Source organism: Aquarana catesbeiana, linkage group LG10 (assembly GCF_042186555.1).
Source record: "Aquarana catesbeiana isolate 2022-GZ linkage group LG10, ASM4218655v1, whole genome shotgun sequence".
NCBI lineage: Eukaryota > Metazoa > Chordata > Amphibia > Anura > Ranidae > Aquarana > Aquarana catesbeiana.
In genome coordinates this window covers 168,689,845-168,761,933 of record NC_133333.1, presented here as the reverse complement: position 1 = coordinate 168,761,933, position 72,089 = coordinate 168,689,845, and the positions used below count along the sequence as shown (strand labels likewise).

The window sequence follows — 72,089 nt, the reverse complement described above, 5'->3', positions numbered from 1 at the left end:
CGAGAATCCAAGTCACTTTTGCAATCTCTGTTATCACTGGATGCAATTTATGTGGTTGTATACATTACTCTGTCCTGTATCACAACTGTATATGTGATTATTATTGTAATATTTAGATATATATATCTTTTTTTAAAAATGGCTTTCTATTAAAAATACAGTTTTTATCCTACTATTTCCCTCCATTCCTTTGTACTAATATCTAACTATCTTTAGTACCGTAATAGTCCCCTTGTGTTCTTTTTTTTCCTGTGTGTGGGGGGTGGGGACAATTGCCGACAGAAGCAGCGAACTGCGGCTCTCCCCACTTCCTGCCTCCTCTTGCTAGTAGATTTTTGGGATGATGGTACTTTATATTCGGTAACCTAACTTTTTGACCATAGGCGCTTTCCCCTACAGGTATTCATTCTCTTGTAGAAGTCTCCAATAAGGGTTGCCAAGTGATTGAGGAGACTAAAAAAAAATTTGCTTCCAATACTTGACAGCAATCTGAGACACACAGGTTAAGTATATGACAATAGCACCAAATATAGACTGCATCTGGAACAACCTTTGCGATCTGTGCACGTAGTCCCACATACTCACTCCTCATATTTGCTGCACCATCAAATGATTCACCAGCAATTTTTTGGAAACCTTAACCAAGTACATCAAAACAGGACATCAGAAGTTCATAAAATTATTTTCCAGTAGCATTTTTAACAGGGAGAATCACCACAAGCCGTTCTTTAATTTCTTCACCTTTTACATATCTCACAACCACTGTTGCTTGATCTACGATTCCAACGTCCTGTGTGGAGTCAGCCTGTATACTGAAATGTTTCTCTCCTATTTCAGACACAAATGAGGTTTTCATCGATCGAACTATTGCTGAAAATATTTTTTTTACTGTCTTACTGGACAAAAATGTTATACGAGATCCACGTCCAGATGTCTGTTTTCCTGATGTTTTTCTGTCTTTCAATCACTGTTTTCTTTTTTCACTGTCCTGAAAGCATTTATCAAGGTGATTTTTTAGAGAAACATCATACTGCAATAGAAATAGGACAATTTCCAGAAAGTTCCCATGGTTTATTTTACTGTTATATAAATTGTACAGTGATTCATTAGTGCCATGGGCACGAAATGGCAAACCCTGTTTTACAAGCAATTTTACTATATCAAATATTTGGTTTAATACCTCAATATTTTGAAGTATCTCCTTCTTTCTTTTGTAGGCATGAGCCTGATTTATTAATGTGTCAATGCTATTCTTTTTCATGGTGAAATAAGCACTAACAGCATCACAATGGCTTTTAGAAGATTCATGCTTATTTGCTGCCAGATAGCAATGTCGAAAATTAGTCCAACCACTAGTGAACGAGGAAGAGGAATCAGAAAAGGCAATGCAAATACTGCAAAAAAAATGCTTCTAACTTTCGATTCTTCATCTTACAACTTAGCCATGATCACTTACTACGTTCCCCATTAGGCTTTTTGCAGTAATAAAAGTCCACTTTTTTCAACAAAATAGATTTTTTCTCCTATAGAACATGCAGGAGGAAGACTAAAAGGTATTTCTGATGCATCACTTATCACAGTTTCTGATATGTCTTCTTCTGGTGTGATACATTCTAATTCAGGAAGGTCTTCAAAAACATCTGGGTCATTCAAGCGGAGCGCCGCCGAAAATTTTTTTTTTAAAAGTCAGCAGCTACAAATACTGCAGCTGCTGACTTTTAAAACATGGACACTTACCTGTCCAGGGCGCCCGCGATGTCGGCACCCGAGGCCGAAGCATCTCTCCGTCCTCGGGTGCTGCCGCCTCCATCTTCGGTAAGGGAATCAGGAAGTGAAGCCGTGCGGCTTCACTTCCCGGTTCCCTACTGCGCATGCGCGAGTCGCGCAGCGCAATACGGATGGTCCCTGCTGCCTCTGGGACCCGTGTGTTTCCCAGCAGGCAGCGGGGAGGGAGCAGGAAGTGGCGTAAATAACCGCAGATTCTGCGGCTATCTATGCCGGAAGTGGGTACAGATACCTGTAATATACAGGTATCTGTACCCCCCTCCCCCCTGAAAGGTGCCAACTGTGTCACCGGAGGGGGGGAGGAATCTGATGAGTGGAAGTTCCGCTTTTGGGTGGAACTCCACTTTCATATGTGCTTGCTCTCTGCACTCTGACACCAGCTCCTCTTCATCCACCTGTATTTCTGCTTGTGCACTCACATCCTCTTCGCCAGATACAACTGGCATGCTTGAAAAACTACTTGGTCCGGCAGAAACCTCATCAGCAGGAGTTCTTTCATGTATACCACCAGTCTAAAATAAAAAAATTTTGGCAACCTACTTTAAACTTCCAAAAAAGTTCTAGATGTAACAAAGAAACTCAATGCATGGTAACACAAAAAAACAAAAACAAAAAAACAAAAAACATGGAAACACAGAACATGGAAATGCAATTATTTTAGTAAACATAAACTGCTAAATACCGTTTCTCATCAGCAGTATATAGCAATCTTGTGACTTCTATCAGTCTCTGGTTAAAGCTTATAGGACAGTGGTTCTCAACTCCAGTCCTCGGGACCCACCAACAGGCCAGATTTTAAGTATTACCTTGGGGAGTTGCAGACTAGAATACTGCAATCACTGAAGCAGCAAGTGATATCACCTGTGATGTATTTCAGCTATCTTGCAAACCTGGCCTGTTGGTGGGTCCTGAGGACTGGAGTTGAGAACCACTGTTATAGGAGGAGTTTTCATTCTCCATTGATCCTCTGTCTGAGCAGTGCTGATTGGCCCGGTGCCAATCACATGCGCCCTCCCAAGGAAAAAAAACTCTCCAGCAATGCACACAAAACTGAACATGTACAGAGTGCCCCCAAGGCTCTGTTCTATCGGGAGAGAGATTGGAGACAGTAAAAGAAGGGGAGGATCAGAAAAGACAGGATCAAACAGCCTTTTTCCAAAATGTGCAGGTTTAACCCCTTAGGTTCACAGTGAGTGTAAGAAGCATGCATTACTGCATATACAGACTGATTTTACTGTTGTGGGTTTAGTAACACTTTAAATGTAAAACTTCATCATGCACATTAGAGTTGCACGATTCTGGCCAGAATCACAATTTTTTTGCTTAAAATAAAGATCACGATTATCGCGGTGTAACATCATCATTCACATTATACAAAAAAATTGGGCTAACTTTACTGTTTAGTTTTTTTTTTAATTCATCAAAGTGTATTTTTTCCGAAAAGATTATGTTTAAAAGACCGCTGCGCAAATTCAGTGTGACATAAAATATTGCAATAGCTACCAATTTATTTTCTAAGGTCTCTGCTAAAAATATATATATATATATATATATATATATATATATATATATATATAATTTTCTAGCAAAATATACTGATTTTAACTTGTAAGTAACAAGTGTCAGAAAAAGGTTTAGTCTTTAAGTGGTTAAACTGACCTCATTTACAGACCAAGGTTTATTCCTTTGATCTATCGAACTACATGTTAAAATGCTTTTTATCTCTGTTATGATCAACTTGGCAGGCGACCTGGATTTTTTTTTGTCAGCTGTCAGAAGTGAGCAGAGAACTCTCTGCACTTGTTACATAGAATTGGGAAATGCAGTTTTAAGATTGTGAGGAGAGTTGAATCGCGATTTTGATTATTTAACGATTAATCATATAGCTCTGTGAAGGGGTAGAATTGCGATCTTGAATCTTTAGTGATTAATCATGCAGCTCTAAACAGACTAGGTATGTTCACTCTTGTTATCAAAGAGTGAATATACATCTCTGTAGCCTAAAACGTAAGAACCAGCCTTAACTTTTGAACTTTTCACATACCACCGAAAAAGAGAGTTTCATTTGTTTAGGATCCCTTCCTGCTAACTCAAGTTCTTTGGACCGTTTTTCTCGTACTTTCTGAGCACCACCCTTCTCTTTAGATTTTGTTGTTTTACTCTCCATATTAATCAATATGAAACTGTAAAATGTATTAAATACCAAAATATGATAATGAGTTACATAAATCCAGCAAACAATACTCGCAAACAAGCACATACATGAAATCCAATACATCACAAGAAAACTAGTCCACAGAAAAAAACAAAGCAAAACACATATCTATAATGTAGGACACGTCTGCTCACTTTAGGAGCAAACGTATGTGCAGAATCTGCCTGAAACACTAGGCCACAAAATAACAGTTACGACCCAAAGCATACATCCAAATTAACAAAGGAAGGGCTTCACCAGAAGATTAAAGTTATGGAATTGCACAGCCAGAGCCCAGACTTGAATACCATTGAAAATCTGTGGGGTGATCTGAAGAGGGCTGTGCACAGGAGATGACCTCACAATCTGACAGATTTGGAGTGTTTTTACAAAGAAGAGTGGCATGTGTCGGCAGATAAGAACCATTCGGCCCATCTAAACTGCCCAATTTCTGCCTCAAAAAAATTGAATACATCCATTAGCCCCTGGCCTCATCATATCTAGAATAGCCTTATGCCTATCCCATGCATGCTTAAACTCCTTCACTGTATTACCCTCTAACACTTCTGCAGGAAGACTATTCCATGCATCCACCATCCTCTCAACAACATAATACTTCATGATATTGAATAAACACAAAAATATCATAATGAAAATATATTGCAAAATAGTATCCAATGTCATGTATTATATTACTGTAACAAGAATATGCAAAGTGCTGCTTAATAGTGACTTTTACATAAAAGGAAAATCCACACAAAGAGCAAAGCGGAAGTATAGAGAATTTGATGTGAATTGTGTAAATATACATATCAAACAAATGATTAAAGGTATACAGTTATTTGGATATCACCAAAACAACTTTGTTGTCAGAGGTTAAAATGTACAAAGCAGCACCTGTCGGTAAAAGCCAAATTACTCATCTTTATATGGACACAAAAATATAATTTTACCTAGGATTTGACTCCTAAAACTCAGGAAGACTTTATCTGCATTAATTCATAAAGTACAAAATAAAGAGGCCTACCTGTGGTACATGTGACAACAATCTCCAGTATTCTTCATATGTCTGGGCTATGGGCTAGAGTGACAAGACGGAAGCCTTTTCTTACCAAGAAAAACATCCAAGCCTGGCAAAATTTTTCAAAAACACATCAGAAGTCTCCCAAAAGCATGTGGGAAAATGTGTTATGATCTGATGAAACCAAGGTGGAACTTTTTGGCCATAATTCCAAAAGATATGTTTGGCACAAAAACAACACTGCACATCACCAAAAGAACACCATACCCACCGTGAAGCATGGTGGTGACAGCATCGTGTTTTGGGGCTGTTTTTCTTCAGCTGGAACAAGGGCTTTAGTCAAAATAGAGGGAAGTATGAACAGTTCCAAATACCAGTCAATATTGGCACAATATTGGCACCTTCAGGCTTCTGCTAGAAAGCTGAACACGATCCAAAGCATGACAACGACCCAAACCATACATCCAAATTATCAAAGGAATGGCTTCACCAGAAGAAGATTAAAGTTTTGGAATAGCCCAGCCAGAGCCCAGACTTGAATCCCATTGAAAATCTGTGGGGTGATCTGAGGAGGGCTGTGCACAGATGACCTCACAATCTGACAGATTTGGAGTGTTTTTTGCAAAGAAGAGTGGGCAAATATTGCCAAGTCAAGATGTGCCATGCTGATAGACTCATACCCAAAAAGACTGAGTGCTGTAATAAAATCAAAAGGTGCTTCAACAAAGTATTGGTTTAAGGGTGTGCACACTTATGCAACCATATTATTTTATTTTTTAGTTTTAGTTCCCACCACCTAAAAGATTATAGTTTGTTGTTCAACTGAGTTGTGCAGTTTATAGGTCACATAAGGCCTCATGCACACTGGACGTTAAAATAACATTCTAAAAAAGCCAGTAGCTTTGCAGTGAGTTTTGCAACGTTTTTTAACATTTTTGCAATAGCGTTTTTAGCGTCTGTTAGCGTTTTACCGCGTTAGCGTTTTTTTTTTAATGGATCAAAAGAGTCAAAATACGCTGGTGAGTCGCGTTTTTGAATGTTTATTGTCGTCTGTCAGCGTTTTTTGACGTTTTACAGCTGAAAAACTCCTCTCAGAACCCACTAGTTTTGGGTTTTTTTAAAAGCCCAAAAACGCGCCCAGCCAAAAACTGCTGATTACAGCCTATGCTGTATATTGTATCAGCATCTAAAGTCCAGGGATCTCCAAACTACGGCTCTCCAGCTGTTGTGGAACTACACGTCCCATGAGGCATTATAAAACTCTGACATTCACAGACTTGACTAGGCATGATGGGAATTGTAGTTCCTAAACAACTGGAGAGCCAAAGTTTGGAGACCCCTGAAACCACAGAATTCCCATTAACACAAACACTGAACAATAATGCTGAACAGTATGGGCTGGTTCACACTGCTGTGCAGATCACATGCGAATTCAACCATACAGACTGTATGTCTGAATTTGCATCGCATTCAGACCAAACACGTGCATAACCTTTTTTGGTCCACACCAGAATCGGATTGCACGGGTGAATTGACAGTTCACACTGCGATATGCAAACTTATCTAGGGGTATCATTAACTTTGTATTGACACTCCCAGCGGTTCGCATAGGGCAGTGTGAATTGCCTGCGAGTCAGGTGCGATGCGGGAAGCCACATCGGATTTGCAGGGTTCCCACATCGCACCCATGTGAACCAAGCCTATAGGTGGAAAATATTCTGCAACAACATGCCTACTTCCCAGATACATCACTGGTATACAAGTCTCGCTTCAAAACATACAAGAGCATGCACAGCTCTCAAAACACACAGATCATTGTGCCCATCAATGCAGCATCATCAGTGTCCATCTGTGCAGCCTGGTCAGTGCCCATCAATGCAGCCTCACGGTCACCAGTGCCCATCAGTGCAGTCTGTTCAGTGCCCATCAGTGCAGACTCACCAGTGCCTAACAGTGCAGCCTGATCAGTGCCCATGATTGCAGCCTCACCAGTGCAGAAAGTGCCCATTAGTGCAGCCTGATCAGTGCCCATAAATTCAGCCTCACCAGTACAGAAAGTGCTCATTAGTGCAGCCTGATCAGTGCCCTTCTATACAGAACTGGGGCTCAAAATCTCTCCAGCCAATTGCAAGAATGTATTCTTGTGGGATAGCGAACTCACAGTTCTATGTAGTACAGCAAATCTCTGGACGCCTGTCCTAGTCCTCAGTGCCCACTGCCCATAGTCTGAATTTCCAAATACATTTCAATGTGTGACTGGGTTACATTCACATAAAGCACCGAGGGCTCCGTTCAAAACAGCAGAACCAAAATGCAGTGGCGGCCACCTGGGTGCCGCTCCCTCTCTCCTCTCCACCCCCTATATGCAGTGGATAGATTCATGCATAGCATGAATCTATCCACGGCCGCCCCCTATTCATGTGTCTGGCCCCTTTCGGGTCACCGGGCACATGAATTACAGCGGTGGGGTTTTTTTCTTGAAGCACCTGATTAGAGCCATAGGCTCTAATAGGCTTCAAAATAGGGTGGGCTCGGGACGCTGAGGAGCCCACCCAGATGTGTTGCGAATGAATATTCGCTGTTGCAACACTGATCCTCCTCTCGGCCAATCGGGTAGCGGGTCTGGTACCAGTCACTGGATTGGCTGACAGTACAGGCGATCCTATTGGATGCCTTGGAAGGAAGAGAGAAGAGACACACGGTGTCGCTATGAGAGGAAACAGAGCAGCTTCCGGGACACATCTTGCTGCCATTCACCCACTGCCTGACCCGCCACAAAGATGGGGTAAGTGCCTGGCATGCAGCAGGCGGGTGTCCTCCTGGATCAGTTCGCTCCGCTGACCGGGTGGGGTGGGGGGTCGGGGTGGCTGTGTGCATCTGTGCTGCTGGCTGTACGGGGGGGATTATTGGATTAGTCCACTGGCGGGTGGGAGGGTGCTAGATGAGTTTGCTGGGGGGGAGGGTGCTAGATGCGGGGGGAGGGTTGTTGGATGAGTCCGCTGACGGGTGGGAGGGTGCTAGATGAGTCAGCTGGGGGGGAAGGTGCTAGATGAGTCCACTGCGGGGGGGGAGGGTGCTAGATGAGTCCATGGGGGGGGAGGGGTGCTATGTTGAGTCTGCTGGAGGTGGGGAAGGTGCTAGATGAGTCAGCTGATGGGGGGGTTGGTTGATTGCCACCCCCCCCAAAAAAAACACAAGCCCCCACTGCCAAAATTTAAAATGGTCATGATGACTATGCTATGCATCATTTCTTAAATTTAAGTCAGTTTGTGAAGGTTATCACAGGGGTCATCATCATCACCAGTCATCACACCTTACTTCAGGCTGGGGAGAGCTGCGTGTTTCAGTGAGGAGTCAGGTCCTTGCCACTCTTCTGGGGGGGTGATGATTCTGAATCAATCAATCAGTCTTCTCTTCTCTGCAGCCACTCCTCAAGTCAGCGCCTGCAAGCTCAGCAAGTCACGTGTGATGTGATGCCGGGTGTCCCCTCCCCTGGCGTGCCACACAACCATGGGAGAACATGCTGAGACCACTGTCATCTTTTATATAAGCGCTTGTTTTTACTGCTAAACGTGAGTGTATTTCCTTTGCTTTTTTATACATTAAACGTGTTCCATACGGAATTACGCTATATGCCTTCTTTCTTCTTTTAACGGTGGGGCTGACTGCCATATCTATTGACCCCACCCACCCACATCCCATAGCCACCTGGCGGTCCATCTGGAGTTCATGCCTGGATTGTGAACCTGATCCCTGATGACTAGAAGACTAGAGCAAATAACCACCATATTCAGCAAGCAGTCTCTTTCTAGACGTATAAATGATGAATGTGTGAATTGTAAGTACAATTGTCAGGAACAGAAACACTGAGGACCCAGCCTTTTTATTATGCATACAAATATATTACTGGCAGTCACCAACATTGGGTGTGGGTGCTGCCCATAGCATTCCTTCACCTAGGCCAGCAGCCTCTAAACTGCAGCCCGAGGGCTGGATGTGGCCCTTTGCTTGCCTTTGTCCTGCCCTTAAGGCACTATTCCTTCTATTGACACCAACGATGAGGCACCATTCCTTTCACTGACACCAACAGTGGGGCATAATTCCTCCCACTGACACCAACGATGGGAAATCATTGCTCCCACTGACACCAATAATGGTGTACTGTTCCTACCACTAATTCCAAGGATGGGGCATTATTCATTCTCCAACTGACCACATTTTTTAAATCCCACTGACCACCAAGCCTGACTCCCATCGATGCTGGGGTACTTTCTACTCTCACTGGCCCCAGCCTGGCCCCCCTAAAGTCTGAAAAGCAAAGCAAGGTAGGTCAATAAAGACATAGATGAATGACTTTGGGGTGGAGGAACTTGACTGGCCTGCACAGAGTCTTGACCTCAACCTGATAGAACACCTTTGGGATGAATTAGAGCGGAGACTGCGAGCCAGGCCTTCAAGTCCACATCAGTGCCTGACCTCACAAATGCGCTTCTGGAAGAATAGTCACACATTCCCATAGAAACACTCCTTCCCAGAAGAGATGAAGCTGTTATAGCTGCAAAGGGTGGGCCAACTCAATATTAAAACCCTACGGACTAAGACTGGGATGCCATTTATGGTCATGTGCGTGTAAAGGGAGGCATCCCAATACTTTTGGTAATATAGTGTGTATAGTGTGTATGTGTATATATATATATATATATATATATATATATATATATATATATATATAGTATCTCATCTCATATTTTTGTAAATACTTTATTATATCTTTTCATGTGACAACACTGAAGAAATTGCACTTTGCTACAATGTAAAGTAGTGAGTGTACAGCTTGTATAACTGGAAATTTGCAGTTCTCTCAAAATAACTCAACACACAGCCATTAATGTCTAAACTGCTGGCAACAAAAGTGAGTGCACCCCTAAGTGAAACTGTCCAAATTGGGCCCAAAGTGTCAATATTTTGTGTGGCCACCAATTTTTTCCAGCACTGCCTTAACCCTCTTGGGCATGGAGTTCACCGGAGCTGCACAGGTTGCCATTGGAGCCCTCTTTCACTCCTCCATGAGGACATCACAGAGCTTCCGTTTGAGGATGCCCCACAGATGCTTAATAGGGTTTAGGTCTGGAGACATGCTTGGCCAGTCCATCACCTTTACCCTCAGCTTCTTTAGCAAGGCAGTGTTTGTCTTGGAGGTGTGTTTGGAGTTGTTATCATGTAGGAATACTGCCCTGTGGCCCAGTCTCCAAAGGGAGGGGATCATGCTCTGCTTCAGTATGTCACAGTACATGTTGGCATTCCTAGTTCCCTCAATGAACTGTAGCTCCCCAGTGCTGGCAGCACTCATGCAGCCCCAGACCATGACACTCCCACCACCATGCTTGACTGTAGGCAACACACACTTGTCTTTGTACTCCTCACCTGGTTGCCACCACACATGCTTGACACCATTTGAACCAAATAAGTTTATCTTGGTCTCATTAGACCACGTGACATGTTCCAGTAATCCATGTCCTTAGTCTGCTTGTCTTCAGCAAACTGTTTTCAGGCTTTCTTGTGCATCATCTTTAGAAGAGGTGTCCTTCTGGGACAACAGCCATGCAGACCAATTTGATTCAGTGTGTGGCATATGGTCTGAGCACTAACAGGCTGACCCCCCACCCCTTTAACCTCTGCAGCAATGCTGGCAGCACTCATACGTCTATTTTCTAAAGACAACCTCTGGATATGACGCTGAGCACGTGCACTCAACTTCTTTGGTCGACCATGGTGAGGCTTGTTCTGAGTGGAACCTGTCCTGTTAAACCACTGTATGGTCTTGGCCACCATGCTGCAGCTCAGTTTCAGGGTCTTGGCAATCTTCTTATAGCCTAGGCCATCTTTATATAGAGCAACAATTCTTTTTTTTTTTTTTTCAGATCCTCAGAGAGTTCTTTGCCATGAGGTGCCATGGTGAACTTCCAGTGACCACTATGTGAGAGTGAAAGCGATAACACCCAATTTAACACACCTGCTCCCCATTCACACCTGAGACCTTGTAACACTAATGAGTCACATGACAAGTGAAAATGGCTAATTGGGCCCAATTTGGACATTTTCTATTGGGGTGTATTCACTTTTGTTGCCAGCGGTTTAGACATTAATGGCTGTGTGTTGAGTTATTTTGAAGAGGCAGCAAATTTACACTGTTATACAAGCTGTACACTCACTACTTTACATTGTAGCAATGTGTCATTTATTCGGTGTTGTTACATGAAAAGATATAATAAAATATTTATAAAAATGTGAGGGGTGTACTCACTTTTGTGAGATACTGTATATACAGTATATATATGTACAGTATATGCCTTTTATTGTGATCCGTAGGGGAGGACAAACATAATAAACAGACTGAAAGTACACAGTAAATCAGGTGTATATTCCAGATAGGTGTTACACCACAATTGCAATGCATAAACTAGAAGTACATATAAATAATATGGTAGAGGGTAGTTATACAGTTAGTTTACAGTAGGACATCAAAAGATCATTGACATGCAGTTTGTCCAGCCTCTCCACAAGGAAGTAGAAAAGGAACCTTGAAACAAACAATGAAATTAACTCACCATCTCAACATATAGGATATACATAGCCCAATAAATAATACCCATAGAGAAACGAAGAGAAGTCATACAGGGGGAGAAAACCTCAATCGCAAGGGCCAGCGATACAAAACTCTACTACTGTATGCTCAACAATGGGTCTTTATATAGGGGGGGTCAACTATCCACACACTCTGGTCATCTGTTCCCTGGGGCATTATAACACATAGTCAAGATGGGTTCAGGTAACAACACAGTGCCCCGAGTTTCCAGCTGATTATCCCAAATCTTGTGGACCTTTTTGGGGCACCATCTATCATCACTAAAATTATTTTAAATGCAAGCAGTATAATTATCTGAATTTGACATGCAGTTGCTGTACAGTGGGAGGGAAAGAAGCAAAACAAAGAGCCAGCCAGTTCATGTGCTGACAAGAAGAATGCTGACAGGAGAGCAGGGAGATTGAAAGAGTGATCCCATCACTGTGCTGCTTCACCTATCACTGTTTATGTAGAGGCTACGGTGGGCGCAGGACAACCTGGGCTCAGAGGAAGTTGGTTAAGTGATGCTGGTGTAGCACCCTGGACCTAAACAGGGCTGCTAATAAATCTAGTTGTGCTAGGTGGTAACTAGCCTGGCTAATTGGTAGGTTGATCCACTGATTCCTGTTCTAAGTCGGAGTTTGGGGTAGTCTCTCTCTTCTGTCAATAGCTGGCACTGTTGCTTTTGACATTGGAATGATGGATTACCATAGATTCAGGTAATGGGTAACTAGGTTGTCTCAGCCAATCAGCAGGGGTTTCTTTAACTGCTGTCTATGTTGGGATAGGCTATTTATTTGGGAGGAGTCAGGTGATCGGGGTTCTTCGCTCCCAAGGATGCGGCCTGGGTGGGTGTGTGTTGAGAAGCTCCTAGTTGCTAGGTCTGAAGCCTATCCAGGAGGCATGCTGGCTGCTAGGTCCACTTAAAGCATTTGTTAACTCAAAAAAAAAAAAAAAAACAGATCCTGTTCCCTCAAAGCATGTTATACAGCACAGAAATGCCACACCTCCGTAGTGGAAACAAGGCTAAGCGACTCAGCTATGCATGTAAGCATTGGAGCTGGGGTGCAGAAAAATGGCAGCAGGTGCTCTGGACTGATGATTTGAAATATTTGCAGGCAACAGCAAAGTATGTTGGTGTTCCTTGCAAGTTTGGGGCTGCATTTCTGCAAGTGGAGTTGAAGATTTGGTTAGGATTAATGGTGTCCTCAATGCTGATGTAACGCACCCCCTCAGTAGCCGCATTTAGAATGGGATCCAATCACCCTGCACAGCCAGACACACCAAATTTTCACAATCACTCAGATAACAGTCCGTTACTTTTTTTTTTGTTTGTTTTATTGAGAGATAAAACTTGGATAGGGAAGTGAAATTATGGGATGCCCACTTTACTTTTAAACAAACTTCAGGGACAGCTCCTCCTATACACAGTCTCTATATACAGCTTCACTTCTTCCTTCAGGACACACTTGCTTGCAGAAGCCAGCTATGTCAACTTAGGTGTGCACAGCCTATTGCATTAGGACAGTGTTTCTCAACCGGGGTAGGGTTCCGCGAGAAGTCCCCAGGGTTTCCACCGCGATTCAACATTGTGATGTATGTATATCCACCCATTGTTGTTTTTAGTGTTCCCAATGCGCACTGACAGTGAGAACAGTCAGCGCGCATTGATACCCGATGCCCTCTCTGTAGTTCCGGCTCAGAGAACTCAGAGGGCGAGTCAGGAGAAAGGCAGAGAGCGGGAGTTCTAAATTCAGCGGGGAGCTGAGACTGGAAAGCCGAGCATGGAGAGTGGGGAACCGAGATCGAAGAGCGGGAAGCTGAGCATGGAGAGTGGGGAACTGAGATCGAAGAGCGGGAAGCCGAGCATGAAGAGCGGGGAGCCGAGATTGAAGAGCGGGAAGCCAAGCATGGAGAGCGGGGAGCCGAGGTTGAAGAGCGGGGAGCCGAGATTGAAGAGCGGGGAGCCGAGCATGGAGAGCGGGGAGCCGAGATTGAAGAGCGGGGAGCCGAGGATGGAGGCAGGGAGCCGAGAATGAAGAGTGGAGGCAGGGAGCACCAGATCAAAACGTGAGATCTGTCTCAATGGTAGCAGTAATGCACACTGTGGAGGGGGGCAGCAGAGAAAAGGAGCACATGGCTAGATTAGAAGCTGAGTTCCTATGTACATCAATGGTGAATGCAGACTGCTGGGGGAGGGAAGAGCAGAGAACAGGAGATGAGATCCTGTGTATAACGGCACTGATTGCAGTCTGCGGGGGGAGGGGAGCAGAGAGTTGAGGCACACAGCTGGATCAGGCTGAATGGAACAGGAGGTGAGATTATAATAGCTTTATGTTATACCATAGTTGTACATAATGCTATTATGATTCAGTCTCATCCAGCCACAGGTCCCTGCAGTCTGCATTCAGTCACTACCATACACAGGATCTCGCCTCCTGCAAGATTCAGCCATGTGCTCCCACTGTGAGCACTCCTCCTGGTACCACCCTCACAGGTTCAGAGGAGCTGGAACTATAGAGGAGGCACCGGGTATCAATGCACATTGACAGTACTCGCTGTCAGTGCACATTGAAATCAACATTGGTATCAAATGATACCAACATTGTGGTGTGAACAGGGCACACAGAAATCAGTTATTTTCTTTATGTCCTAGCAGAGACCTATGTTAGAAAAATGCATGTCTCTGCACATGACGTGGACAAGACCAAAGTATTCTATGCAGGTCAAATCTGCACCATCTTCCATCAATGCATGAATGTTGTGAACAAGTCCCAACTGTTCCCGTAGTCTGCTATCCTATTTATTATTCACAATATTTGGGATTTTTGTTCAAGTTCAGTAAGGCCTCGTTCACAGCATATGTGCAAATAATGGAAAATATGTGCAAATTTGACTTGCTTAAAATATTTTGGGCTTGTTCTAATGTAGGTCTCTGCAGGGACATAAAGAAAACAATTGATTTCTATGTGCCCTGTTCACACTATAATGTTGGTGTCAGGTTCTAATTTTTATTCCATTATTTAAAGCTATTTCTACAATAAGCATGGTTATATCTACAGCTTGCTGATCAGATCTGATGTTCTGAGAGCTGTAGATCTGATTTTTTTTTTTAGGAGTTCCCCGAGATCTCAGACTTTTTGCCAAGGGTTCCTCCACGGTAAAAAGGTTGAGAAACACTGCATTAGGATGTGCACCCCAAAGCTTAAACACATATGCCTATTTCTGCAGACTCAGCTGCACGGGACAGTGAATGAATGGGAACAGTTTACTATGCTTCAGTTATGAATGAACACAGTGGGTGAGTGTTCACTGTGTTAATTTAGAAAAGGAAGGCACCGGTAATTTACATACCGTATTTATCGGCGTATAACACGCACTTTTTTCCCCTTAAAATCAGGGGAAAATCGCGGGTGCGTGTTATACGCCGATGCCCGCCGATCCCCAGCTGACTGTGAGCGATCGCCGCCGACATTCATACATAGCCGAGTGTACTCGGCTAGGTTCGGCTAGCTCCGCTCACAGTCACGCCCAGTCCCGCCGATCCCCAGCTGACTGTGAGCGATCGCCGCCGACATTCATACATAGCCGAGTGTACTCGGCTAGGTTCGGCTAGCTCCGCTCACAGTCACGCCCAGTCCCGCCCTAAGATGGACATAACACAGTCACGCCGATGCCCGCCGATCCCCAGCTGACTGTGAGCGATCGCCGCCGACATTCATACATAGCCGAGTGTACTCGGCTAGGTTCGGCTAGCTCCGCTCACAGTCACGCCCAGTCCCGCCCTAAGATGGACATAACACAGGGACTGGGCGTGACTGTGAGCGGAGCTAGCCGAACCTAGCCGAGTACACTCGGCTATGTATGAATGTCGGCCTCGCTTGGCTCCGCCCACAGGGCTCCAAGAGGAGCCGAAAGCAGCCAAGAGCTGCCGAGAGTCTCGGCGGCGCCATATTTAAAAACGGCAGTGTCACTGGGCAAGGCTGCAGATGACACAAGGCTGCAAATGACACAAGGCTGCAAATGACACAACAAGGCTGCAAATGACACAACAAGGCTGCAAGTGACACAACAAGGCTGCAAATGATACTACAAAGCTGCAGATGGACACTGATAAGGCTGCATTGATGGCAATTTAAATGTAAGTTTTTTTTTTCCTTAAAAAGTTTTTTTCCTTAAAATTCCCTCCTAAACTTGGGGTGCGTGTTATACGCCGGCGCGTATTATAAGCCGATAAATACAGTATTTACTAGCCCCTTACCCTGCTGTCCATCCTGAAACATCCCATACAGCAGTTGGGGGGAGAGGAAGGAAGCCAGCAGCACTGCGGGGTGGGGGGTGGGGGGCAACATGGGAGAAGCCTGGGCAGTAGAGGGAATCGGCACCCTTGCACACGCCTATGTATGTCACCCAGTTGTAGTTTTGTAGTAAGGCCCATTACAGACAGGGACTCGCAGCCCCTATACTTGAAGAGCAAATTGGGTGACACAGCTCAAACTTTCCCAGCACTTCCTCTCTGTGGTCCCTGATCCCAGCACCACCTTTTCAGGCAGGGCCGTCTTAATAGCATCATGGGCCCCTGGGCAATGTAATGCTCTGGGGCCCCTACAATGGAGACAATGCAGGTAAACAGACATCAAGTAGGTAGGAGGCAGACAAGCAGAGCTTCCCCTTTTGGGTGGAGCTCCGCATTAACTACATGAACAATTATTCTGTACAGCAAAGAAACAGTGGTAAAATACTACATACATAAAGTAACAAAACTGTCCTGTGAATATAATATATCTGCTAGATTGATGCCTCCCCAGCACTCTGGCCCCTCTACACCCCAGATATCCCCCCAGCACTCTGACCCCTCTACATCCCAGATATCCCCCCAGCACTCTGACCCCTCTACACCCCAGATATCCCCCCAGCACTCTGACCCCTCTACACCCCAGATATCCCCCCAGCACTCTGACCCCTCTACACCCCAGATATCCCCCCAGAACTCTGACCGCTCTACACCCCAGATAGCCCCCCTCAACACTCTGACCCCTCTACACCCTAGATATCCCCCCAGTACTCTGACCCCTCTACACCCCAGATTTCCCCCCCCAGCACTCTGACCCCCCTACACCCCAGATATCCCCCAGCACTCTGACCCCTCTACACCCTAGATATCCCCCCCAGCACTCTGACCCCTCTACACCCCAGATAGCCCCACCAGCACTCTGACCCCTCTACACCCTAGATATCCCCCCAGTACTGTAACCATATACCATAAGATACCCCTTGTATTCTGACCCCACTACATCCCTGATACCCCCTACACTGTGGCCTCTCTACATCCCTGATACCTCTAGCACTTTAGCCCCCCAAGCTCCCCCAAGCATTGCTACCCCCTATACACCCCAGATCCTCACTCAGCATTGTTTCCACCCATACACCCTTGATATCCCCCAGCATCATTATTCCTTCCATGTAGTATCCCCTTTTACAGTGGAGATACAGTGCATGTAAACTTTTGGCTCTGTGCCCACCTCTAGCACTGCACTCACCTATACCAGGCAGAAGGAGGGGTGGAGTAGGGAGCATCCCTTTGGGCACTGCAAGCCTTTTGGTGCAACCATCCACAATGCTACTTCCGCAGGTGGGATCTCAGCTCCTATCCCGCAGCCTTCCAGTCCTGAGTATTCAAGCTGCATGGGGGCGGGGTCAGAGCATCACTGGCGCTCTGGCCCTGCCCCTCCCTGCTGGCTGTGAAATAATAGGTATCGTTCTGTACAGCACGGCGCAGCGCTGCCAGCCTGCCTCCACTGTGTATCCTTCACTCTCAGTGCCACCATGGGGCCCCCAATTTCGGAGCAGCGTGGCTCAAGGACCAGCTGCTTTGGGGAAAGTGCAGGGGCCTCCCATGGAGCTGGGGCCCCTGGGCAGTGCCCAGGTGTGCCCTCTCATTAAGACAGCCCTGCCCCCAGGCTAACTTCTCCCCACAGTCCTCCAGACTGACACTCACCAGCCCACCCGGCTAACTTCCCTTCTCCCACCCTCCAGCTCTGGAAGTTTCTAAAAACTTCCAGACCAGGTGGAAGTGCCAAAGAGAGCTGCCAGATAAGTCATCCAGCCCCTGAGTCAATAATCCCTGATACAGATTCACAACCCAGGCCTGGCTCTCAGCCAAGCCTACACACTAACTATAGGGTGCTACCCTGAGGAATACAGGAAGATACTTATCCATCATGTCATACCATCAGGGAGGCGTTTGATTGGCCCTAAATTTTTTCTGCAGCAGAACAACAACCCCAAACATACAACCAATGTCATTAAGAACTATCATAAGGGTAAAGAAGAACATGGAGTCCTGGAAGTGGTGGTTTGGCCCCCACAGACCCCCAATCTCAACATTATCAAGTCTGTCTGGGATTTCATGAAGAGACAGAAGGATTTGAGACAGCATACATCCACAGAAGATCTGTGGTTAGTTCTCCAAGATGTTTGGATCAACCTACTTGCCGAGTTCCCTTAAAAGCTGTGTGTAAGTGCACCTAGAAGAATTGATGCTATTTTGAAGGCTAACATAGAAACACAGAAAAGTGACTGCATAAAAAAGACCCAGTAGTCCAACAAATGAGTCAAGTTTTTTTTATTTGGGGGGGGGGGGGGTTACATGTATTGCTTTTTTTCTTTTGGTTAACTTTTTGTCTGACTATAGATCTATGTTTGTCTCAAGCATGTTTGAAGCCATTTACTTTTGACTGTCTCACTACCTCTGATGGTAGTTTTTTCCAAGCATCAACTACCCTTTTAGTAAAATAATACTTTCTAAGATTAGCTTTGAACTTACCCCTAGTTAGTTTGAGGTCATGTCCCCTGTTCTTGATTTTGGTTTCATATTAAAAAAACTGCTTTCCTGAACCCTATTCACCCCTTGTTGTATTTAACGATCATGTCTCCCCTTTCCCTTCTTTCCTTCAGACTGTACATATTAAGTTCCTGAAGTTGCTCTTGATATGTTTTATCCCCCAAACCTTTCATCATTTTTGTTACCTGTCTCCGGACTCTATTTTATCAATATCTTTGTATAAGTGAGGTCTCCAGAACTGGACTCCGTATTCTAAATGAGTTCTCACAAAAGATCTATATAGGTTAATCAGGACCTCCTTGCTCCTACTGGTGATCCCTCTAGTGATGCATCCTAGAATTCCATCTGCTTTTCCCACTGCCTGGCCACAGTTTGCTCCTTTTGCAATCATCTGAAATAAGAACCCCCAAACCTTTTTCTTCTGTAGTATGGGCCAACACCGTACCCCCAATGTTATATTCTCTCAAGGGATTATTTTTCCCTAGGTGCATTATTTTACCTTTAGAAACATTGAACTGCAGTTTCCACTGTTGCCACAGGTGAAAAGGTGGTCACACCAAATATCGATTTGATTTTCAATTTCCCTTATGTTCATTTACTTTCCATTTTGTTAATTGATAAAAATAAACTAGTAACACTTCTATTTTTGAAAGCATTCTTTTAATTTACAGCATTTTTTACACCTGCCTAAAATATGATATATATATTAACACTGAGCAAAATGATAAACGCAACACTTTTGTGTTTACCCTTATTTATCATGAGCTGAACTTAAAAACCTACAAATTTTTCTATGTACACAAAAGACCTATTTCTCTCAAATATTGTTCACAAATCTGTCTAAATCTGTGTTAGTGTGCACTTCTCCTTTGCTAGATAATACATCCACCTCAAAGGTGTGGCATATCCAGATGCTGATTAGACACCATGATTATTGCACAGGTGTGCCTTAGGCTGGTCACTCTAAAATGTGCAGTTTTATCACACAGCACAATGCCACAGATGTCGCAAGTTTTGAGGGAGCGTGCAATTGGCATACTGACTGCAGGAATGTCCACCAGAGCTGCTGCCCTTGAATTAAATGTTAATTTATCTACCATAAGCCGTCTCCAAAGGTGTTTCAGAGAATTTGGCAGTACATCCAACCGGCTTCACAATCGTAGACCACGAGTAACCAAACCAGCCCAGAACCTCCACATCCAGCATCTTCACCTCCAAGATCGTCTGAGACCAGCCACCTGGACAGCTACTGCAACAATCGGTTTGCATAACCAAAGAATTTCTGCACAAACTGTCAGAAACCGTCTCAGGGAAGCTCATCTGCATGCTCGTCGTCCTCATTGGGGTCTAGACCTGACTGCAGTTAGTCGTGGTAATCGACTTGAGTGTGCAAATGCTCAAATGCGTCTGGCACTTTGGAGAGGTGTTCTCTTTTTTTTTTAATTATTTATTTAGTGGTGTGCGACATACAATAATGCGGTAACTTCACAGAATATGCGGTACAAACAGTTTAGGATATATAGAAACAGTAACTAATAGTATGTGTACTAGAAGTAATTACTCCAAAGGTAATTACAATGAAGCAAATCTGTAGATGTGCAGGGTTCCCAGATACCCAGGAAGTAGAAGGCTAGGGCTTCGCGTTGACAAGTAATATAATCCCTTGTAGTTCGATAGGGGTTATCTCTGTCAACCTTGGAGAGTATCAATACGTAGGGGAAGGCCAAGGCTTGTAGCAACAATTTCGGGCAATCCCTAGTGCCGAACTATGAATCACGGAGGTATTTCTCTGAGGAGCGATAGAGGGTCCAGTGAAACCACCTGGTCTTATGTTCCTCAGATTTATCAAAGGTCGTGGCAGTTAGGTCTTCCATCCGTTCAATATCATTAACCCTTGCGAACCATTGGGCCACTGTGGGGGGAGATTGCTGCTTCCATTGGCTCGGTATACATGCTCTAGCAGCGTTAAGGAGGTGTTTAACCACTTGAAAACAGGGCACTTAAACCCCCTTCCTAACCAGACCAATTTTCAGCTTTCAGTGCTCTCACACTTTGAATAACAATTACTCAGTCATGCAACACTGTACCCATATGAAATTTTTGTCCTTTTTTTCAGACAAATAGAGCTTTCTTTTGGTGGTATTTAATCACCGTTGGGTTTTTTATTTTTTGCGCTATAAAAGAAAAAAGACTGAAAATTCGGTAAAAAAATGAAATTTTCTTTGTTTCTGTTATAAAATTTAGCAAATTAGTAATTTTTCTTCAAAAATTTATACTGCTACATATCTTTGGTAAAAATAAGTACAAATTGGTGTATATTATTTGATCTTTGTGAAAGTTATAAAGTCCAAAAGCTATGGTGCCAATATCTGAAAATTGATCACACCTGAAGTACTGATGGCCTATCTATATTCTTGAGACCCTAACATGCCAGAAAAGTACAAATACCCCCCAAATGACCCCTTTTTGGAAAGAAGGCATTCCAAGGTATTTAGAAAGATGCATGGTGATTTTTTTGATGTTGTAATTTTTTCCCACAATTCTTTGCAAAATCAAGATTTTTTTTTTTCACAAAATTGTCATATTAGCAGGTTATTTCTCACACACCGCATATGCATACCACAAATTACACCCCAAAACACATTCTGCTATTACTCCTGAGTATGGCGATACCACATGTGTGAGACTTTTACACAGCGTGGCCACATACAGAGGCTCAACATGCAGGGAGCACCTCCAGGCCAATCTGACATTTCTCTCCTACATGTAAAAATCATCATTTATTTGCTAGAAAATTACATAGAACCCCAAAAACATTATATATGTTTTTTTTAGCAAAGACCCTAGAGAATACAATGGCAGTTGTTGCAACTTTTTATCTCGCACAGTATTTGCGCAGCAATTTTTTGAACGCTTTTTTTTGGGAAAAAAAAGTTTTGTGCTTTAAAAAAAAACAAAAAACAGTAAAGTTGGCCCAATGTTTTTACATAATGTGAAAGAGGAAGTTACGCCGAGTAAATAGATACCTAACATGTCACCCTTCAAAATTGCACACGCTTGTGGAATGGCGCCAAACTTCGCTACTTAAAAATCCCCATAGGCAACACTTTAAAATTTTTTACTGGTTACATGTTTTGAGTTACAGAGGAGGTCTAGGGCCAAAATTATTGCTCTCGCTCTAACGTTCACACCGATACCTCACATGTGTGGTTTGAACACCGTTTTCATATGTGGGTGGGACTTACATGTGCATTCTCTTCTGCATGCGAGCACACAGACAGGGGCGCTTTAAAAAAAATTTTTTTCCTTTTTTTTGTTCATTTTACTTTATTTATTTTAGTTTGACACTTTTTTCCAAAAAAAAAAAAAAAAATTTTGATCACTTTTATTTTTATTACAAGGAATGTAAACATCCATTGTAATAGGAATATGGCATGACAGGTCCTCTTTACAGTGAGATATGGGGTCAATAAGACCCCACATCTCACCTCTAGGCTGGGAAGCCTGAAAAAAAAAAAATCCGATCCTGGCTTCGATCGTAGCGGTGAGTCGGTAGAAGCACCGGAGGGCGGTGGGGGGGGGGACGACACGTCCCCTCTCGCCTCCCGTAAGAACGATCAAGCAGTGGAACAGCTGCTATGATCATTCTTATGGTGTAGGGAATCGCCGGCTGAAAAAGCTGATATCTGAATGATGCCTGTAGCCGCACAAAGTCAAGGACGTCATATGACAGCGGGCGGGAAGTGGTTAAAACACATTTTTTTTAACACAAAGTTGTCCATTTATACAATATTTCTAACACATAGCATGTACATACCAAAAATGACACCCCAAAATAGATTCTCCTACTCCTCCTGAATACAGCGATACCACATGTGTGAGACTTCCACAGCCTGGCCACATACAGAGGCCGAGTACAGCTGAGTATGGCAGAGTATGACAGAGTATAGCCGAGTTTGGCTGAGCGTGGCTGGGTAAAGCCGAGTATGGCTGAGCATGGCTGGGTATGGCCGAGTATGGCCGGGTATGGCTGGGTATGGCTGGGTATGGCTGGGTATTGCAGGGTATCGCCGAGTATGACTAGGTATTGCAGAGTATGGCTGGGTATGACTGGGTATGACTGGGTATGGCTGGGTATTGCGGAGCAGTGCAGAGTATTGCAGGGTAGTGCAGAGTATTGCATTGTATTGCAGAGTATTGCGGGGTATTGCAGGGTAGTGCAGAGTATTGTGGGGTACTGCAGAGTATTGTGGGGTATTGCAGAGTATTGCGCGGTATTGCAGAGTATTGTGGGGTATTGCAGGGTAGTGCAGAGTATTGCAGGGTAGTGCTGGGTATTGCAGAGTATAGTGGGGTATTGCAGGGTAGTGTTGGGTATTGCAGAGTATTGTGGGGTATTGCAGAGTATTGTGGGGTATTGCAGAGTATTGCGGGGTATTGCAGAGTATTGTGGGGTATTGCAGAGTATTGCAGGGTATGGCAGAGTATTGCGGGGTATTGTGGGGTAATTGCAGAGTATTGCAGAGTATTGCAGGGTATTGCAGGGTATTGCAGAGTATTGCAGGGTAGTGCAGGGTAGTGCAGGGTATTGCAGGGTATTGCATAGTATTGCGGGTATTGCAGAATAGTGCAGAGCATTGCAGGGCAGTGCTGGGTATTGCAGGGCATTAGAGTATGGAGGGATGGCTGAGCATGGATGGATGGATGGCTGGATGTAACTGTATTTGTCACAGAGCAGTGCTGTGGGCACTACACATCCAGCCCACAGCGCTGCTGCCATCCGATCCCTCCCCCTCTCCTCCCCCTCTGTACCGATCGGTACACAAAGGGGAGGGAGGAACCGGTGTCATGACATGACGCCGGTTTGTTTACATGTGATCGCTCCGTCATTTGGCCATTTACCGTGACCCGTGATGAGGACCCGGCGGTCATGGATGTTCTCGGGTGCACGCCCCAGGGGGCGCGCAAGAGCAGGATTCTGGGAGGACGTCCATGGATGCCCACCCAGAATAAGCCGACTGCGCTGTAGCCTTCTTTCGGCTATGGCCTGGTCGGCATGTGGTTAAGTAGAGATTTGTGGTAGCCCTTTCTGGACATGGGAGTGAATTTTAAGAGTACCGCAGCAGGGTCGTTGGTTAGAGAAATGTCTGTGAATTTGTGAATGAGTCGGAGGACTGGTTGCGAGAAGGTTTGAAGTTTGGAGCATTCCCAGAAAATGTGAAGAATGGTGCCAGGGTGTTGCTCGCAACGCCAACAGCGGTCCGGTTGATTGGGAAATATTTTGGCCAATATGGACGGAGTTCGGTACCAGCGTATGGTCAGTTTGTAGGGAATGTCCTGGTATTTGCTACATAGTGATGAAGCGCTAAGAAGAGTATACGCTCTTTTTGTGGCGCAGTGGAGAGGTGTTCTCTTCACGGATTAATCCTGTTTTTCACTGTACAGGGCAGATGGCAGACAGAGTGTATGGCGTCGTGTGGGTGAGCGGTTTGCTCATGTCAACGTTGTGGATCGAGTGGCCCATGGTGGCGGTGGGGTTATGGTATGGGCAACGAACACAGGTACATTTTATTGATGTAGAAACACAAGAATCGCACTAAATTAAGAAAACAAACAATAAGTGAATAAGAGTTAGTGAATAAATAAGAAATCATTGCAAAAAAAAGGTAATGAATAAACCTGATTGCGTGTGCAAAACAGATTATATATGATATATAATTAAGTCTCTGTGAATAGTGGCACGCCCCTGGATGACGTAATTCTATTACGAAACGCGTAGGACAGAGCAGGACGATGCGCTGACGTCACCTCCAGTCATGGCATTTCCAGTAGGATGGGTCTGTCCGAGTCTGTACGGCCGACATACCGGACTTAAGGCTTATCTTATGAAGCGTCTCTTGTAAGTGTGTTTTTTTCTATGCGATTTAATAAATTTCAAAGGTTTTACACTATCGGAGTTTCCATATCTTTGTTACATGGTACACATCTCACATGAGTCGGTCTACACCATGCGATGATCCGAGGACCCAGCAGCAGACCAGTATCGATGCCAATCTCAGAGTCACAGCTGTTATACGTTTTATGAACCTCTGTGGTGGGGGATCATGGCTTCTTGGTAAGGAGTAACCCCTTCTATACCGGTGGTGGATCACATCTTTTTTATCACATAGTGGATCAAGATCGTCTTATGTGGACTTTTGTGTTTTGCACGGGTGGATAATATTTGATGCCACTATTCACAGAGACTTCATTATATATCATATATAATCTGTTTTGCACACACAATCAGGTTTATTCATTACCTTTTTTTTGCAATGATTTCTTATTTATTCACTAACTCTTATTCACTTATTGTTTGTTTTCTTAATTTAGCGCGATTCTTGTGTTTCTATATTTGAGTAATATATGGGTGTCATGTAATTAGAGTTGCTGCTTTTTACATTTACATCATATTTGTTTGGGTTTATTTTTTATTTTTCACATTTGAGTGATTTATTCATATATTGTAGCGCAGTTTTTTTCTTTTGTTTTTGCATTTTATTGATGGCATTTTGAATGCACAGAGATACCGTGACGAGATCCTAAGGCCTATTGTTGTGCCATTCATTCACGGCTATCACCTCATTTTGCAGCATGATAATGCATGGCCCCATGTTACAGGGATCTGTACACAATTCCTGAAAGCTGAAAACATCCCAGTTCTTGCATGGCCAGCATACTCACTGGACATGTCACCCATTGAGCATGTTTGGGATACTCTGGATCGGCGTATACGACAGCCTGTTCCAGTTCCTGTCAATATCCAGCAACTTCGCACAGCCATTGAAGAGGAATGGACCAACATTCCACAGGCCACAATCAACAACCTGATCAACTCTATGCGAAGGAGATGTGCTGCACTGCGTGAGGCAAATCGGCATCATGATATGCAACACCTGTGAGGTGGATGGATTATATCGGCAAAGGAAAGGTGCTCACTAACACAGATTTGTGAACAATATTTGAGAGAAATAGACCTTTTGTGTACATAGAAAAAGTCATAGATCTTTAAGTTCAGATCATGATAAAATAAATAGGGGCAAACATATATATATATATATATATATATATATATATATATATATATATATATATATTATACACATGTAGCGCCCTCTTGTGTACATAGTTGTGTAGTATAGATAGAGGCTTGTTAGAAGCCTGAGTGTGAGTCAGGGGGTTTACTTTAGGCTACTAGCACACTGATCTTCCCAATGATTAGCTATGCAGGGGGGTGTCGTAGCATACGTTTAACCATTAGATTACAGACAGGCTGTGCTCCCATATAGCATGCGAAGAAGAAAACTGACCATGCTGGGATGGATGTGCTTCCATGCTCTGGCATGGTCATTTTGAAATAGGAAAGCAGGGGGACTGGCAAGATCACCAAGTATTTCACACAAAGGAAGCAATACAAAGAGAACAGGATACTTTTTCATACAAGTACATGATAATACAGACACATTTTAGGAATAAAAAATATTGGGGTAACATACACTTTAATGTAGAATATGTGAATATTCTATTCTATTTTGGGGTTTAGTGAGTGCAGATGACACACGGAAAGGAGTTCCAGGGAGAGGGCTAACATGTGAAAAAATCATGACACTGAGAACAGTGTGAAGTTATTTTTATATTGCTATTTTTTTTAAAACAACAGTAACAAAAGAGGTAAGATTTCAAACCACGTATTAATATAACCCATAGTGACATAATCTACCAAAGTTTCTGTAAATATTGCAATTGTTTACATGGTATATACAAAGAAAAATATTACACTAACAATCAATGTGATTATATTCTAAATACAGCCAGAGAATGCCTAGTTTTGTGCAATTCTGTCATTTTATTTTCATGCACTGATGAACATCTGTTACATGTCATAAAAAGCATAAGTGAATATGTTTCTCTTAGCAACCAATCAGATTCCAGGTGTAATTTGTCCGGGATCTAAGTTAGATAATGACTTTGAACTACATTAGGTTCAGGTCTAGTTTGGAAAATGACTGAACACCAAATTGGCTGCTATGAGCAACACAGACACATGCCCTTCCTCCATTTTTGGGGCCAGTCCACCCACATCTGATATTTCTGCTAGCAAAAGTGGGCTTCAATGGCAGCGATTCTGTGAGGGAATACTGTCACTTCAAGATATAAAAGGAAGCTGGTAGATGATTCAAACCATCGCTGTCCTTCCATATTCAAAATATCTGTTTTATATGGACTGACCCTTTAAATGAATTTCATTATGTTCACATTACTGTGTGGAATAGGCCAATTATATGATTTCTGATACAAAAACTTTATGAAAAGTAGTAGCTTCAAATATTAGAAGCAAATAGTACACATACAACTGTAAAAGTACGTTCTTGATGCAAGTACTAAATGAATACATACATACATACATACATACATACATACATACATACATACAAACATACAAGGATAGTATAATGTCTGCTTTTTCTATGTGAAAATCTAGGACAATTAGCCTGAGAAAGCCTATATAGAAAAAACCTGGGTCAGGTTTGTATCTACAATGTTGATGTTAATGTCTTCTAATGGAAGTACAATAAATGTATTTTGGTTACCCAGTCCTACGTTATTGGGTTCTATCCTCCGTTTTTAATGTTCCTGGATCTTTAGTCATGCATCTTTCTCAGTGAACAGGGGGAAGTCTAATGGTATGAAGAGTTGGTACAAACATTTTTGTCTTTTTTTTTAAACTACTAATGGAAATAAAGAGAGAAAGATGTTTTTGAAGTCAAGCCTGGGTGACAACCATACAGACATACAAACAACAAAAGAGAGCGTGTATCATCCTAGGACAGGAAGCGTGTTATTCAGAGGAAGAGCAGGTGCTAATACAAGAATAAAAGCATGAAAAGAGAAAACGAATGCAACCACCATGTCGAATATCTGGTACATTGCAATATATGAAATTTTTGTTTTTGTTTGTATTTGAATGGAAGTAAAAGCTTTCTGTGCTTGCTAGTCTGACAAAGACAATGGAACTTTGCCCTGAATGTATTTGTCTTGGGGCCACTTTACAGTTGTCGATGATGCAGTGTTATATATTGTAACTGTATGCTACTTTGTATTTTTAAAAAGGTCTTAATTAAAGTAATACCAAAGGCATTGTGTTTTTATTTTTTTAGCATGGTGCCTTATATATGCAATGTAGTTGGACAATGAAGGAGAAGAAACAAACCAATGAGACCATTACTGTACTCCTCTATTTTGTATTCATATTACAAGGTTAAACTGATGGCAATGTGCGAAGAATTAGAGCCCTTATTAGCTCACAGGGTTTACCAGTGGGGGGCGGTCCATAAGAGGCACAGGGGCACCACCCCCTCAAAGTTCATAGAATGACTTATTTGGGAATAAATGATACTATGACTAACATTTTTTATCATCTTAAAGTGTTTGTTACAAAAAAAAAAAAAAGATCATGTTCCCTTAAAGCATGTTATACAGCACACTGCTTGTGCTGTGTAATTTGGCCCATTCTATTACCTAAAAAACCTGGCTGATCCTGCCTGGCTATGCCCTCCCACCTGTAAACTGACCACAATTTATCGTGGCTGCTGAGCCCCTTACACCGTGGTCAGGTTATGTGCCTCTGTCATCCGCAATCCTTCTCTGTCCTACTCTGTCCCCCCCCCCACATGCCCGTTTGCTTGTGTCAGTTCCCGCCCGCCTCCCCTCCTGCTGCTATTATAACTACCATAAAATCCTCCCATCCCCTCTGTAACATAACAATAAGTGTCCCTGTGCCTGTGTTATATAAAAAATATGCCAATCTGTACCTATATCAGAGCGTCTCCCAGCGCTCACGTGACTGCTCGGCTCTCTCTCCTCTCTCCTCCCCTCCTCCCTGGCTGACATCAGCAGCAGTGTTCAGCCCCACCCGCTGGAGCTGTCAGCCTGCAGAGGAGAGAGCCAAGGAGTGACGTGAGTGCCGGGAGACGCTCTGATATAAGTACAGATCGGCATATTTTTGTTATATAACACAGGCCCAGGGACACATATCGTTATGTTAATGAGGGGATGGGAGGTTTTTATTATATTGGCTAAACAACCACTTTAACGTTAAAAAATGTTAGTCATATTATCATTTATTTAAAAATAAACAGTTCTATGTGTGTGCAGTGCACTGTGTGGGGCACCTGACTAATAGGTGTCTATTAGGTCCGTCAATCTTTAACAAGCATGTGATTAGAGTGCAGAGCACTGCACCTGAACCGTCCCACTTTGTAGAAAATAAAAATTCCCCATTGCGTCAATTCCGGTTTCTCGTCCTGGCCAATTGGGAAGCCGAAGATTTGGAACACAGAAGCCGCCAGGTATCAGGGAGGCTCTGTTTACAGATAAGGACCTGGAGGGGTTTGTTTGCGCCCCCCCAAAAAAAATTTCATCACCAGCCGCCACTGGGGTTTACCCTCCCTCTCCTAGTGTGAGTACCGCTGTACAAAAGGTAAAAATTTAATTGAATTACTTTTTGCATATATAACTGGATTACACTTTTATTTATATCTCACTGGAGCTTAGGTTTAAAATTATCTTGTGTCAAAGCTAAGTAACACCAAAAAGCACACGATTGACTTTGCAATTTACGAAACTAAATATACTGTATAAGTATAAATATCGAACAGTAAAAATAGTAAATATTTTAATCATTTTCCCTCCCATAGTCATAATGCCCGTTATATCTTTACAGATAACATACATGGTCCTCTATATGGGTCAGTCCCGTATTTACATAAACTGAATTTTTCAGTGTACTTATCAGATACAATTACATTTCTGAAGCCAATAAAATCAATGTCCACATGGTTGATGGGTTTCTTAAAAGCATGTGTTCATTATTATCCTGGAAAACATTCTAGAACAAAGAGCCAGTTAACATTTAACTCAGTAAAAATACACCCAAATATGTGGCTGAGCTTGTGCAGATATATCTAGTAACTAGCTAGTTCTGGTTTCTGGTGGGAAAGGGATTGCTAAAGGAGTGGTGATGGTTATGATTATTTTATAGTATTGAAACAATGCCAAGGACATAATAAGACAAAGAGTACCTTCCGATAAAAGATATTGTGATAGCCCTATGTATGTAGAAGGTTGACTGTACCAAGGAAACACATTGTTGGCCTTTGTACACACTGACAGCACAAAATGATTTGCTTATGCCACAGTGATTAAACCTCAGTTCAGAAACCAGTGGTGACCTAAAAATAATAGATATTACAATGACCCACCTCTGTCACCTAAAAATCTAAATGGTTGTGGAGGGCGACAGCCTTTTAATATTATTATCTTCTTACAAGGCCTTAAGGCTGGTACACACAGCACGAATATCAGTGTGTACAGTAGCCTGTCTGGCTTCTGTCAAATGGGCATGCTGGAAAGTCAGCAGCCGATCAGCATCGAATTAGCACATGCAGCCAATGGCTGCAAGTTCTAACCAGTTTGATCTGGTGGGGAGTGGCAGCCCCCCTGTCAGAACACTATAGATCAGTGGGGAGATCGCTGTACTTACATCGCATAGTTAGTACAGCAAGCTCCTCAGTTTTTTTTCTTTCCACCCACTGGGTAGAACAAAAAAAAAAAACTCACTATGTGTACCAGGCTTTAGTGCATTTAATTTTCTAAAACCAAGGAGTAAGGAGATCTGAGGGTGCCTTTAAAATTAAGAAGTAAGGGGCTCAGGGAGTCCCTCAAAATCAAGAAGGGAGGGGTTCAGAGGATCCCCCCTAAAATGAAGGAAGGAGGGACTCAGATGTTCCTCCTACAATTAAGCAGTTTGGAGGTCAGTTGATCCTCCTTAAAGCTAAGGAGGGAGAAACTCATAGGGTTCCCCTAAAACTAAGAACGGTGAGGCTCAAAGGGTCCCCCTAAAATGATCCAAAAATATCCCCAGGAGAGAAGATTGATTAGCACCTTAAATTAAACCTGTGGTGAGAAAATTAGAAGGTAGTAGCATACCCATGACAGTTGGAACCTCGTACAAAAGTCTGTCCAACCCCAAAGCTGTTCCAGTTTTAAGTCACAGTGTAAGTACCTTGCCTAGGTAACATCAGATTCTCATGAGGCATATAATGCTCAGTGCCCAGTTAAACTGAAGATAGGCTCATCTTAAGCTCTAACAAGCAGGGCCCTCTGATTCCTCCTGCATTGAAATGTATTGTAACTGTACTCTCTGCCATAATAGCGCTACACAAACTGTTGTCGCTATATAAATCCTGTAAAATAATAATAAGCTGAGGAACAACAGCATTCATCACAAAGCCATTTTGTAGGCTACAGTAAGAAACCTATGACCTGCAAAGAGATCACACTATCAGACAAATGTGAATGATTGCGCATTGTGTGATGCAATTAATTATGTTTCCTGAAATGTAAAAAGGCTTCTGACTCCATCTCAACATTCCCTGCACTCCTTTTTTCTACAGTTCTCTTGATATATTTATGATGATAAACATAAATGTGAGGTCGGATAGTGGCATAAAACCTGCAGGAGTGTGCATTTTGATAAGTCTTTGATAAGTCTTGTTACCCTCCTATAGTTGAATAGAACAGCAGAGGTGAGTGGATTGCAAGTCTGTGTGCATTATTTTGCACATCTTCTGTCCAGTAAAATATTTTTCATACATGTTCATTGAACTTTTTACTATCCTAATCTGCTTTTTTTGTCATGCTTTTGTTCACATATTATCACTGCCATTTTGAGGACTAGTATTTTTACTATATCTTGAAATGCGTATCATCATTAAAAACATATTATCACTGTTATTATTATGACTATTATTTTTACTGTGTCTTGAAATGCATATCACCATCCTTTATAACTCTTCTGGTTTGGTGCCACTGTCGCCGATCACTAGATAGCTAGGCAGTTCTTGGTTCTCTTGTGGTGAGTTGGGTAAAGTTCTCTCATTAAAATCTGTCAATCCCTCCATCCTGATGACATACGGACTCTCATTATTGTTGGATACCTGATTCTTTTTATATTTGGCATATTTCATGATGATCACCATAGCTACAACGTCGAAAACCAGCTCGACTATCTCTGCCACCGAAAGCACCGATGAGCCAAAATAAAAACTCCATTGGTTTCCCATGGTAGACAGCAAATCATGGCTCTGTAAAGGGATAAGAGTGTGTAGGGTTTATCAACCTGCTCAGATGAAATAAAAAAAACAAGAACATGGGCATCGTTTATGTATATCTCTCCAAGGCTGGCCACAAATGTGCATATCTCTCAATGAGACATTTATTTTATAGCCGATTTGGCTCATATAGAAAGCCTCTGAAAGATCTAACACATTCCAGAGAGTTTGCTGCTTTGTGGGAAACCTGTATATGACCCAATTGTCTGCTATGCTTGGTAACATTGCACTGCCTGCAAATAATAGCCCACTTATGGCAGTTCTAAGCTATTGATCTCATTTGATAACCATATTGGCAAAAGTGCCTGTACAGAGTGCACTTCATATTTGGATTGATGCCTCATACTGCATTTGGAAACTGTTATTTCTGTCTGTTTTTGCATATGTAAGTTCCACAACTGTCTTATTCTTCCTCCACTAACTGATGAAATACAACAAATATGTGTATATTAGGTGTCCTGATGCTTTGAGGTATGGGTGGGGGTGGAGGATCTGGATTTGCACAGACAGTAATTAGACGATCATAAAAGAGGGCTATGACCTGCAAGAATGGTTGGGCTGTGCTAAGCAACTGACTCTTCCTGAAGAAGTCGAATTTGCTAGCAAGTTCAAAGTAGGATTGCACAGGAATAAAGAAAATACATTTATAGAAAGGAAAAACCCTGCAGGCAAGCATTTAAAATACTTGAAATGTCTGAGATTTTACCTGCAATTCGGTAAGTTGTAACAAGATATCTTTAAGTACTCAAGCTCAATTAGCTGGTGATATTTAATCCTATTTTGAATATTACAAGGATTCCATCCATTTGTATTAAGCAGGGTAATAAGTTTCAAATAGTTGGAGCTTCCAGAATGAAGACTCTGGTTCCAATAGATTTAGGGTGGATACACTGGACAGACATTATCCTCTTCCCTGCTGATTGTAGGAATCTGTAGCAATCACAAATGCCCTAGGCCATGATGGGTTGAAAGACCTCCCAGAGAATGGTGGATTGGGAAATATCTGGCCATCCTTGCCTCCTCTCCTCTCCACAGAAATTTGAATGATCGCAAAGGAGATAATCCAAAAGGTTGCAGGATTTCCCTGTAGGGTAAATAGCATCTCTAATTGTCTACAGCAGCCTTTTTCAACCAGGCTGCCCAGGCACCCTGGGGTGCCTTGAGGTTTCTTCAGGGGTGCTTTTGCAAAATGCCTTAAAATTTCCCCAAAATTGTATACAAGCCGGTGGGTGAATAAAACCTACCTTTTAGTTACACAAAGCCACAGGTTTTTATTGTACACTATTACAACCTTCTAGCTGTCAATGACCAATGACCTAATCAGTTGATAAGGAAGATGTCAATTGCCTGCATATCATCCTTGTTTGACCCTCCCTTGCCCCTCTCCATCAGCTTTGGGGTCTCATTAACTAAGTGATGGAGAAAAACCTGGGGAGAAGAGAAACAATAGAATACTAGTCAGTATCAGTTTGCAAAAGTTTGCTTTGGAAGAATACATCACCTCTAAGGTTGGGTCTCCTACGTGTATTGATGTTGCTGCATTATGTAAAACTACTAGAATAATTTTACATTTTAGAATGGGACGCCTCAAGACTGTCTACAATTTTGGAGGGTGCCTCGAGAGTTTCCATAATTTTAAAGGGTGCCTTGAATGAAAAAAGGTTGAGAAACACTGGTCTACAGCACATACTATCACCCTACAGTACATTAGAAACTGCCCATGAATCTCTAACTAACTAACTAATGGTCGAAATCTGCTTGTTCATTTTTAACCATTAATGTCAGGCTAACTAATACAATAGCTTGTAAACAAATATTTTGTCCACTTACACTGAGTGCTGGCGTTTCATCAAAAGATCTGAGATTCAGCTCTTGGAAGTACACATTAATCTTTGATATTTCACTCCTAGAGTGGGACAAAATCAGGTTAATTAACCATAATACTACAGTAAGAATTAAATGGATAAGAAAATTATCCAACTATTGTTGACAGTATTCTCACTGCAATAAATGATCAGCCTTGCGTTATGAACCCTCAATATTCTAAATAGTAATGTTCTCCAGTCTTCCTGGTATCCAGAGAACATGACATATCCTTACTAGTAATATTTTCTAGTTTCCCAGGTAAGGTTTTCTAGTCTTCCTGGTATCTGGAAAACATGAGTCAATAATGATCATGGCATATATCCCCACTAGTAATGTTTTCTAGTCCTCCAGGTATCTAGAAAACATGACATATATCCTTACTAGTAACATTTTCCAGTTTCCCAGGTGAGGATTTCTAGTCTTCCTGGTATCTGGAAAACATGAGTCAAAAATAATCATGACATCATGACAAGTATATCCCCACTAGTAAAGTCTTCCTGGTATCTGGAAAACATTACCCGTATCACACTAGTAATATTTTCCAGTCTTTCAGGTATCTGGAAAAAATGACATGTATCACACTAGAAATCACCAAAACTCAACTGCCGTTTACTCTAATAGACATCCCTCCCTTGCAGGCCAAAAGTATACAGACTCTCCATCTCTAGGGAGGGAGCAAAAATGAAGCGAAATAGATTTTGGAGGCGAGGTTGCAATACCATGTGAGAAGCCAAGTTTAAACTTGGCAGTTTTGTCGCCAGCAACAGAATCGTTAGTGTTACGTGACCCTTAGTGGTACCAGACTACTGGTTTGAGTTACTCTGTTTTATTTCATGATGGAAAGGGAACGATCCTTAATAACATATGTGTATAACAAACAGCAGCTAGTGTACCAGTATTTTCTTTATTGCAAAATACCGTATATAAAAAATATTTATTCAAAAATACCATGTGTTTTATCAAACAACTTAAAAATTGCCTATAAGTCAGGTTTTAAATCCTTACACAACAAGCTCAAGTGCAATGTATTGTCGGCATTGCAAACCTTTGGGCATCCATGACAGTCCCAAAGGAGATCAGGGTTAGGCTATGATACATTTTGTCCCACCAACTTAGTAATATGATATATTTCCTACCTGTTACTAGTGCGGTTGTATCCATATTCAGAGAATAATTCTTGTAGGATCCAAGCCTGTAACAGTGAGCAGGGTAAAAGCATTAGGGATATGAGGACCGTAATAAACGGGATGTAATCTTGTTTTTGGTTCCTTTAAGTTTGGATATCTATCTGGCATGCAACATTTAGTCATCTCAATTTTTATATATACACAGATAAAATAGATCAGCTGGTAAAAAATAATCTTATAAATACATGATATGTTTATAAAAGATTTCTTGTATAGTTTCTAATTCTATTTGTATGTGAGGGCAACCATGCACATAATCTGCTTCTGTATTAGCAGGGCAGCACAATGGTTTTGCCTTAAAGCTCATTATCATAATGTAAATCTATAATTCAGCTGAACCCTTAAAAACAATGCCCTTCCTGTGTGGCTATTATCTAAAGCCGTGTACACACGATCGGAACTTCTGACAGGAAATGTTCGATGTGAGCTTGTTGTCGGAAAGTCCGACCGTGTGTATGCTCCATCGAACATTTGCTGTCGAAATTTCCGCACACAAATGTTTGAGAGCAGGTTCTCAAAACTTGTTGTCGGGAAGTCCGATTGTGTGTACACAAGTCCGTCGCACAAAAGTTCACGCATGTTCTGAATCAAGCAGAAGGAGCGGCACTGGTTATTGAACTTCCTTTTTCTCGGCTCAGCGTACGTGTTGTACGTCACCGCGTTCTTGACGTTCGGAATTTCCGACAACATTTGTGTGACCGTGTGTATGCAAGACAAATTTGAGCCAGCATCATTCGGAAAAAAATCCACGGTTTTGTTGTTGAAAATCCAATCCTGTGTACAGGGCATACCAGTTGTTGGGAAAACTGGCTGTAATATGATGCATAGGAGTTGATTTACTAAAACTGAAGAGTGCAAAATCTGGGGCAGCTGTGCATGGTAGCCAATCAGCTTCTAACTTCAGCTTGTTCATTTAACCTCTGGCAAAAAAGAACTGGAAGCTGATTGGTTTCTATGCAGAGCTTCACCAGATTTTGCAATTTCCAGTTTTAGTAAATCAATCCAACAGCATATATTATGCAAGCTTGTGATACAGCTATTATTCTCTAAGGGCTTGATATGAACATGCATGAGGACTTCAAAAAAGTAAATATGGCCATGGGTATTAGGAAGTGTCTCCATCTGAAAGTCTGTATTGTTATTTCAAATGTTGATAAGGGGGCTTGGGTGACAGGGTGTGTTTGAAATATACTTTAAGGCTGGGTTCACACTCTTGCGAATTGGATGTGGTTTCCCTGCATCCAATTCGCATGTCAGGAGATTGTGACTTGCTCTCTATGGAGCCAGTTCACACATCTCTGGAGCAGCTCTGGTGCGAATTGCACAAGAGTCCTGTGCATCTTCTGGTCCGTTTCAGGGCCAAATTCAGCCAAAAATTCGGACTGGAATTGAACCTGAAACAGTGAACAGGGATGCACCGCACCCCTGCTGTGAGCCGCTCCGTGCTGCAATCTGAACCCAGCCTAAAGGTACAATCAAAATGAAAATGTTACATTTAATCCCACTGAAGAACATTACAAATCCTACCTGCTAGATAGCTTTAATTTCATCCAAACATTTATGTGTTGTGCCCCCCTAGCTAAAGCCCAGTAATTGCCTATATGCTTATTTTTCAAATAGCCCTGAATCTAGGCCAATAAAACTTAGGCCTGTATGTTCACTGGTTCCAGCAGTGGGGTAACCTGGATTAACCTGCAGAGTTCAGCATTGCTGCAGAGTTTGCTCAAGAGCATAAGCAGTTGACTGGCTGATTTCTGGCGCTGATAGAAGTTAAGCTGGCTGTACGCTCATCAAAATGTGGCTGGTTTAGTAGAATTTCAGTCTGTGTCCATCTCCACTCAACAGAAATAGATTGCTTGTTGAAGGATCATGTTGGAAAGTTTTTATTGAAAAATGTGTGTTTGGCCAGCTTTTCTCTTTTAGGTTATCAGTGGTTGTTTGAATGAGGCCCAAAACTGAACAAAGAAGATTACAACAGTGCAGCCAACCTATCAACTATCTACAATAGAAGATTATGTAATGCTGTCTGTAAAAGTCTAACACCATGGAAAAGACAGCAAAACAGAAAGTGATATTTCCAGTATGATCAATAATTTGCCGAATTGTCCTAGCATATCAGAGTTGCAGAGCTACAGAGCACATGTGATGCTTGACAGTTATTTAGATCAACACCATTTACCTTAGACACAGGTGATGGCCATCTAGCAAACCCTGCTGACAGGTCATACATCGTCTCACTGTTAAAATTTGAGAATACAAGTCATTATTGGGAATATTGCTTTATGTTTTTAGAAAATTATAAGACTGTACATAATATATAAATGGTTAAATACATTCTCACCCATTGTGCTCTGGCAGGTAGTATTTATGTAGTGTAATTATCGGGTTTGATCTGTATAACCGCACCTGACCTGTACCGTCAACCCATGATCTCTAACCCTAACTGCTACATTCTTTTATTATAGGTCACAAAGTTTGTATCCACCTTTGTGTCCGAAAACCCCTGAAGAGGGGTCATACTACTAAATGACATTGGCCATTGACATACTTGCTTCTGGCCTTACAAACATAGAAAGATAGAGAGGGCAGGTTACTTACGTGCACTGTTTAGGGCACTTCTGGAAACACGTATGTTGGTGAGCGATCAGTTTTTCATAGAGGCGAAAAAAGCAATGTCCTGCAACACAATATACGTTCAGTGAGAAGTCTTCCTGTGACCTGGATCTTTTTATAGCAAAAGTGTGTATTCTATAGGTCAAACCCTCTGGAGCATCTATTGAACTATTTTTTTTTTTGTTCTGTACAGTTATAAAACACCCTAAGGAAATCAACTATCATCTTATCAGATGCATTCAAATATAGTACATCGCTGCCCATACACAGCTCCTACTGAATTGTCTGAAATTTGAGCTGTGGGTGGTCCTTTTGGTACCAACTGGCTCAAGAAAAGTTAATTTTTCAATCAACTTTTGTCAAAGGAGCCGGGTAGAAAATTGTTTGCCAAACAATGGTTATATCCAATCAGGTGCAGACACCTTACAGCTATCCAGCAGCTGCAGGTCCCGCTGGCTGCTGAATACAAAATCCAGCAGGAAAGATTCCTTAATCCAAGCTTTTTAGCATGGATGGAGGAATCTGTTAGGTTTCTCCAGCAAGTATCTTTTTTAGTGGTATTTGCTCCCACTTCCTTAATCTCCTAACTGGCTGGAGCCTCCTGGGATCACATCCCTCCTCCAGGAGGCTGCAGGATCAGCTGTGTCTCACATATGCGCAACAGGGAGCCAACTGTGAGACGTCAGGAAGTGAAAGCTCCTAAAACTAAGATGACGGTGCTGAAGATCAGAAGAAAAGCAAAGAATCGGCTGCAAGGAGGACTCTTTGGGTTGGTAAGTATCTTAAATTTGTCAGAAGAAACTTTTAAAGACTAGTTCATTCATTTTTTTTACCCCAAGAGATCAATAGATGGGTTTCACCAGCTCTTTTCCTATGTGCTTTACAAACCAAGCTCATAGGGACTCATTGTCTGTAAATATGGATTTGTGCTTATGCCTTTACAAAGAGCCTACCCCATCCTGGATACTTGTTGTAGTTGCAATATTCACTTCCAGGAGCCAAAGGGTAAAAATAGTAGCTGCATCCACACTGTTCTATCATTCTGTACTGAAAGCAAGATTGAAGACAAGCCTAAAAGCACACAAAGAAAACCATAAATGTAGTTATTTATTTTATTTATATTTTACTTATCATAAGGAAGTGATACAAATATTTTTTCGTTTTAGAAAGGTTTCTACTGTATTCCTTACTTTCGGCCTTCCCTTTTGGCCTATGACCTTTGACCCCCCCCCCTTATGCCCTTGAACCTCCCTACTATCCCCTTTCCTTTCTCCATCCTTCCTTTACGTATCCAGAACAGATTATTCTCCAAATTTTTCTTTTACTGTAACAGCATTAAATAGAACTCTCCCTCCTTTTGCCCCTCCCTTCTTTTTTCCCTTTGTTCACCCCTCCAGCTTTCCTCTTTTTGTCCCTTCCTTCTTTTTTCATTTGTTTCCTCTTGGATTTTTCTTTCTCATTTCTCTTTCTCCCCTTCCCTTACTCTTCCTCATCATTCCCTTTGCCCTTCCCTTCCTTCCTTCTTCCCTTTGTACCTCCTTTATTTTTTCTTCTTCCCTCTGTACCTCCCTTATTTTTTACTCCTTCCTTTTGTTCCAGCCTTCCCTTTTCCCTTTGCCCTTTCCTCTGTCTATACCCTTTTCCATGCCTTGTTCTTTAGCCTTTCCCCTTGTCTCTCCCCCCTTTTCCCTTATTTTCCTCTTGGCTCATTCTTTCCCTGTTCTCTTTCTGCTCCCACCCCTTTGGTTAATGGCCTGACCTCGCTCATTTTTATTCCCTATGTCCTTCCATTCTTTCCTTTTTTCTTCTTGACCATGAACCTACTAGCTTCCTTTTCTTTCTCCTCTTCCTTTTCCCTTTTTTCCTTCCCTCCTCCTTCAATTTGATCCTCCCTCCTTACACTTTCCATTTTTCCTCCCTCTTTCCCTTTGCCTGCTTTTTTCCTTTTGTCCATCCCGCCCATCTTCCTTTCTACTTTCTCTCTTTCCTTCCAGCTGAAAATCCCTTACACTATGACATCATTTCACCAGTAGGGTTGAATAGTTATGTAAATGTGCAGAATGATTGCACTGAAGAGCAGAGCTTACCTGTAATGTATACGATGAATTGTACAGAATTCTGAACTCTAAGTCGCTCCCATCAAATGTACAGTCACCGTATGGCTTCCCCAGGCGATTCACTTGATCCTAGTATAAAGAAGAAAGCTCTTTTAAAGTTTTTTTTTTTTAATTTCCCCTCCCTTACTAGTTCAGTAAGTAGTAGTCCAGTTTCCATATGGAAATAAAAGTCAAGAACAAGAACTGCTGAGGAAAACTACAGAGGAATCACAAGACTCTCTGCAGCCCTGTTAATGCGCATTATTTCATTCATGCCTGTTTTCTGGGCTGAGAGCTATTCGTTGTGAATCACGTAATCAAGGTGTATGCTGACTCCAATCACAGTGGCTACAAATGACTAAGGTAATAATAATGGAAGTGGATGAGCACACAAACACAGGTGAGTATAAAGACAGAGGAACTTGCACACAAGTTGTGAAAAGGTAAGCTACATCAATGTGCATGCTACTGATTTTAGGGCTATTTTTAAATAAATGTTGGGAAGTAGGAGTAAAATAAAGACTCAAAAGAATGCTTGTGGTGATGTCTAAAAATGGCCATGCATGTTACAGATTGATAATAATCTCTATAACATCTCATTTAGATTACCAGCTCACTATGTCATGTAAGTGTACATCATGCTTTTCATGGTTAGTAATCACTTACCTGTCTAACGCTTATTGAAGTCTCAGTCCCTGGCCATATGTCAAATCCCTGATGCTCCACTAGTGGGGACTGGGTAGGATTGTGAATCATCACAGTGGTTCCAGCTGACGTTGATAAAAGTGGCATATTATCATGCTGATCGACTTTAACTATCAAACTAATCCCTGGAAGGCAAAACAAAAGAAAATAAAAAGTATTAAGAAATAATGTTTTACTTCAAATAGTTTATCTAACTCCAGGGAACATTTATTTTTTTGTTGGGAACAGAGAATTGAAGGATACGAATTTTATGTGTGCACCCTAAAGCTCAAACACGTGTGTCTGTGTGTGTGTATATATATATATATATATATATATATATATATATATATATATATATCTATATCTCGGACACATTGATCTCCCTGCAGACACAGTGAAAGAAAAGTGCATAAACACTTCTTTTATGGCAGAGCCGGTAAGAGGGAGATCTTTCCCATCTTCCTGCCATCACACAGAGCGATAATGCTAATGTGCATAGGGTGATTAGAGTGTGCCCAAGCACATCCAGCACACCCTGTGCGCACACCTATGCATGTAGCATACAGAACAGACTCAGGTTAGGGCAAACTGCCAGCATACAGACTGCATGGATGCCAACTGTCCCTGATTTCCCAGAACAGTCCCACATCTTGGACTTCAGTTCTGATGATGCTTAGTCCCGGGCTATGTCCAGGATCACAATGTCACCTTTATTTGAATTAGTGTACATGCACAGTAAATCAATAAAGCATCCAATGTGGTGACCGGGGGCCACAAATTGGCATTGTTCACATAATTAGAAGCTGGGTCTGGCTGGCACCATCCAGTAACTGGGAGGGCCTGAGGACAACTGTGGGTGGGGTTACCTGTGATGCGCAGATGGGACTGAAATATTTTTAAAGTCGTTGTAAAATCATTTATTCCAATTCCTGGCAGCCCCTCTGTAATAACAAGATGTACTACATTGTGTGTGTGTTTTATTTTTAATTCTGCAGCTAAATATACTTTTTCAAATCGCAGATGTGTGGTTACGTGACCACCCGCCACTCTCCTTCCCCGATCTAAGGACCACAGAGGGAGGGGCTGAGTTTCCCATCCGGGAGTTCACGTGACTGCACATCGGTGTTGTGAAAAAAGGTATTTAGAGCTGCAGAATTTAAAAAAAAAACACACACTGTGTAGTACATCTTGTTATTACAGAGGGGAAGGAGGGGAAGGAACTAGAATCACTAACTTTACAGCCAGGAGAAATAGTGGCGGGAGGGTGGAAGGGGGCGGAGCAGACGGCTTACACACAGACTCCTGAGAGGACAGGCAGGGAGGGAGGGAGTTGGAGAGCAGGATGACGGAGGCACGTAAACTGATCAGCAGCCATGATTACCATGGTCAGCACACTAAGGGGGATACAGGAACAGACAGGATCAACCAGGCATATTATGACAAATGACACTGCATAAGCATTATGAAGGTTTGACATGCTTTAAAGGAACAGGATTTTTTTTTAAGGGTTACAGGGTTATGAGACTGTCCTTGAGACTGCTCATAACAACTTCTGCTGAACTTTCTTTTCCTGAAACCCACAGCCCTGATGAAGGGGTGAGCTATTCCCCCCAAACACGCTGGCTTTTGTTTTACCTCCAGAGCCCAGAATGCTGCCATATAGGGCATTGCAAGACACTGATACCAAGTCAAATTTAAAGAGGTTGTTCAGTGCTTTTAAAAAAAAATTAAAAGTCTGCAGCTATAAATACTGTACAAATACTGTAGCTGGTGACGTTTAATAAAAGAACACCTGTGCAGGGATCCAGAGCTGTCCTCACCCAGGCCAGTTCTCTGCCGGTCTCCAGGTCCCCGGCGCCCTCATGTTGAGTGCGGGAAGCCGGCTATGACTCATTGCGACTTCACAGCTGGCTCCCCACTGAGTATGCAGGGATTGTCCCGCAACCTTCTGGAACCTGGCACATATCCCAAGTGGTTGCGGGCAGGGAAGGAGGGGGCAAATTTCTGCTGGCATTAACTGGATGATTCCAGTGGAAGTGGGGAGAGGGTACCTGTCAAAACTAGGTCTGCCCCCCCCCCCCCCCCCCCGAGGTACCCGCATCCCCCTAAAAAAAATGTTTTCATTACTTGCAGAAGGAGGAAGAAAAGCATAACTTACGTTTTTCAGTAAAATTCCACTTTATGTACATACACTAATTGCAAAAAATTGATGAAATGATTTATGAATAAATACAGAGCTGCATTAATCAGTTTTTAATCTGATGTCTTTCATATGTACCTACATCTAAAAAACGGTAACAAGACTAGAGCTGCCATTTAACCCACCCTGATAAACTGGTTACATTAACCTGACCACAGTAACATCTAATATTTACCATATTTTTTATCAGGTATCACTGTAGCCTCAGGCGTATGACTATTTTCATTTGCATTAATAGTATAACAGGTGCCGTATGTTGGATGATGGAATTGTGTGTAATTTCTGTTGGGAAGATATGTAAATGTAAGAAACAGATATCATATACAGCTTCATATACAAATTTCACTGCAAGAACCTGTACTGAGTCCATAAATATAAAAAATATATATATATATATATATATATATATATATATATATATATATATATATATGTACTGTATATATGTATACAGTGTATATCTATTGTATATATAAACACACACAGTATATACACTATATTACTAAAAGTATTGGGACGCCTGTCTTTACATGCACATGAAATATAATGGCATCCCAGTTTTAGTCCGTATGGTTCAATATTGGGTTGGCCCACCCTTTGCAGCTATAACAGCTTCAATTCTTCTAGGAATGCTGTCCGCAAGGTTTAGGAGTGTGTCTATGGGAATGTTTGACCATTCTTCCAGAAGCACATTTGTGAGGTCAGACACTGATGTGGATGAGAAGGCCTGGCTCGCAGTCTACGCTTTAAGTCATCCCAAAGGTGTTCTATCAGACTGAGGTTAGGACTCTGTGTAGGCCAATCAATTTCCACCACCCCAAACTCACTCATCCATGTCTTTATGGACCTTGTTTGTACACTGGTGCGCAGTCATGTTGGAACAGGACGGGGCCATCCCCAAAACTGTTCCTACAAAGTTGGGAGCATGAAATTGTCCAAAATGTCTTGCTAGGCTGAAGCCTTAAGGAGTTCCCTTAACTGGAACTAAGGGGCCAATCCTAACCCCTGAAAAACAACCCTACACCTTAATCCCCCTCCACCAAATGATTTGGACCAGCGTACAAAAGCAAAGTCCATAAAGACATGGATGAGCGAGTTTGCTGTGGAGGAACTTAACTGGCCTACATAAAGTCCTGACCTCAACCCAATAGAACACCTTTGGGATGAATTAGAGTGGAGACTGCGAGCCAGGCCTCCTCGTCCAACATCAGTGTCTGACCTCACAAATGCACTTCTGAAAGAATGGTCAAACATTCCCATAGACACACTCCTAAACCTTGTATACAGCCTTCCTAGAAGAGTTGAAGCTGTTATAGCTGCAAAGGGTGGGCCAACTCAATATTAAACCCTACAGACTAAGACTGGGATGCCATTATATTTCATGTGCATGTAGAGGCAGGCATCCCAATACTTTTGGTAATATAGTGTATATATCATAGGTGTGCGAAGCCTATTGCATTAGGGTGTGCACCTCAAAGCCACTGTGAATGGTAGGTGTATGGAGGGACATGACTGAATTAAAAAAAAAAAGCATGGTCCCACCCAATCCAAAGGCAGTTGGGAGGTAAGCGCATGGGGTGATTAGGGTTTGCACGGCTATGATTATATATATATATATATATATATATATATATATATATATATATATAGTTATTTTTAAGATGTTCAAGTAATTATCCATTACCAGATTTTCATTATATTAAATTATATGATTCCCAGTTTACCCTGAAGACCTGCTATAATTTCGAATCTCTGGTCTCGTTCACACTAGAAGTGTCAAACCTGGGTTTATATGCATTCTAATGATCTTTTTAAACAAATACAAATGCATGAAATGATTTTTCAATGACAGTATTCAGATTTAGTATTTACCTGCATCAGGTGCTTTCAGTTTAGCTACATTTCAAGAAAACTGAAAACATTCTGTGCATCCACAGGTGAGCTACTAACCTCCTGAGTTCTCTGCCTTTGGTACACTCTTAATTACATTGTTTCCAGCAAACTTTATGAATTAGAGAACATATCCTCCCTATGTTGTGGACAAGATGAGAGAGGGAGGTGTTCTGTAGTCTTTTCCTAGGGTGACAATGCTTCTTTGTAACAGATAAGCATTGTCACCCTAAAACAGAAAGTGTGTTACTGGCAGGATCAGCAGGTATAAATAAATGGAAGAAAATGAATGCAGTCATCACATATAGAGACTGGTAAGCTGTAATATATTACATTTTTGTTATTGGGTTTAGATTTGCTTTAATAAGAAGATTAGAAACTAACCTGTCACAAATATGTCCGTTGAATTCACATGTCAAAATAAACTTATCCATGTATTCTTGATCGGAAATTGGCAACACTGATGGGATTTTGGACATAATATTAATAAAATGGAACTTGTACCACTCACGCAATGCATCCACTCCGGACCAGAAGTATCGGTAGTAGCAATCGCCACCAGAGGAATTGCACTTTTATAGAAAAAAATGAAATAAATAATTTGCTTAATATTATGAATAAACTGTATAAAGACTCTAATAGGGGTATATTCATAGAGCAGTGAATGTGACGTTCACCAATATTCACTGCAGGTGAATCTTCCTGGTGCATGTGTTTTAAAGCCCAACTCTGGGAGACTTTAAAATTGTCTCTTGCAGTGAGGGCTGCACCCATACTGCAAGGGTTACCTGCTCATTTTGTCTAGAGAAGAGGAGAAATGCTTTTCATTACCTAATCCTCCACTCCCTAGGCATGCGGTGCTCCCCAGCTCTCTGGTGGTGGACTGCCCCTCTGTGTCATCATTTATGACCAATGCTATGGACCTTACATCAGTCTTGATGACGTCAGAACCTTAGACCGCTGAACCATGGTGGGGAGACGCTGCAAGGACTGGTCTAGTAGTGTGGAGATCAGAGGAGGGGGTAAGTCTATATCCCCTAGACTTAAATAACCAATTAACCCTTGCAGTGTAGACGCAGTCTTACTGCAAGGGATATTTTTTAAGTTTTCCAGAGTTGGGCTTTAAAGTGGGGCGCCACCCAAAAAGGGGAAGCTCCGCTTGTCTGCCTCCTCCCCCCCTCCGCTGCCACATTTGGCACCTTTGGGGGGGGCAGATACCTGGTTTTGACAGATAACCGCTCCCACTTCCGGCTGAGTTTGCCATGGTGAACTCAGCTGAAAATGAGAGCAGGTACCTGTCAGTTCGCCCCCCCCTTCTCCTTCCCCTGCAGCTGGCCCATTCACAGAGCGCAGCGTACTGCGCGCATGCACAGTAGGGAGCCGGCTGTGAAGCCTCAAGGCTTCGCTGCCGTTTTCCCTTAGTGGCTTGGTGGCGGTGGCAGCATCCGAAAGGCTTGATTGTAAAAACTGGCTTGGGTGAAGACACCGCTGGACAGGTTAGTCAAAGTCAGCAACTACAGTATTTGAAGCAGCCTTGAGCTCCTCTTTAAATTGCAGTGATTGATTCACCAGCAATGTTTGGAAAATGTCACATACATTGCTTTATAAATCTACCCTAAAAATATAAAGCTGATTCTTACAAGCTTAAAACCCAATTTGTTCCTCTTCCCGTTGGCCATTTGATTCTGATCCGCTTCCACTTTTACTAGTTTTATTGAACGGTCTAATTGAAAACTTTCATTTACTTGGCTTGTTACATTGTTCATGATATCTTTCAGATGCACAACATCCTCATCCTGGTTTACTGCTAGGGACGCATTATATCCATAAAGAGTAAGCAACGTTTCCTGGGCCAACTGATCCAACTGGTTGAGATATTCATTAACCTGGTCAAACCTAAAGGAAGACAGATATCACAAGTTCAACAATATTCACCATTCCAATGTGAAAGAGGCAGGCAGCTGCAGACACATAGATATTGTTTATATGTTTTTACATACATACTGCACATTTATACATGAATGCACATACCCATATTGAATAAAACATAACGTTTATATAATATGTTAAAGCTGAACTCATCAGATCAAATTTTTTTCCCATGCAGTGGGGCTGTGCTCGCACTCAGGAGTTAACTGCTTGTTTATGTCTAGGGGTTCGGAAAGCAGTCCAGCTGCCCCCCTGTGGTCCAGCGGTCTTATGCAGTGGACAGTTCTGGACGTCATCATGCCCATAGAACAGCTCTGGGTATGAAGATTTCAGGAACAGTCCACCGCTGAACGTGGGAGAGCACAGTTTTCTGGAGGATTGAAGAGTTGGGCAAGTATAGGCTCTGTGTTCACCCCTAGACAAAACGAGCCGTTAACCCATGTACACTCCCACTGCATGGGAATAAAATGTTTTGCCCACAGTTGGGCTTTAAAAGGCCAATCCTCTTAAAAATAATGTTTCACTTAAAAATAGAGTATGGTACAAAAGATACCTGATGTGGCTGCAGTAGAGACCTGGGATCTGAAGAACAAATTCTGGTGTAAGGTAGAACAGAATTAAAGCAAAACTCCAGCCAAAAATAACAAGATAAAAAAAATAGCCCATCATAAAATAAAATAACAAATCCAGATTTTGCTGCAATACTCACCGTCAATCCAGAGAGTTTCCACACAGTACTTTTCTTTAGCTGTTAGATGTCCTCAGTATGATAGCCAGCATTATTCAACCTACTTCTGCTGAGCCCAGGCCATCCTGGCCCCCTCTCAGCCTGTGACTGGACAGTGAAAGAAGAAGTAGCACACAGAGGAACTTAATCCTCTGCTTTCTCCTTCTATCAGTAAGTTTCTTGTCAGCATGTGAACTAATTGGCTCGCAAAAGGCTGGCACCACGTCAGATTCAGGTAATTACAAGGCTTTCATTAAAAAAAAAAAATAATGATGTATTAATTTAAAAAATAAATAAAAAGGAAGCCGTCCTACTGTACTACTTAGTGAATTTAATAAATACTGTGATCCCTCTGTTAATAAATCATCATGTATATGTGTGAATTACCACCTATGTGCTACATGCTCAATAACTAATGTGACCATGCACAAAGCAATAAACTTAGTGCTCAGTAACAAATGTGTCCCTGCACAAACTCATGTGACTGTACAGTATTATTTGTTCATATCATAAAATAAAATGTAAGTGTAAATCAATCCAAAATTATTCAAGTGTAAAACAGTCCAAAATGTTAAAAATAAAATTTAAATATTAATCAATCCAAAATGAAATATTACTGTCCACACAAACTTCATATTATTTTCCCATGGTGCTCTTCATGCCATGCAACCACAAATTCAGTGCATTTTTCCCTCCACCACATGAAAAACACACTCATCAGACACCGGAATATAAAGATATTATGGCTTTTGTATCACTTTATATCTCCTCCGCTAATTCCACACCCTCCACAGAGATACTCCACCACTCTCAATATGTTGTAAAATCAGCAAAAGGATCCATCATCGCTCTAAATGCCAACTCACATTTAAAAGTTCCATTAGACCAGCACTTAGTACATCCAGCAATTTTTGTCAACACTTTCCCTACCGCTCCGTGTGTTCGAGCCGGCATGCGCAATTGGAAAGCACTTTGGCTTGAATAAGATTGCCCAGGAGTATGCATCACTAAACCGCAGCTGGGAGGATATAAACAGGAGAGTCTATATTTTTTTTAACAGTTGGTGGGGGGGTCTGTAATGGATATTGCGCTGGGCACATATTATTTTGGTACTGATGTATTCATTTCAGTTTCATTGAATTGTTCATCTCTAAATTATTATGTTTCAATGTTTTTTTTTTTAAATTGCAGAAACATTATATATGGTATAGAAAAAAAAAAGAGACCCTAAGGTCAACGATGCGCTAAATAATTAGCAAATAAATATTATAAGTGTAAAGCAGCCAGCACCCAAAGTTCAATACCAAAAAACTTTCAAATAGAATAAACAACACTGTAAGTGCAGCGCTAAAAAATTTGAAATATGATATCAATTAAGATAAATAAAATTATGAAATACTCAAACAATGGTGTATACAATAATAAGTGAAATTAAAAAAATGCATAAATTTAAACCACATAAAAAAGAAAAGATTACCAAGAAAAAGAAAAAAAGAAAAGAAAACTAAAGCAATGTCCCATAATGATCACTGAGAAAATCCATAAATGAGTATGCCTCCACAGGGGAAGAAGTGAATTGCAGGAAACAAAAGTTGTGACACCAATCTTCCAAATGCAAAACCAGCGTGTATTCAGGTCAACACCCAAAAGTGAGGTAACTTGCTTACCAAAAAACCATGACTGCTGCTAGCAGTCTCTCCCAGCACAGGGAATTTGGAAGTCTTCCCAGAACTTATAATCCTCCAGATCAGCCGTTCTTTCTATTATTGCTCAGAAATAGAAAATAGAGACTTCCATAGTGCAGTATATCAATTCAGTCTTGTTTATTAAAAATAGGATTTTTAAAACCGCTTACCTGTAAAATCCTTTTCTTGGAGTACATCATAGGACACAGAGCCTCAAGTAATTACTTGGTGGGTTATGGGCCTACCTTCAGGTGTTGACACTGGTATAACCAATACAGGAAGTTGACTCCCCTATATAACCCCTCCTCCTTCCAGGAGTCCTCAGTTTTTGTAGCCAAGCAATATAAGCAATATACTCTCACCCCATAAAACAGAGGGGCGGGAGCTCTGTGTCCTATGATGTACTCCAAGAAAAGGATTTTACAGGTAAGCTGTTTTAAAAATCCTATTTTCTTTATCGTACATCATAGGACACAGAGTCTCAAGTAATTACTTGGTGGAATGTCCCATAGCAATGCTACTTGAGGGGAGAGAGACACAACCCGTAGGGCACCCCCAGACCTTGAGGAATTATACTGCTGCTTGCAGCACACTGCGCCCGAAGGCGATATCCTCATTCCATTTTAAATCTACTTGATAAAAGTTTGTAAATGTATGCACTGAAGACCAAGTCGCGGCCTTGCAGATCTGAGACATGGAGGCCTGGTGACGCACTGCCCAAGAAGCACCAACCGCTCTGGTAGAGTGTGCCTTAACTTGAAAAGGGGGAATCTTTCCCTTTAAATCAGAAGTTTGAATTATAACTTGCCGAATCCACTTAGCCACAGTGGATTTTGACGCTGCCTGTCCTTTTTTAGGGCCCTCTGGCAGAATAAATAAGACATCAGTCTTACGGATCTGAGCAGTTTTCTTTAAATAGATCTTCACTGCTCTCACCACATCAAGACAATGTAGTGACATTTCTCTCTTTGGAACATGGTTTTGGAAAAAACAATGGCAGGACAATATCTTAATTCAGATGAAAGCCTGAAACCACTTTTGGCAAAAAGCCTGGACGAGGACGTAACACCACTCTGTCCTCGTGAATAACCAAATATGGCTCTTTACAAGAAAGAGCAGTCAATTCTGAAACCCTCCTTGCTGAGGATATAGCAACCAAAAATATCAGCTTCCTAGTCAGAAGGACTAAGGGAACATGCTGAAATGGTTGAATGGCGGTTTTTGTAACACTGACAAAACTAAATTCAAGTCCCAAGGGCTTAAGGGTGATTTAACTGGCGGATTAATCCGCATCACTCCTCGCATGAAACCCCAGACTAAAGAATGCGTAGCAAGTGGTCTTTGAAATAAAATTGATAAGGCTGAGACTTGGCCCTTAATAGTACTCAGAGCCAACTTCATCTCTACGCCTACTTGTAGAAAGGCAAGAATTCTGCCTCTAATATATCTCCGAGGGTGCCAACCCTTGGATTCACACCAGGAAACATAAGCTTTCCAGACTCTATAATATATAGCTTTAGAACCTGGCTTCCTAGCATTAATTAAAGTAGAAATAACTGCCCTGGAAAACACCACGTTTTTTCAGAATGTGGGTCTCAATAGCCAGGCCGTTAAATTTAGTATTCGTAAAGTAGGATGGAATATCAGCCCCTATGAGAGGGGGTCTGGCCTTAGTGGAAGGGACCACAGATCCTCCACTGCCATCTTTACGATCTCTGCATACCATGACCTTCTGCTGCCAGAATTACCGGTTTTCTTTCCAGCTTGATCCTGCAAAGTCAAGGCAGCAACTGAATAGGGGGAAATGCATAGATCAGTAAAAGCTGATCCCACGGTATCACCAACGCATCTGTTCTGCATGCGAATGGATCCTTTGTTGTGGACACAAAGTTGACTAACTTTATGTTGCACTGGATGCTAGAAGATCTACATCCGGAGTCCCCCATCCTTGATAAACAGCCTGAAACATGTCGGGGTGAATAGACCATTCCCCTGGGAATAATTTGCTGGCGGCACATGTAGTAGTGTGCCAATTCTCTATTCCCAGGAACGAAGACTGCCGATGGGCATGGAATGTTTCTTTCTGCTCAAGTTAGAATATAGTTCACTTCTCTCTGCACTGAGAGATTCTTTTTGGTGATTGATATAGGCCACAGCCGTGGCATTGACGAATTGGATCCTGTCGGGACTATCCCTTAACCTGGAAGTCCAGGCTTTTAGAGCCAGACGCACTGCTCGAATCTCTAGGATGTTTATGGGCAAGGCTCTTTCGGTTCTTGAACAGTGTCCTTGGACACTTGTCTTCTCTGTCATTACCACTTTCCAGAAAAGTGGTTTGAAGTATTTACCTTTTAGGACATTCTTTAGTAACCATCAATTGAGGCTTTGGGACACCCTTGGGGACAGCCGCATTGGCAATCCAAAGCTTGGATCGTTTTGTTCCAAGAAAATAGAATACTGTTTTGCAACAGTGTCGAATGGAACTGGGCAAAGGGAACTGCTTTGAATGAAGCCACTATCCTTTCTAACAACCTCATGCAAAGGTGAATGGAGGGACGTCCTTTTGACCTGACCATCCGCACCAACTCTTTTATAGAGTGGTGTTTTTTTTTTCTTCTGGCAAGAAGACTTTTTCTGGGCTGTATCTATGATCAGACCCAAATACTGCAGCCCTTTTTTAGCGATTTTAATGGAGACTTTACTAGGTTGAGAATGCAACCCAGACCTTTCCAGATAACTAGTTGCAATGCGTACACCTTACTCCGAACAGCGATTGGTCTATTAGCAGTAGATCGTCTAGGTATGCCAAGACTGTTTAAGCCCTGTGCCCTTGACCTGGCTACAGGTGGGGCTAGCACCTTTGTGAACACTCGAGGTGCTGTAGCTAGCCCGAAGAGCAAGGCTATAAACTGAAATGCTGCTGTTCTACTTTGAACCGCAGAAACCTTTGGTGAGCGGGAAATATATGGACATGCAGATATGCATCCCTGATGCCGATAGGCGCCAGAAGTTTTCCTCCTTGCAGGATAGAAACTACTGACTTGATCGACTCCATAGAAAGGAGCGGATCTTCAGGAACTGATTTAGATTCTTTTGGATCTAGAATGGATCTGTTGAATTTCTGCGTGGCTCTGTACATGTACAGGAAACGCATGAAAAAGGCAGTGAAGGTTCCAAGGAACCTAAGAAAAAACAGAACTATCAGCTGACTCTACTAGAGGTAGCTTGAAAGAGGCACAAATCATCTCTGTGAGAGGTTTGTACCAGCAATTTCTCAGATTGCGAGGCTGGAAAAAAAGTTCAACTCTAGTTGTCTCCTCTGCAGAGGAGTACTCGGTTTGCCTTTCTTCCCGATTACCTGAGGGTAATCCTTCATCCTCTACCCACTGTTCCCTTGATAAGGGATCTCAGGTGGGGGAGGGGGGGTCTAACACGTTTCTCATCCTTGGATAGCGGATGCGATTAAAGTCACTAAATTTCCTTCTAGGCCCTGCAGGGCGGAGGAAAAACGCATCTTCAATCATGTATACAGGGGCTGAATATTTTCTCCTCTTAGGCTCAGTTTCCACTATTGCAACCCTAAAGTTGCGTGATTTTACTGTGATCCTTTGCCGCCGAGAATACGTCGGGGCGTGATTTTGATGCGACAGGAAACAATGCCTGTGTATTCTAGAGGTTTATGGACCTCAAGTCGCATCAAAGTGGTACCAAAGTAGTGCAGGGACTACCTTGAAGTCGCACAGATCTGAACAGTATTTCTTGGAAATCATGCCCTAGAGTCTGACGGTGAAGGCCATCACCGCTGCCTAGAGGCAGCTGCCCCTGCGCAGGGGAAGGAATCCGTTTAAGTGACTTGTCCAAGGTCACAAGGAGCCAACGTGAGGATGAGGTCCCACGTCTTTCAGGAAGCCTCCCATGGCTACGCTGGCCGTCAGAGTAGTTAAAGCGGAAGTAAACCCATCCATAAAACTGTTCCATTTCCGGCACGTGACGGAAATGTAACACTCCCATTGGTTGTGCTCTCAACCAAACTGTCAAGCCATCCAATGGCTGGTGTCATAACTGATCACATGTGAAGCATCATGGCAGTTGTAGATTAAACAAAGGCAAAGATGGCAGCTTCCTTGGCTGAAAATGATAGGAGGGTTTACTTACACTTTAACCTGTGAGGAGTGGCTCCTTCACTAGTGAACGCCGACATGTGGATCTGAACCCATGTCTGTCAGGAAGTCTCCCATGGCTGCACTGGCCGTCAGAGTACTTAACCTGTGAGCTGTTGTGGCTTCACTTTAAATAAAAGGACATTTATACCTTCTACTGGACAAAAGAGCTTTACTGCTAGAAATCATTTGGATGTATTTCACCAAACCTTCCCCAATGAAAAGGGAAACTAGTCAGACACCCCTTTTTTGCAAGATGCTTCGGCTGACCAACCCTTTTAACCACAGGGTCCTAAGCATGTGTTTTAGCACAAGCACAAGGCGAGACGCCTGGTGGATAGGGTCTTTTATGGCATCTATGGCGAAACATAGCGCCATTAGTAGGAGGATTTTAACAAAAAAATTCCAACTCCTTATCTGTTGGATGCTTAAGCAATTATGCAACTTTATTGATGCTGGAAATCGCAGTGTCTACTGCTGGTATTTCCAACCCTTGTGAATTTTTCCTCCATGATAGAGAACTGAGAAGCTCTTTGGAGGGAAAAAAATGCTTATCCAGATGATCCTATTCAGCATAAATAAGTGCTGTAAAAGGTTTGTTTTTTTTTTTTTTTTCAAAAAAAAAAGCAAAGAAGGGACCTAGACTTTCAGCTTACTCTGTTAGGAGTAGTATAAAAAGTGGAATGAACCACATCTCTGTAAGGGTTTGTACCATCAATCTGTTAGATTGTGAGGTTGCATAAGGTTCATCAACTGTTGTTTCCTCCACAGAGGAAAATTTGGCTTGTTTTTCCCCGTGATCACCTGAGGATAACACCTCATCCTGAGCCCACTGTTCCCTTGGAAAAAGGGGTTTGAGGTGGGGGAGGGGGATCTAGCATGCTTCCTATCCTCTTGGATGGAGAATGCGATTAAAGCCGCGAATCTTCCTTCTAAGCCCAACAGGGCAGAGGAGAATGCATCTTCAGTCACATACACAGGGGCTGAAGTGTGAGAAGCAGTTGCACCACCAATTGCTTCCAATGACTCACCCTGGCTTGCCATGTCAGGTATCTCCGGAGAGGATGACAGTGTGGAGGCATGACTGGAGTTCCCAGCGCCTGAGGTGGAATCCTTGGTACCTTTGTGGTAGACTGGAAATCAAAATGTGCTAAGCACAACAGCAGAGGCACTTTAACAAATTATGGTATTTGCTGAACAATAGTTTTAAAAAAAGAAAACAATGTCACCATAAGGATCAGCCTTTGATGCTGAGTACCATAATATTTCCTGTGCTGGAAAAGCCTTTTTACACACCTTTACATGCCCAGCGCTCCTGTGTCTTAGTGTGACAGACCTCTGTCTTCAGCATATGAGCTGAGAGCGTCTGTGTTAAGCCTCAGGTGAGAACCTGATTACACATAAGTGTCAGCTGTTATCGCACCTCTCCAGGAGGAGAGGAGAGGGGAGGGCGAGGGGAATTTTTATCAGCAGTGTTTGTTAAGCTCCTAGTTTTAAAGGAAGACTTCACTTTATACAAAAAAAATGGCTTGTTTTGTATGTTCATAAACTACTGCTGTAACCCCTTTAGATCCCTCAGAAGAGGAACACCATCTGTTCAATTAAGAACTCCCCTCTGGCTGCAGGGACCACACCCGCTGCTATAGCCAGACACAGAGCTGCTGAAAAAGCATTGTACTAGGTAAGTGTAATATACTCCCTCTAGAGGAGACATTTTAAGGCATACAGTTATACATTATATATATGTATTTTTTGGAGAAAAAGGCATAGGTGGACTTTTTACAGTTCCTAGGCTTCTCCCCTTACCTTATCCTCACTGCAGGATACTGCTGATTTAACAGACAGATTCAACTTTCACCCATCATGGCGGGCAGCGTAGTTAAACCTTCAAAGACTGGGGCCCTTTTTAATAGGGGTTCCGCTCCTTTGGACCTGTATAGCACCCCTCAGGAACAACTTTAGGTAATATGAAAAACCAAAAAGAGTCCTGGTTCCTAGGGTCCAGCTCTCAAAGAGAAGCTTACAGGCAAAACCTTGTTCTTCAATGTGAGGCCCAGGTACCATCCTATGGCCTCAGTGGCAAGGATGGATCCGGTTGTGGAGGTTTTTTAAATCCAGCATGGATCCCTCCCTGGACCTCCTCAGAGCACATCTTCATTCGTGACCAACACCTTAGACACTGGCAAAAAAACTGAGGACTCCTGGAAGGAGGAGGGGTTATATAGGGGAGTCAACTTCCTGTATTGGTTATACCAGTGTCAACACCTGAAGGTAGGCCCATAACCCACCAAGTAATTACTTGAGGCTCTGTGTCCTATGATGTACGATAAAGAAACAGAGGTTTGCATTTACAAAAACACGCAACACAGCCAATGCTGGAACAGAAGCTAATTTAGCCACAGATTAAATCTGAACTATATACAGAACAGATAACCCCCTAAATTTACATGCAAGCGCCTCATCAACAGGAGCAGGGCGCTACATGTGTTTATTAGGTTATAGATTCTAATCCAGAGACGTGCAGTCAGGGGAGGCAGATGAGGCAGAGCCATGAACATAAAAAGAAAAAACGATCGAGCATCGCAGGTTGTAGCTTGGCCACCTGGGGTCACAGAGACCCCAAATTTGGGGGGGGGGGGTAGGTAGCTGAAGTCCTACCCCACCACTGGGCAAAATTGGGGTTTCTGCTACCTATAGTCCCGGAGATACAGGGCTTCCTGTGCAGCCTGTCAGAAGCTACATACAGAGCGGCCAGTTTAAATACAAGCTGGCACACTCTATTTGCAGCAGACTGAGAGGATCCAGGGGGGGCAACAAGGCAATTGCCCCCTCCGAGAAATTAGTGCAATGAACAGGCCAGTCAGGGCCCAGGGACAAGTGTGCAGGCGGGCCAGTCAGCGGGAGTAGGCAGGTGAGTGAGCTCCTAGCGTGGGGGGTGTCGTGGCCCCGGGAGTGAGGGGGGGCGCCAGTATGTGTCATTGGCTGCCTCCTCCTAATTTTATCTTCCTGTGTCCCCGGGCTCTGGCCGCCATGTTTAGTGTCCGGCGCCCTGTAATTGGGCATATGGGGGGTCACGTGAGGCTAGAGCTGGCCTCTTCGTGATTGCTCCTGAAGTCCCGCCTCCGCACATGACCCCCATACACCCAATCACAGAGCGCTGCGCCGGACACTGAACATGGCAGCTACAGCGCGGGGGAGAGAAGCATTGTGAGCCGCCGCTGTCTTCTCCTCCTTCGGACTGTCAGGCCAGGCAGACACAAAGGTGAGTGAGACTCCCTCGTGACAGTCCTGTTACTGGCCCGGGGGGGAGAGAGAGAAAGTCAGTTAGTGTAGTATGGGGGTCAGTTAGTGTAGTATAGTGGTCAGTTAGTGTAGTATGGGGTCAGTTAGTGTAGTATAGTGGTCAGTTAGTGTAGTATGGGGGTCAGTTAGTGTAGTATGGGGGTCAGTTAGTGTAGTATAGTGGTCAGTTAGTGTAGTATAGTGGTCAGTTAGTGTAGTATGGGGGTGAGTTAGTGTAGTATAGTGGTCAGTTAGTGTAGTATGGGGGTGAGTTAGTGTAGTATGGGGGTGAGTTAGTGTAGTATAGTGGTCAGTTAGTGTAGTATGGGGGTCAGTTAGTGTAGTATGGGGGTGAGTTAGTGTAGTATAGTGGTCAGTTAGTGTAGTATGGGGGTCAGTTAGTGTAGTATGGGGGTCAGTTAGTGTAGTATAGTGGTCAGTTAGTGTAGTATAGTGGTCAGTTAGTGTAGTATAATGGTCAGTTAGTGTAGCATGGAGGTCAGTTAGTGTATTTTCTGCCAGTGCCCCTCCTGAGACTAGGCTCTGGATCCGCCCCTGGCTCACAATGCCTCTGACTTCTTGTCAGAAGCACTGAGTTTAATGGACAGCTTGGAGCCTTGGACCTATGGTAAAGCACCATTGGTCCAAGCTGTCTGATAAAAATGCTGCAGTGTCACTAGAGGAAGCTATGTCATTGATCAGATGCTTTGGTAGGTTCTCGGGGCTTGTGATCAACTGGTCCAAGTCCTCTCTTATGCTGCTGGACGCAAGTCCGGATAGTGGGACGCAAACAGTCCGGGGGGGTGCCAGTTACACCCAGCTTTAAATATCTGGGGGTGCAGGTTACTCCTGAGCCCAGGGATTTTGTTGCATTGAACCTGTCTCCTCTTGTCAATAGGAATCGAGATAGAGCCAAAATCTGGTCCCGATTAAAAATGTTCCTGGTAGGGCGGGTAAATCTTATTAAGATGGTGTTTATCACACAGCTATTATATATGCTCCACAATACCCCTATGGTGGTCCCCCTTAAAGTGTTCCGTATAATCAACTCTGTCTTCAGGGCCTTCATCTGGCTTAATAAACCACCGCAAATTAAACTTGAGCAACTACAGAAATCCAAGGAGAGGGAAGGCCTTGCGCTCCCCAACCCTTGAGTTTATTACTTAGCAGCGCAGTCACAGCACATAGCCCGCGCTATGGTGAGTGGACGGGAGACAGAGGGAGAGTGCATAGACTTTGACCCCATTAGAGCCCTTACGTGTCATGCTACCGGAACCGTGGATGTTGCGGTGGGGTTGGAGGCCCTGGCATATGCTAAAGCTAACAAGAGATTTCCAACATACGTGCTCATACAAAAAGTATGGAATAAACTCAGACAACTACAGGATGTAGAGGGATTTACTAGCTATAGTCCGATATGGGCCAATGGGCACTACGAGGAATTGCAAAAATTGGAGTGTGGGGGTTTGGTGGGGGAGACACGGGGTCACGCTCCTGAAGCATGTTTTTTGCGGATGGGAAGCTGCAGCCTTTTTCTGCGTTAAGGGAGCAGTTTGGCCTCCCCAACACAATGCTTTTTTCCTACATGCAGTTGCAACACGCAGTGCGGGCGCAGACCGATGGGGCCCTGTGGATTCTCTTGCCGACTCCTGTATTTCATTACATGGCGGAGGTGTCTCTGTTCAGGGGTTTCATATCTAGATGCTACGCCATGATCCTCCACACCCATCTGGAAGGCTTCCCTCAGCGGGTGGCGGGCAGGTGGGAAGAGGATGTGGGCACCTTTGAGGAAGACCAGTGGGAGGAGGCACTACAGGCGGTTCAGCTGTGCTCCCTTAATGTGGCCCAAAGACTATCCCAGCTGTATATTGTCCTTAGAGTTCACTATACACAGGCCAGATTGTTTAAAATGGGGATGAGGACGAACCCACAGTGTCCCAGATGTGTGAGGGGCCACGGAGACCTCATACATCTGCTATGGCGCTGTCCAAAGCTACATCGGTTCTGGACAGGAGTGATGTCCACAATTAATACTGCCTTTCAGGTCACAGTACCATTGGATCCAAAGCCTTGTCTGCTGGGGATAGTGGATGACATCCCCACTGGAGACAATCAGAAGCAGGCCATTGCCAGAGCACTGTTTCAGGCCTGCAAATTAATCCTTAGGCACTGGAAGGCGGCTAACCCTCCTGCGCTGAGGGAATGGTTGGCGCAGATGGGGGACATACTCCGGCTTGAGAAATACATATACCAGCACAGGGGACGCCAAAATAAATTTGACAAACTATGGTCGCCCTGGTTAGATATCCCTGGCATTTCGCCTATCGATCTGGTGTTGGGCAGACTTTTTACATAATTTGATTAATGTAACTAGGAGATGGAGGTGTGAATTGGGAGGACTGCTAAGCTACTCCGTATATGGGAGGCAGACCTCATTGGTGGTGATAAAGGCAAAGAGGCACTTGGGGCTAATGGCAACTTCTATCCATTCCCAATAAATATTGAGTGGGTATGTTCAGATTGTACTGTTATATCATACATGCTGGAACTCCATGTGGTTTGGTGAGATATATCTGTATTGAATGTAAGGATTGCTGCTGAATTCTATCTATGTAAACTGTACGGTTCTCTTTTTTCTTTTCTGTTTGTTTTGTCACAATAAAAACTTTATTTGAGAAAAAAAATGCTGCAGTGGGGCATGTGTCTAAAAGGGGGCATGTGTCTAAAAGACACATGCTCCCTTGCAGCCCAGCCCTCTTAACTAGAAGGAAAAAGCATGGGTTTATGCGTCTAAGATTTACCCATAATCCCATGTTTTTCTCACACAGTTAAGAGGGAGAATGAGAATTTGCTGCCTGCTGAAATGGTAGTTTTAATCAAGCTAAATCATATATTATTATGCTATATGTTATAACAGAATAATTTATTATTTATCTATTTACGGGGAAATTACTGGTTTGAAGTTATAACTTCAGTAATTTGTCTGTTAAAGTGGTTGTTAAGCCACTGTAATATAATCTTCTTATTCCCTCTGTATCATAAGAACATGTGTCCCTGTGCTTGTGCAATATAAAAAAATTGCCGATCTATAATGATATAAGCTCCACATGCACAGCTGATTCCTCTCCTTTCTTCTGTCTTGACTCACAGCTGCAGTGGGCGGGGCCGAGTCATCCCGCTGACGTCAGCTGGGGAGACAGGGGAGAGAGGAGAGAGGAGAGAGAGAGAGCTGACAATCAGCTGGGTGCCGGGAGCCATTTATACAGGTACAGATCGGCTGAGTTTTTACATTACACAGGGACAGATGTTCTAATGATACAGAGGGGATAAGAAGATTTATGATAGATAAGAGAGGAGCAGGAGTGTGGGGGGGGGGGGAGCGTCCGCAGGTACGAGCAGGGAGGGGAGGGGGAGGAGGACAGAGGACAAAGACACAGGGAAAGCTGCAGACAGGAGAGCTGCGGCTGACAGAATCATGCAAACATACCACAATGTCAGGGCTTAGCGACCATGATTATCGTGGTCTGTTTGCCGGGGGGAGGGTATAGCCAGGCAGGATCAGCCAGGTTTTTAGGGTATACAGGTGGCCAAATGACACAGCACAAGCACTGTGCTGTATAACAAAGTACAGTTTTTGAAAATATAGTGAATTACCTTAAAAACAATACATAATAATTATTTGTATATTACTATATATATATATATATATATATATATATATATATATATATTATATTACTTCTGACACTTCTCTCCTACATGTAAAAATCATAACTTTTTTTGCTAGAAAATTACTCAGAACCCCCAAACATTTTATATATATATATATATATATATATATATATATATATATATATATATATATATATACATACATACATACATACATACATATATATATTTTTTAGCAAACACCCTAGGGCAGTGATGGCGAACCTTGGCACCCCAGATGTTTTGGAACTACATTTCCCATGATGCTCAAGCACTCTGCAGTGTAGTTGAGCATCATGGGAAATGTAGTTCCAAAACATCTGGGGTGCCAAGGTTCGCCATCACTGCCCTAGGGAATAAAATAGTTCATGAATATAAAAAAAAAAAAAAAAACACTAAAGTTAGCCTGATTTTTTTGTATAATGTGAAACATAATATTACGCCGAGTAAATAGATACCTAACATGTCACGATTTAAAATTGCGCTCACTCGTGGAATGGCGCCAAACTTTGGTACTTAAAAATCTCCATAGGCAACGCTTTTACATTTTTTACAGGTTACATGTTTAGAGTTACAGAGGAGGTCTAGTGCTAGAATTATTGCTCTCGCTCTAACATTTGCGGCGTATGTAACCTGTGTGTATCTGGCTCTGATACTAGCCAGTGCCTCACCAGCCACTGACCTCACCGCACGCCCCTGTTCTAATCCAGAGGTGTTGTGCTCAAAGGCATGTCTACCATATATAGAGCATAGTTCCCTCGTGTTGGCAGACACAAAACCATAAAGGAGAGTAATTAGGTCATCTCTAAACTGGTAAATATTCACACAGGAGTACAGCATACACATTTAATGAGCTAATATGCAAATCACGTTCTCCCATTTCATGCTTTCCAGCTATGAAAGCAGATTTTACTATGCATAATTCATTCTGTTTGTAATAATTAAAATAAAATACCTGTAGGGGTTCAGATTGCAAATGGTCACGGCAGGAAAATTGCTTTTCTTGGTCTGTAAATTTATGGCCAGTTTGGTGGGATAGGACCAATACTGGGTAAAAGTGTCCCCAAACTGAAAATACATTGTTGCGAAAGCACTAATGTAAAGAAGAACCCAAAAGCCAGTTTTCATTTTATTCCTCCTAGAGCAGTTCAGCCTGATGGTGCCATGAATGGTTGTGTTGTCACAGAAGAATTCAAACAGCTCTGTGAAGGATTCATAAAAATCAAACCATCCTTCTTCAGTCTTCTCTGTTTCCTCCATATTCAGGAATAGGTTCTGTTTATTAAAGGAAACATGTTAAAATCCACTGCATGGTTTATATAACTGTATTCATTATTTTACTAAAATCTTTATTTTGCATATATATACACATTTAAGATAAGTTTTCTCCATGATAGTCTGTCTGCTGAGCATGGTGGGCTTTCTAACAAGATAGCCCATCACTAGTTTTGCCTTGTTTAACAGCTTCTGCAGCTTGAAATCTCAGAGGAGTACTATATTTGAAAGAAGAAGAGCAAGCTTGTGTGTCTGAATCTTTCAGTTGTGAATGTGATTAGATATCCTACTACTGAGATGAACTCACATATTTGTGCCTTTGGAGTAATGCCTGGTACACACGATCACATTATAGGACAAATCTTCATCAGTTTTTTGTTGCTTACTAGTCTCATATCGAAAGTGAAGAGGTTACTCACCATTGGAAGTTGAAAATTCTCGCACAACAGACTTCAACTTCAGAAGTGATGTAATGTGTTAAATTGTTTTGTATGTGTTCTTTCGTTTCTGAGCATGCGTAGTCTTGCTCTTTTTTTCGGCCGAAAACTGTACGCACCTTTATCCTCATTCCAATACCTAGCCGTAACCCTCAAAAGTTCAGCCACAATCCAGAAGTGCTACTATCAAACTAATAAGTTGACTAATAAGTAGGCTATCATGTCATATCAACACCTTTTATACTATCTCTGTGAAAATCCAATGCACCAAATTTGTGCCATAATATATCAAAGATGAAAGTTGGGTCACCAATGTACAGTGTGTGTAAGATTATTGCCCCAAAACAACACAATACAGTTTAAGGCAAAATTGTAGTAGACTTTATTTATAATCCATCAAGACATAAAAAAATCCATCATGTAAAAGGATTGACGCATTTCAGCCCCAAACTCTGTGCCTTAGTCATATGACTAAGGTCCAGAGTGTTTGAGTTTGAAACACAACAATATTTTTACATGATGGATTCTTTTAGGTCTTGATGTACTATAAATAAAGTCTACTACAATTTTATCTTATATTGTGTCAGTGCTGGACTGAAGACTCCTACTTTCTTCATGGCAATCTACGGTATGTATAGCATATGTCCTGGCATAGACCATTCAGCATTATCCCACAGACATTAAATAATAATAATTTAGGAAAAAAACTTATTATAGGTGTACATTCTCCTATAGTCTTTTCTTGCTTTATGTCACTGTTTTATTCTATTTGTTTGTTCTTTCCTATCTCTCTGATACATCTGATATATTCCATACAATATTTTTTCATATCAGTTTCACACCTTATAATTACATCTACAAAACAATCCTTATTCAATGAATAACCTTAATTTTATTATGAGATGCTCCTGGGGCATAATTGTTTGTATATTTAATTACTGAGTAGAACATTTCAGAGTGCAATTATAGGGCCAGAGTACAATTATTGCACCTTTATCCTCAACCTAACTCCAAGCCCTATCCCTTAAACTCAGCCATAATTGGCAGGGCTCATATGTACATCCATATGGTACAGAAATGAAATTAATACCTTGAAGCAAAATTCCTTTTTTTATTTTAATCGGTGTTACATTTTTATATAGTATTTTCAATCCTTACATCGCTGTTTACTTTAAAATGTATTGCTTTCTATCTATCTGATCCATCTGATATAATTATTTAAATATTTTCTAATATAATTTGCACACCATATAATTCCATGTACAGAATAATCCAGAATAATGTAACAAATAACCTACATTTTATTTTGCGAGGCTCCTGTTGGAATCATTGGGATATTTAATTACCGAGCAGCATATTTCAGGACCAGTAACAGCAATACACATATAAGCTTATTCAATGTATGTAAAGCATACATCAAACCAGTCTCTGTGACTTTCTATATGACATAATATTGAGCAATGTATTTGTCTTTAAAAAGGAATACTAATACTATGACTTAATACCATCTTATCTTTATAAACTAATTATTACATATAATTAATGTATAATTTAGGTAACAGTATCATCTTACCTGCAGCTGTACTTCCTTTAGGTGCTGGCTCTATGAAGCTCAGGGAGATTGTCAAGCACTACCAGTCTGATCTGCTTTATAAAGGCTGGAGGAAGAATGCTTCATAGAGGAAGTTGGAAAGACTTCCTTACACTGGACTGATGCACCCTTTCTAACTGATTACCATATTAATAAACATACATGACAATAAAAATTAAAGCCATACATAAGGAATATATAAAAGGCACAAATGAATGCAGCTCTGCAATCATTAAAGTGACAATAAATTACTGTATATGCCTATTCTCCAAAAACAATCCATACACACAAACCTGGCCTCGTGATCTATTTCTCATGAAATTGTTTCTTCCTGTGTTTTTCTTCCTCCTTGCAATGTCCTTTGTGAGCTCCCAAACCTCTCCTTTTCTTTTTCACTTCCATTTGCTTGGAAAAAGCAGTGCATGTTAGTTGCGGTTATATCCACTGCTCAAAGCACATTACAAATCCTATAATCCAGGGGTCTCCAGTCTTCCAGTTTACTGTGCTTCAGACTTTAGGGGGCCTGGACTGTGCCCAACTGCAGTAAACAATGCCCGATCTTTGATTTTTAGGGGGAGAAATAGTTGGTGTCAGTGGAAGGAATAGTGCCCCATTTTTGTTGTTATTGGAAGGAATAGTGCCCCACTCTTGGTGTCAGTGGCAGGAATTATGCACCATTGTTGGTGTCAGTGGCAGGAATAATGTCTCAAGGCCCAGATAAAGGCAAGCAAAGGGCCGCAATCTGGAGACCACTGCTATAGTCCCTAGTTACTAGTACATCTTGGAAATTAGCAAGAGAGTATGGCTACGTTCCTACATACAGTGGGACCATGGAAAACAAATACAGTCACCCTCTAACCGAAAGTTGGATCATATCAGTAAGAAAAAAAATGAATTTGGAGATTTGGAGGAGGTTGAGAGCAATAGAAGATACTTTTTTCAGTTAAGAATTTGAGTTAGGAATACATACTTAGATTAATTTTATGCCTGAGCTTAGTGTCAGTTTAAAAAGTCTTTGAACCTTTTTCTTAAAGGAGAAGTACAGCCTGAGATTTTTAGGCTGGGCTTCTCCTCTGGGTCACAGGAGTGCAATTCGTTTTCCGCTCTCCACTGACGTCACTGCTATCAGCTGAGGCAGCGTGTCATCCCGACTTCCCAAGTCTGGATCCGCCAGCTGCCTTGACTGATGGCGGTCTCAGTAACTCATCGCTGAGAGGCTGAGACGGACGCTCCCCGCCTCTCCACAGCTCAGCGCTCCAATGAGCATGGAGGATCAGAGCAGGAGAGATGCTGACTGACAGGCAGCAGCTCTCCACTCGGGGAGGTGTGAGAACTGAGCCATTGACAATGTTCGGTGACTCGGTTCTCAGTGCAGAGGCAGCTGGGGATAGCTGCAGAATCGGTCTGATGCTGCATCCACCTAGGTGAGTTGAATATAAAAAAAAACAAAAAAAACCCATAATTCTCTTTTAAAAACAAGTAGTGTAATACCTGAATTTTATCTGGTGTCAGCATTCCTTGTACAGCAGAGGTTGAGTGTCAGTCTATGTACACATCTATGCGGCTGCACTTGATGCATTTTGCAGTGCGTTTTGCATTTTTAACCCCTCATTTTTTATGCGTTTTGCATGCAGTTTTCATGCATTTTGCAGTTTACATTTTTGTTTTCTCTTTAAACACACTGTAAACACACTGTACATTACTGGTGGCTAAGGAGGGGGCTGGGAAGCCGTTCGCTGCATCCTTAACAATCAATGAGTCAAAAATTACCGACAAAAAAAAACAGTGGGGGGTCCCCCCCAGGTCCATACCAGGCCCTTCAGGTCTAGTATGGATTTGGAGGGGACCCCCCATGCCAAAATTTAACAACCCCTATCCATTCACCCCAAAAAGCAGTGAAATGTTAAAAAAAAAACAAGAGCCGGTTTTTGACAAGTCCTTTATTAAAGAAAGAAAAATATCCCTCGTCGTAGATCCAACATGTCGTCTTTCTCCGGTACTGATGTCTTCTTCATCTTCCGGTGCAGTCTTCTCCCCGAGCTGTCTTCTCCTTGTGCTGTCTTCTTCCTCACTGCCGGTTACCCGCTAAAAACAAAAAAAGGTAGATCTTCTTCTAAGGCTTCCTACGTTGTGTTGTTGCCCACTGTCTGGCATTTCTTATATAGCCACGTGATGTGGCCATTCAGTGACGTCACGTGTCACAAGGGGCGGGTTCTCCGGGTGACATCACCGAATGGCCACACCCCATGGCTATATAAGACATGCCAGACAACAGACAACACAACGGAGGAAGACAGCCTTAGAAGAAGGCCTTTTTTTGTTTTTAGTGGGTAACCAGCGGCGAGGAAGAAGACAGCTCGGGGAGAAGACAGCTCGGTGAGAAGGCTGCACCAGAGGGAGAAGAAACTACCGGAGGAAGAAGACATCGGTACAGGAGAAAGAAGATACGTTGGAGCTATGATGGGGGGACATTTTTCATTTTTTAATAAAGGACTTGTCAAAAACCGGCTCTTGTTTTTTTAACATTTCACTACTTTTTGGGGTGAATGGGTATGGTTAAAATGTACCCCATACTCATTCACATGGGGGGGGGCAGGATCCGGGGGCCCCCTTTCTTAAAGGGGGCTTCCAGATTCCCATAAGCTCCCTGCCCCCAGAACCCCACAACCACCGGCCAGGGTTGTGAGGAATAGGCCCTTGTTCCCATCAACATGGTGATCGGTGTCAGCAATTTAGGCAGTACAGCAACCCTTCTGCTCGGTGCCCCCCTTTTGAACCGATGGGGCCTGGACCCAGTACAGAAGAGACAGTTGCACTGCCTTATCAGTGGCCCTGGCTGCAAGGCAGAAGTGCTAACCACTTAGCCTCTGTGAGCCCCAGCTTTAACCCTCTCTACCTTGCATAGCATTTCTCCTCCCCTCCGGGAGAAGTGATTTAGCTGCACACTTACTCAAGGAAATATGGGTAGAGATAGTGTTTGAATATAGCTAACTGAGTCTTATAGTTCTTCCAAAGTAGGATATCTGATAAAAGCTCTCCCTTGCTCCTAAATACTATTTTGGTGGGGGAAGGGCATAGACCAGTGATTTCCAAACTGTGGCCATTTGCTTGCCTCTACCCAGGTCAATTCCTCCAACTGACACCAATGATGAGGCACCATTCCTCCCACTGACACCATTAATGGGGTCTTGTATGACTTGCTCCTAAGCTCCCCAAGTATATTATATGGCCATCCTAAAGTAAGTAATTTGAGAGTGAGAAATCCACCACAATTGTTCCCTGCATATGACTGGAGTGCATGCACTGTTCTTTTAATCTTTCTCCAAAATAGAATGAAGGATTGGCCATAGTTGAGAGAGGTGCTTATTATTGTGCTAAAAAGTTCCAAAACAAATAAATTAAAGTATATTATATTGTGTATATAAAAAAATTGTGTATCTCTTCAATATCCTATAAACAGTGGCTCATCATATAAATTGACCCTCACGACCAGAAAGGGTCAAAATGTGCTTGTGGGTGAAGATCCTACTGATTTCTTAAGTCTTGTAGGTCCTAATTTTATAATCCTAATTCAAGGTGTTTGCATGCATATTATGCTTTTAAAGGATATAATGCAATTTCACACTCTGTTCATGAGTGGTTTTATGTTATTTTAAGATAGCTATGTAAGGGGGACTGAGATTGGCATTGGCGCCGAAATGTGCAAGCCCCCACCCTGCTTCTTCTTGGATAGGACAGTGACTCGCTGCACTTTACTGATGTTCTTCAAAGATGGCAGTGACACTTAACATCACATTGCTATATTAAAAGAACTCTTTGACACGCATTGCCATACAGAAAAGCAACCCTTCTGTAGCATTCACTAAGGCACAGATAGGGCAGCATATGAATATTAAACCATCTTTCTGTTACTCTCCTCCTCTTTCACCCCCTTGGAAAGACTACTGTGTTGGAACTCACCTCCCTGTATACTAGTTTCCACAACATTTTGCCTCTGTCAAACCGAGATTAACAAGGTGCTTTACTGTAATACACCAGTCTCTCCCCTTCAGCCCCATACTATAACTCTGCACTCTAAAAGGGGACCTAACACCCACTTACATGATTCCCTGTTACCACACTATTTTGGGACAGGGCCACCTAGTAGCAGACTAGCTAACTGCACCTGCTTACAGGTATACCTGTGGATGCTTTTATGCCTTATATTTTGTACAATAAATGGTCTTCTTAAGGGAACATGGCTCTTAAGGGTACATGGCTTTAATATTTGCAGCTAAACAATGTGGTGGTATTTCAGGTCAGTTACCATATGATGGAGTGTAGTCAGTACATGGTCAGGGAAGAAAAGCCAGGGCTTTTTTTTCAGCGGGATAGTGGGGGAACACAGTCCTGGCACTTCCAGCACTGAATGCAGATTATGCCAAGGGGTGTTGGAGGGTCTATTAATGGTGGTTGCTGATGACTATTGTCGCTGGGAAGAACTTTGTTGCTGGGGGGGGGGGGGATATTGCTGCTGGTCGGGGAGATCTATTGTTTCTGGGGGGTCAATTGTTGATGGGAGAGATCTACTGTTGAGCGGGGGAGAGGGGTGTCTATTGTTGCTGGCTGCTGGAGAGTCTATTCATGCTGGATACTGGGAGATCTATTGTTGCTGGGGGTATTTTGTTGTGGGGGATCTATTGTTTCTGGGGAATCTATTTTTGCTGCAGAGATCTGTTGTTGCTGGTGGGGGGGGGGTCTATAGTTGCAGGGAGGGATTTGTTGCTTGGGGGATCTATTGCTGGCTGCAGGGGGCCTATTTTACTGTCTATCACTAGCAAAATCAATACAAGCTACTTAGCGCCAAAAAATGATACTTGGTTCTGTATTCTCTAGGTAGGGGGTGGAACCAAGGGACGGTGGGTAGGGGTGACTGAGAAAGAGGGAGTACATGAACCTATTCTCTGAGAAAAAAAAAAAAACCTGAGAAAAACCTAAAAACCCTCCTTCACAGAAGCCCTTTAGAGCCCAACTCTAGCCAAAACATTTTGTTCATTTTGGATAGTAATCTATTGATATTTGCATTTTAGACCACAATGTTATCATTTAGCACTTACATGGAAATCTGTATTATACACTGTACCCGTTCTTTGGTATAATTAATGTGGCATAATTGTTGATTTATTGACACTAACTCAACCAGTTTATTGGTCTGATTTGCATGGCATAATTGTTAATATTCTTAAGCTGACACATTGGCAGAGTCTCAGTCTTGCCAGGAGGAAGCAACAGCTTCCTCAGAAAATGCTAAACGCTTGACTACAGCTGGGATACAATAAGTCAGACCTGCTTAATGTGCAAAAGCAGACTGGAGTAATGGAACATGTTTTAATTGCACAAGCTAAAGAAGAATTTCTGTTTCACAAATGCGTAAATCTGTGGAATACTGTTATTATACCAGTCACCAATGAAAAATGTTCATAGGCAGTTTAAAGGGTCAGCATCACAAATAAGGGTCTTCGTACTACCCGGAATTGTAGGGACCCCTTCCTGACCCATTAAATTAGTAAAGTCTGTTTAGTTTCCCAGCAGATCTCAATGTGCCCAGTCTGCATTCTCTAGTTTCAGTGTCATTATTGTGTCAATCACCAATGCAACATGTGCACTGACAGTTAAAGGGTCACCATCACAAATTAGGTTCATGGTAGAACCTGAATCTATGGGTTCCTTTCCTGTTCCATTAAACAAATCAGATAGTTTGTTCCTAGGTCAACAGGCTCTAGCACTATGCAGATCAGTATGAACAGACCTTCCTGTTAGCAAGGTCAGTGTGGAACAAACCACCCAGCCCTAATTAAATTGAGTACAAGGCTCCAGCTGTGGCAAGCCCCCAAGGCCATATATACCCATAACCTCCACTATCAAAGTGGACTTTTTCATGTCATTCTGCAGAGCCTTTGTAATCTTTGGTTTACATAGCATGAAAACCTTATCCAAGCCATTGAGCACAAATACCCCCTGTCACTAGTTATAAAACTCAATGGGGTTGATTTACTAAAAGCCAATAGACTGTGCACTTTGTAAGGTGCAATTGCACCCTGCAGGCGCAGTTGCTCCGGAGCTTAGTAAATGAGGTAAAGCTTCACATTGCACAGAATACCCAATCACATACAAGGAAATTTAAAAAATAACAGCATTTTTGCTTGCACATGATTGGATGATGGAAGTCAGCAGAGCTTCTGTTCATTTACTAAGCGCTGAAGCAACTTCTCTTGCAGACTGAAACTTTGCAAAGTGCACAGTCATTTTGCCTTTAGTAAATCAACCCCAATGCCTCAGCTCACAAAAGTTCAAGCCCAACTAATACAAACATCCAAAAAGTCTGCAGAGTCAAATTGCAAAACTAACTCCAATTGATTAGAGTTAAGCTGGCCATAGATAGTTTGAATCTTGGCCAGTAAGGCTCTGTTTCCACTACTGCGAGTTGTTGTGCGACTTGACACATGTGAAGTCACATGACAAGTCAAAATTCATGTATTTCAATTGTCCCCGTTCTAATTGGTGCGACTCCAAAAAAAGTTTTTTTTACTACTTTGTTCAGACTTCAGTGCGGCTTGTTCTCCCATGGTCCTCACCAGTCGCATCAAAAATCGCATTGCAAAGTCGCACTGTAAATCGCGCAACTTTGGGGTCGCAATAGTGGAAACCTAGCCTAAAGCAGGAACTAGCTTAGATTCAAACCATCTATGGGCAGGCTCACTGTACCAGCCAGCCTATATTAGAGGCAGTGTGGTAACCATTAAAATGATTCTGCTTAACAGCTGTTGAGATAGACCTGCTTCTGTGTCACCTGGACTTCTTAACAAGTTCACAAAAAGAATTGGCTTAGATGGTAGAGCCAATCATTGATGCTCAACAAACATTTGATCACGTAGGTCAACTCAATTTAGTGCGAACATGGGTTTTGCCCAAATAATGCATAAATAACTGCTTATTCAGCAAACATGGGGAGCTTCAACCAGCTAAACCAGGGGTCTCTAAACATTTCAGTACGATTGCCAAATCATATGGTAGAAATATTCGTGGGCCGAAAAGAAATCAGTTTTGTAAATGAATTATTAATATGTAAATAAATGAATAATATATACTCAGTTCAGCTGAAATCGCACGATTTCAAACCGGCATTTTAGTCCAACTTCAGGGGCGATTTGACAGACATCTGTGCGGGTTCATGCACAGATGTCTATTCAAATCGCCCCCAAAGTCGCCAAAAGTAGTATAAGAACCACTTTTGGGAATCAGTGCATCGCCGCAAAGACGACAATAGGATCCGATTTGGCATGCGATTTGACATGTTAAATCGCATGCCAAATCGGCCCAATGTGAACATAGGCTAAAACAAAGCAAAGGAATTTCAAATAAACCGAACCATAAAGGTCAAAGAAAAATAAATTCAGTCTGGATGTTTCTCATCAAAGTCCCACTCAAAGTCCTTTCTTACATGTATTTCAGGTACTTATATAGCAGAGTCAATTTACACAGTTCTTTACATATATTTATAAAGTATAATACATTTACATCAGTCCCTGCCTCAAGGAGCTTACAAAATAGGGTCCCTAATTAACACTCATACATTTAAACTCGGTTCACACCAGAGGCGGCACGACTTGCAGGTCGCCTCACCGAGGCGACCTGCACACGACTGCCGGGGCAACTTGCAAAACGACTTCTGTATAGAAGTCTATGCAAGTCGCCCCAAGTCGCCCCCAAAGTCGTACAGGAACCTTTTTCTAAGTCGGAGAGATTCCTCTCTATGTAATGTATTTACATTAGGGTCCTCCTTCCCCACATGAGGGTCCCCATCAGAGTCCTCTCTATATCAGGGTCCTCTATATATCTGGGTCCCCATCACAATGGAGACTGTGCACATCAACTGCAAGCCAGAAAAAATCTTGTAATGAGTCTCATGTGGCCCATGGGCCATTGTTTGGAGACCATGAGCCAATCAAATAGAATAACAATATAAAATTTACAGCCATATCCCAACGTTGCGTCTTCTGAGTCAGTTTAATGCAGATTTTTCCTTGCTTAACAAGGTTGTGCCTACAAATACTTCAATAGGCAATTACAATGACTACCCTATTTTTGGCAAGCCATTGTGAATATTTTCTATGCAAGTTTTTTGCATCATGGAATGACTAAGAAAGCTGCAGACTGAAAACAATTGGCAAGAGGAACAGATTGTAAAAGGATCTGGAAATATAGATTGGGTGAATGCATTATTATGTGATGTCATAGCGTCTACAATGTCTCTGAATTCTAATTATGGCCTGGTTCTATTGTGACTGAGATATTCTATACCAACTTTCCCACCAGCTATAATTCTGCTTTCTGAATATTTTTGTAATCGTTTCTCTTTGTTAGCCTGTGTATAAATGTGTGGATTTCAGAACCATTTTCAAAATTGCATATTGCCTAAGGAAGGAACCTAATGAGTCCTGAAAGCTTGCATATCGAATCTGAACTCTAGGCAAATATAAAAACACACATTAATGCAGCCCTGTAATCGATAATACACCATAAAATGTATTTTTATTTTTTCAGGAAAGAAGTGCAAGTACCTGAATCAGACCTGGTATCAGTCTCTTGCAGTCCCTGTACTGCAGGGTTGGAGTGTAATGCCGCGTACACACGACTTTTCAACCGGACTGTTCCGACGGACTATCCGACGGACTTCCAACAGACTTTCCCAACGAACGGACTTGCCTACACACGATCACACCAAAGTCTGACGTATTCGTATGTGATGACGTACGACCGGACTAAAATAAGGAAGTTGATAGCCAGTAGCCAATAGCTGCCCTAGCGTCGATTTAAGTCTTTTGGACTAGCATACAGACAAGCGGATTTTTCGACCGGACTTGAGTCCATCGCAAAGATTTGAAACATGTTTTATTTCTAGGTCCGTCGGACTTTTGGGGAAAAATGTCCGCTGGAGCCCACACACGATCGGATTGTCCGCCGGAGTCCGGTCCGCCGGACCAAGTCTGCCGGAAAGTCTGCTCGTGTGTACGCAGAAGTAGAGCATCAGTTT

The 72,089-nt window shown here is 42.4% G+C and overlaps 1 protein-coding gene across 1 annotated transcript; it reads right to left on the bottom strand.

Annotated features, from left to right (window-relative positions):
• Window positions 1–31,234: 31,234 nt before the first annotated feature.
• On the bottom strand, window positions 31,235–63,094 carry SCNN1D (sodium channel epithelial 1 subunit delta). Its single transcript, XM_073602933.1, has 13 exons — window positions 62,999–63,094; window positions 60,669–60,988; window positions 45,860–46,115; window positions 44,604–44,791; window positions 42,505–42,611; window positions 40,109–40,272; window positions 39,434–39,532; window positions 38,300–38,417; window positions 37,332–37,410; window positions 36,913–36,970; window positions 34,683–34,738; window positions 33,511–33,586; window positions 31,235–31,653 (listed from the first exon to the last, which is right to left on the bottom strand). Exons 2-13 carry the CDS (start codon window positions 60,971–60,973, stop codon window positions 31,354–31,356), a joined length of 1,806 nt encoding a protein of 601 aa, XP_073459034.1. The 5' UTR covers window positions 60,974–60,988; window positions 62,999–63,094; the 3' UTR covers window positions 31,235–31,353.
• Window positions 63,095–72,089: the final 8,995 nt, after the last annotated feature.

What these genes read in the sequence shown, in the direction of transcription:
- SCNN1D (XM_073602933.1), bottom strand. Translation starts at nt 60,973, where the DNA reads ATGGAGGAAACAGAGAAGACTGAAGAAGGATGGTTTGATTTTTATGAA. An exon ending in ATTCATCGTATACATTACAG is followed by an intron (nt 38,418 to 39,433) that starts GTAAGCTCTGCT and finishes GTGTGCTTTTAG; the next exon opens with GCTTGTCTTCAATCTTGCTT. An exon ending in CAACAAGTATCCAGGATGGG is followed by an intron (nt 37,411 to 38,299) that starts GTAGGCTCTTTG and finishes ATTGTGTTGCAG; the next exon opens with GACATTGCTTTTTTCGCCTC.